Genomic DNA, 72,089 nt, shown 5'->3' with positions numbered 1-72,089 from the left:
CACAGCTCAGGCGGCAGAGCTGGGAATCAAACCCTGTTCCTCCAGATTAGATACACGAGCTCTTAACCTCCTACGCCACTGCTGCAACTAAACTTAACCAACTAAACTTAACCAAATACAGTCCTCCATCAAACGGTCTTTAACTGCCTCTGGAATATCAAAGGTGTTCAAAAACATAAGTTTAAATAAACAAAGTACAGTGTTATCCAACCATAACATAGACTACAGATCCTAGGCAGGGCTAGACTGGGCTCCATTGGAGTTTTCTGTTGATGGCACAAGCTGCAAACCTCAGGGTGAGGAGCACTTCCACTCCTGGCCACGCCCAGGTATTACACACCTGCAACAGGAGGAAAGCAAATGCTCTGCCCAGATCTTGCACAACCAGCAGCTATCTTCCCACAACTCCACTCGCTGAAAGAGCTGTAGCTCTGCCCAGGCAATTCATCTCAATAATTTTTTGCAGTGCAAAACCATGTGAACCCCAAGTAGAACCAATGGACACTCTGCTTTGGGAATCAGTCAGGACAATATAATGAACAAGGCTGGAAAAAGAAAGAGAAACACACACACACATCATCATCATCATAGTGATCTGCACGAATACTACGCTGATACGTTACAACGTCCTAGGCCTCTGGGTGAGGCTCAAATTGTAGTGAAAGGCCAACAGTAACCAGCCAAAGAACTGGCAGCCATGATATTAAACAAAATTAAATAATAATAATACCATTGACTAACGAAGAAAGAACTGCATTTCTGGCTAATTAGCCTTTTTCTCTCATCAGTTTGTGCTATTTGTTTAAAGCTCCGCCTTGTGGCTGAAGGGAAGGATGCATCTTATTTTCCCACATTGATTGCATTCCAGGGTGCGCTCCTGAAGTGCTCGGAGAGTTCTTGTTCAGTACCTTAAAGGAAATATTCAAAACAAATATTTGTTTTGTAGAATCAGAGACTCTTGAGCACAGCAGTGGCCGCTTTGTAGCCTGAAGTAGCGTTTCAAAATAGGAGGGGGGAAATGCCCTACCACCTCAGGCCACCTTTTTCTCTCTCTCGGGTTGAAATTTGCTTTGAACAGACTGAAACAAGCACATAAGGCCGTTGTTGTTTCCAGTGGATCCTAACGCTAGGCTATTATTGACTGCAATGAAATAGCTGCCTTGGTGATTTATAACAAAAGGTGGACTATAAATGGGTTTATAAACGGGTAAAAAAATGTCAAAGGCATCTATGCTCATAAATAAGAATCTGGCCTTCCGTTACTCGGATTGGGCTCCTTTCTGTGCTCTGCCACAGAAGGCCCCTGAGACTCGGCAAAGTCTCTTATTTAGGAATACAACCCACTAAGTACACTGCGACTGGTTCTTCTGTTCTCCATTAATCAAACTGAGCAGCAGCAGCAGCAGCAGCAGCCACACTCTAGAACATAGGTGTCAAACTCGCTGCCCTCCAGATGTTATGGACTACAGTTCCCATCATTCTCTGCCAGCATGCCTCATGCTGGCAGGGGATGATGGGAAGTGGAACTGTAGTCCATAACATCTGGAGGGCCGTGAATTTGACACCTGTGCTCTAGAACATACACAGGTATGTTTCTCAAGGGCCAACTCCACAGCTCAAATCAGGGACCTCATGAGCAGAAGCCAAGGTTTAGCATGGTGTGCTATCTAGGACCCAGCCTATCTGATCTCCAAAACAGAGCAATGTCCGCTAAGACTGGCACGCAGCATGAAACCTCTGGATTGGCATGTGATATAAATGCCAGGTGCTGGGTTTTGATTGACCAGGCCTGGCAACAGTGTCAGGATCTTGGCTTTCTGCTCTTGCTGCGCTTCAGACTCTCTCCTCCCAGGCTAGCTGTTGACCTGGGAGATCCCATCTGGAGAGCCCAAGCTCAGATCTGGATTCAGGTACAGTCATCCATCAAGAATTACGTACCATAAATAAAAATGCGAGGGTCCTGTAAAATGGGCAGGAGGACAGATTGGAGATATTTACGATTTGTGGCTATTCAAGCGATCGGTCTCCAGGAATCCTATACTTTCGTCATAGGAATTTTATGTAAAAGGCAGTTTATAAATCGTAGTTACCAGGGTATCACCATGCTGGGAAAAAAGGAAATGCGGGCCACTCTGTTGCACAGTTGCTGAAAGTCACAAAAGTGAATGTAGCACCATCTTTCTCCTTATCGCAATCTTGTGCCCTGGACCTTGTTGTGTTGTAGTTTTTAGAAGTAGGGGATTTGCTGGATTATTTCCTTATTTATTCTGATGTTTTATCCTGCTTTTTCTGCCAAACTGGAACCAAAGTGTTTTCTCCTCCTATGTTTTATCTTCACACCAACCCTGTGAAGTAGATCAGGCTGAGAAACAGTGACTGGCCTGAGGTCACCTAGCAAACTTCCATAGCAGAGGAGGGATTTGAACCCGGGTCTCCAAGATCCCAGTCTGAAACTTAACTATTACACCATACTGGCTCTAGGGTTCACCAGCATCCTGGTCTATGTTGTGGACAGCACAATTGAAACGAGTCAGGAGTGTTTGGTGTTTGCCTTTTAGTGTCTTTACTTTTTATGTATGTTTGATGCATATTTATCCTACCTTTCTCCAAAAGAGTTCATGGCAGCATACCTGGTTCTTCCCTCCTCTGTTTCTTGCTCACAATAACCTTGTGAGGTAGGCTGCCAGTGGATGACTGGCTTAAGGCATGTGGGGACCTGAATATGGGCCTTAATCCATCCTTCTAATTACTGTGTGATTCTGACCAAGACTGTAATATCAATGGTAGTAATATAAAACAAGTGTGTCCTCTTTCTGAAAGACTGTTTTTTCCCCTGTAAGAAGGAATTGGGAAAGTGGGCAATTGATCTGCTTCCTTCAGACATATTGTACTAATGGAGTTCTGTGCATGGTTTTCAGTATATCCTGGCCCTGAGATATGCTTAGTACAATAAAGTCCCTTTACCTCTGTAAATCTTGTTCGCCTTACTGAAATTTCAGCGGATACCACCCACACACTTAAAAGCACATCTCTGAAGCTCTAATTACCAAACACTTGCTTCTTAAAGGACGAAACACTTGCTTTTTGCTAACAGAATCTTCTGTGTTTTCCCCTTGTGGTCCCCCAGGACTGCAGCACACACAGAGCACAATCACACAGTCAGAGCTAAAATCAACTGACTAATCTCTGACTGTGGGGTAGAACCATCAACCAGCTTCCATCCTGCCTTACACCCCAATGGGAACCAAAAGCAGCTTACTATGTAGAGACACCCTTGTGATGGGGCTGATGGGGGGTAATTCGCTTTCGCTTTTGCAGGTGCTGTTTTATCACTCCCGCCTGTGGCCTTGGAGTTCTGTGGCTGAGACGAGACTCCAGGCCAGACAATGTGAACTGTTTGCTTCTCATGTGGGGGTGGGGTCCTTGCACTCATATTATCAAGAGTTTGGCACGGTTTTTGCCAGAACTCTCTTTCTATGTTCCTGACATGTCTTCAATAAAAGCCTTGAATCAATCAAGTGAATTATTGTCTGAACGAGGAATCTGACACTTACACTCGTTCTTCTCTCCTCTATTTTATCCCCACAACAACCCTGTGAGGTGGGTTAGAAGAAGAAGAAGAGTTTGGATTTATATCCCCCCTTTCTCTCCTGCAGGAGACTCAAAGGGGCTTACAAGCTCCTTGCCCTTCCCCCCTCACAACAAACACCCTGTGAGGTAGGTGGGGCTGAGAGAGCTCCGAGAAGCTGTGACTAGCCCAAGGTCACCCAGCTGGCGTGTGTGGGAGTGTACAGGCTAATCTGAATTCCCCAGATAAGCCTCCACAGCTCAGGTGGCAGAGCTGGGAATCAAACTCGGTTCCTCCAGATTAGATACACAAGCTCTTAACCTCCTACGCCACTGCTGCTGAAAGTGTGTGACTAGCCACAGGTCAACTAGCAAGCATCTGTGGCAGAGTGTGGATTTGAACCTGGCTGTCATATTGCTTTTCTTTCCACGCTGACACAAGCAATGGCTAGACCAGAGAAATGCCCCTGCTTGTATCATGATCAACAGTAGAAATTAAAGGATGCCTGTCTTGCAGAGGCATCCTTCTAGTGTTCTTCGTTCTCTTGGTTAAAAACAAAAAGAGAAATGGACACTATATTCTTCTTGGTAAGATGCTCTCCTTTTCACAGACAGCTTGAGATGTGCCCAAGCAGAAGAGCATGTAAGCAACTTAGACTCGCTGGGCTTTCTTTAACAGGTCCTGAACCACTGAAATATGGCAAGCAGTGATGTTTCCTCTGGCTGTCTGGGCATGACGTTGATTTATCACAAGCTCTCTGGTCGAACTGCTGTAATTTTGTGGCATGATAGCAATATTGATTCTAGGAAGAGTTTCACTTTTCTGAAACTACCGAACTGGAGGAACGAAATGAAGCTTTGAAGTGAACAATGTAGCTTCCCACTCTATCAGTTTCATAGCTTTGCTCCCCAACTTTGCTTAACAAGTTCACAGTCGCCGATCCTGCTTTCCTTTTCTCTGTCTGACTGACTCAGAGCCTTCGCCGTGGCCAACGAACAGAACCTATTGAACATACCTGTGAACCTTGAGAAACCATTCTGCACATGTACATTACTCTACATTAAAGTCAGAATGGGGACTAGCTGTCAAGGATGTCAAGATCATTCAAGGCTTGTTTGTCCTTTGGGGCATTTGGTTGCTCTTAATCCTGATCTTGAGAAATACTGATGCATGGAACTGAGAAGTCTGTCAGCGGACGTGGAAGAAAGAGAATCGACACCAAAGCTGGGATAATCAAAGGGTCAACTTTATTTTCATTGCTCAGGAGGAATCTGCAGTGCACACAGGTCCAAAGCTAGTTGCAGTGTGGGCAATTGGTGGTATTCTGAAGAGACAGGCCTCCTCCGTTTTGTGCATTCTGGGTCTTAGGATGAGGCTACCCTGGCTTGGGGCCCTGAGCCATCACATTGTTCATGCTCCTCCTTGCCAAGCCTTCTTTAGTGCTTGAGGGAGGTGTGTCATATCCAGTCCCCCAAGCCACTAAGTCTGAAGGTCAAGGAAAGTGGCACCCCTCAAGGGTTCCTGTTCCAGGTCCCTGAAGGCTCCAGGTTTCTGGTCTAAGAGTTACCCCATAATCTTCCAACTGATGCCTCAGCTGGTCTTTAGAAATACTGCTGAATTGAACCAAGAAGCTTCTTGAGAGCTATGACCACTGCATTTCCTACTTGTGCATTTATTATGTTTACATCCTGTTCTTTCCTTGGGCAACTTGTAATGGCTTCTTCACATTAACAGCAGCTTTTGATTGAAGCACTGCTTAGAGCCTCATCCATTTAGGGCTACTGGAGGGTTTATTTAGGGCTACCAGGGTTTATCTTAGCTGTTCTAAAGATGCATGTAAATTAGAATTTGGGCTTCTGAAGAACATAAAGAATAGCTATGGGTCCAGTCTCAAGAACTCTGGGAACTGCAATTCTGTGAAGGAAGTTAGGAATTTCCAGTGAAGAAGTCTCAGCTACTGTTCAGAATGAATACTTCTTCATGGCAGAAAGGTGAACAAATCTCCCAAACAACCAACTATCAGGTGCCTGCCATGCCCTTTAGGTGTTCTGGATTGTTACATCCAGGGATCAAAGGGAACAAAATGAAGGACAGTGCTAACCTCCAACAATGAGTTATATCATACCCACCCTAAAACTGTTGTAAAAGGGTGGGGAATAAATCTAAATAAATAAAATAAATCTTACCACTCAGCTAAGTGTAGTGCATTCAATCAGAGGCTATTCCTTTTAGACCAATATGAATGGAATGCTTTTCTCAGGATTCTTCACAGTGCTGTGGGGTTGTGGTGGGTTGTAATGGGGTTCCCCTCACATTTCTCTGTTCACACATGAGGAGGCACCCTACTGCCTGCTGAAATCTCCCTGGTCTCAGTTCTATGGGTTTTTCCTTGTTCTCTTAACTCTGCCCAGCAGCTCACTCTTAAAGGCACACACATCTTGTAACACGCCGTTGTCACAAGGTTGCTGGCTTTGTTAAAGCCTTTTAAATTGCTGTTATATAGATATTGCTGTTTGCTGTTATATTGATATTGTAGTCCCTTTCCAGAAATAATTTTCCCAAAATGAAAGAGGCAAAGCAATTTCCTGGGCCACACTCTGCTGAAAAACAGGACCATGTCCTAGAACTGATATTCTCCTCACACACCCCTCCCCCATTCACACACATACTCCCTGCCCTTCAGTGCGGGGCAGAGCTCCAGTGCATAATTGGCCTTTTTTCAGAGTGCAAAAATAACTTATAAGCAAGTGATAGCTGGTGTGGGGTGGTGGATAGAGTGTGTATTAGGATCTCGAGACACCCACATTTGATTCTATACGTCTATTGGGGAAGCTTGTTGGATGACCTTGAGCCTGTCACAAATATTCAGCCTGGCTTACCCCGTAGCGTTGTTGTCAGAAAACAGAGGTGGAAGAATTATGTGCTAAAAAGCCACTCTGAATCCCAACTTGGGGGGGGGGGGGGGGGGAGAGAGAGAGAGAGAGAGAGAGAGAGGCAGGATATAAATAAATAAATGCAAATATGTATGAATATTTGCTCTGATTTTGAGGGGGGGCAGCGGGTCCATATTGAATGCCTCTCTCTCTCTCTTCCTTCTTTAAAGCCACCTCATAGACACTTTCTAACTTGTTTTACCCTGTTTGCAAAGCATTCCTTTATGTTTAAACCATCTGTATATGCCTTCCAAAGGCCAATAAGCAGTCACTCCTGTTCTTTTTCTCTCTGGGTCAGAACAATTTGAGGTTTTCATAATGTCTACTTCTTTTCTCAAAAAAACAAACAAAAAGAAATCCTCTTGATTGCTTCCTTGTGGATGACAGCGGCCGTGCTCATCAAAGATGGTCTTCCCCACTGACGCACTTCATCAACAAAGCACTTCTGCCTCCAGCAGATGGACTCCCACCATAGAAGATACTAAATACCAACAGAGACAATTTCACAAAATGCGCTAATCACTGACAAATGAGGTTGATGTCATGGTGGGTGCCAGAGAAAGAAGTTCTCCTAAAAAGGCACATGGAGGAACTTGATCAGCAACAGGATTGAGAGGGAGAATTTATATAATTTTCAATTTTAGAAAGGAAATCAGAGTTCATTTCTGACTATCTTTATATGTTTCACATGTTAACCATATTATAATTTCTATTATGTCTTTGGCTTTTAAAGAAAAACTCAGTCAGATATGTTATACTGTCAAATATGTCAGCTGTCATTTCCCATTGAATGCTGTCTTTCTCAAGTATTTTTCTTTTCCACAAGGAAGAAACACAAAATCATATGTACATTAAGAAAAAAAACGATGCAGGGCATGACATTCTCTCCCTCCCTAAGCTCAAACGTCTTAGCTGTGCTTCAGAAAAAGGGGCACAATAAAGATGGGAAGTTTCATGATTTCGTTAAACCACTATTAATCACCACACATATTCCTGTCTCTCAGTGAGTCAAATCGTTGCAGGAACCAGAGACTGGTCTCAGTTGTTGATAGATACTCCTGAGGGTGGAATAAATGTGATATTTAGGGGAAAAAAAACCACATCACCACTGATACATGATAAACCGAAGTGGAAAGTGAAAAGTGCCATCATCACAGCCGACTCATTGCAATCTGATACAGTTTTCAAGGCAAGAGACTAGCTTGCCATTGCCTGCCTCTAGGCAGAGATCATCAGCTTCCTTGATGGTCTCCCATCCAGGTGCAAACCAGGTCCAACCCTGCTTCGTTTTCAAGATCTGAAGAGATCAGACTGGTCTGGTCATCCAGATCAGGGTGAGGACCAGGTGCACCCTAAATATTTAACATTTGCTTACATACTTTTATTTAATTCAACCACAGTTTCTTGTTGTCATATAAATTCCTGAGACTGTTTATTACTATGGAGGGGGCAAATCTGTAAGAACAGAGCAGATACATACTAAATATTGACTATGCGCTTACATTTAGTTTAACTCAGTTGTAATTTTTTGTTGTCACATAAATTCCTGAGACCATTCATTACAATGGAGAGGGCAAATCTGTAAGAACAGTGTGGGCACATATTGCTTTCCACTCTAACAAAGTGAATGGAGAAGCTCCAGATATCCAATGGCCTTTGGCTTGAGCCATCATCTGACTGAGTTACTTTGGAGGAACCTTGATCTTCACTTTTGTATTTATGACTGTGGTATCTGTTGGTTCAGTCCTACAACTCATTTCAGCTAAACATGTAGCCTTCCTCTGACACAGGGAGTCTTCCTCTGGAGGAACAGCCTTGGAAGAGGTCTTTACACCTGTAGAAGGTTCCTCATTTATACGAATGGTAGGCTCCAACCTCATATGACCTCCAGAATAATTTTAGTCATCACTCAATAATTAGCCATGATAGAGAGAGGCTTGCTCAAAGCATTTGCCATTGCGCAGGGCTTAAATCAAAATCAACAAAGTGCCGGGGAAGCACCTTAACATTTTCACTCCTCTTTTATTCTTTCACAGGTGGGTTCCTCTTCTATTCCTCCCCCAGCTGCTCCCGCAGCCTTTTTACACCCTGAGACCCAGCATAGATGTCAAGTGAAGATGGAAGCACGCATTATTCATCACTGACAAACAAGAGGGAGCGATCAGTCAAATTAACAGCCAGAAAGAAAAAGCTGAAGAAGGGGAAGGGGAGGAAATTATTGGTTTTTCATTGATTATTGCCTTTGTTGTTAGACAAGGAATTCTGCAAAGCAGTTATTCCATTCATGGGATTTTTCAAGCACATCTGCGCTATTTAACCTTCATATATCTGCATTTCTCCTGTTTAGTTGATACTTAATGGAAAGAATTTGAAAGTCAACTCCCCCCCTCCCACTCACACACAAATGGCACACAAAACTTGCAGTAATGTTTGGGGTTGGTGGTCAATCATTGTGTTGCTAGGTGATGAGAATCATGCGGGAAGGCTGTCAAAACAGCAGGTTTGGGAAACAGTGACTCAGGGAGTCCAATGTGGTTTGACTTTTGCTCCTGTTATTGGACAATGTCACATTTCTGGAGGGGCATGAAGTTGCAACACTCATTTGTCAACAGCCTGGTTACCCATCCTCTCTGTCACCCACAACAGAGCAGGAAATAAAACCAAGGAGCAGTCCAGATAAAAAAAGGCGGATCTGCAAATAGATCCTCATCGTGGTTTTCATTTCTAAATTGTAGCTATGAGAAGTTCCCAATTTGGACTGAAACTGCAGCACAGGAGAGGCAAGTGGGGGACTTAGCCCCCGTCTTTTTCCTGACACCATTTTTTTTATTCCTGTAGATCAGTCAACCCAAACGAAATCACTTGGCCCAGAAATTGCACATATTAATTCCCCCTAAATCAAATATCCCTTTCCTTCTGTAAGCTCACCCCATTCCATGCAATTATAACCAAAGGTTTTTAGCAGTATGTTTGTGTTGGTTTACATTATAGGCAGGCACTAATGTGTGGGAGAATGTTACAGGGTGGAAGACCTGGGTGTTCCAAGGTGAATTAGCTAATTGGCTGGGAGGGAAGAAAACTGATACAAAGGCATAAGGGGCCTGGAACGGCTCAAAACAAGTTTCAAGACTTTCACGACTTTCATTCCAGTTCCAAATTAAGTTCCCGGTAGATCTATGGTGTCCCCCACCCACCCACCAAGGTGGTTTACACAGTCTAAATTGAGTCAATCAATAGGATAAAACATCGAATGAGCAATGTAATAGGGGTGGGATTACAGCTGAAATATTGTATAGAATATTTGGTTCCAGTAATGTATGTTATTCCCAGCTGCAGCAGCTCCCCCACTCCTTTCCCAGTTTTATACCATGAATAACAACTGTTGTAAGGAAACAAGTTTTTGCAGGCCAAAAACACTAATCCTGTAGCTAAAACAAAGGATGGCTCCTTGTCTCGCATTTATGATATCTCTCAGATCATCATGAATTATTTTTGAACGAACCTGTTTCTGCCTGGCAGTTGTGGTATCTGATAAACTGAGCATTGTCTCATGAAACCTTAGCTCTGGAAAATTCCGTGGGTCTTTGAAGCGCTAATAGACTTGAATTTTTTTTAAAAAAAATCACAATGGCTTGGATTCCATATAAAAGTACCATGAGGAAAGTTGCTCTTCCCCCCTAAGACATCCCTGGAGATCCCCCATCACTTAGTTGGGGGGGGGGGTCCTCTGGGGCTGCAGCAAGTGGGTGAGGTGTGGAAGTCACAGTCCCCCGATGCAAATTCATCCATCAGTGTAAGTTTCAGCCATAATCCAAGTTGACACTGTTATAATAAAGCGTTTTTATCTTTTTGCCATTTCATCTCAACTGTATGTAAGAACAGTATTATGGAAACTGATGAATTTTGCGCCTAAAGAAAGTCATAATGCTCCCCTGTGAAATCAGAGTAAGAGGATAATACTGTAGGGGGCCTGGAACAGCATGATCTGTGCAGCTGTAAAGGGAGTAAGATTAGGATGAGCTTTTCTGCCCAACATGCTGAACGGGGGAGCTGACCTCCTCCCAGCCAGCCAGAAGTGCTGACCACACTTCTCAGCCTCCTCCTGCATTTGCTCTCTGGCAGAAACGCCCATGTACTCTGTCCATAAATATATTATTCTGTGTTCCTGCCAGCGCTAGACTAATAGGCCTAATGCTTCCTGAGGAGCAGCCCAAAGCAGCATTAGCTGCAGATGTTTGATTGATTTAAAACAAAGATCCTGACCGCCAAGCTGCTCTATATGGTTTCTCTTCCTGTCATTTCGCCTGTAGGGTTATCTTTGAAATGCAATTAAGGTGCTTAAAAGTACATTTTCAGGAAGATGCTGGATTGATGATGATATCTGTGCCTACGGGTGCCTTCAAATGGTTAGCGCTGCAATGAAGGAAGTCATGCCCCACCCGGCGCAGGCTCATGCAAGGTCTGCACTGCCTGCTTTAAAAATAATAGGGGGCAAGATGCAAAATGCCTCCTCCCATTACTGAAGCCTCATATTAGATATCCTTTGCCACTTAGATCCCTGCCTGTCAACCTTTTGTTCATGTATTATTAAGCCAAACCTCTCTCTAATTAGCTGCTTACTCAGGAAGTTAATTGCTGTCGTCATTTCACTTACTGGCTGTACTACTAATATTTACCCTCCACATTGATAGTCCTCTTCTTGTGCGAACTCGTCCTCTCCATTCATTCTCTTCCAGCTTTGTTTGATGAACTGGCCTGGAGTATTAGAAGCTTTAGTGCAGGCATAGTGGGGCTAACCCTATGGCATTAAGACCATTAAAGGAAGGAAAGGTGGGTGAAGTGATACCTGGTAATTCTAATCCAGTGCTTTTATTTGTTACAGCCCAGTCCTGGACTGACCTGACAGGAACTTTCCTGATTAGGACCTCAAACAAGGATTCTAGGCCTTCCCAGAATGACTCACTGGGAGTTATCTTGGGATCTCCTGAATCTGAGCTTTACCCTGTCCCCTCTAGCCTATTAACAAAACACACTGTTGGATGTTAAGTTTCCTCCAGGTCTTGTACGGTGCCTTGTTTGGCTTTCCCGTAGATAAAATATGTTGCGACAGAGGAAGAAACTCTTCCACCATTGTAACTGTGTAAACAGAGAAGTGATCAAACAGTTGTTGTGAAGTATAACCAAGGTCACTGACACACGGGCTTTTCGCTGGGGCTCAGGTTGCTAACTGCAGCGGTATTTCTCTGAGCCTTCTCACAGCATTGATTGTCGTCCTACAGTTTCCTGGACAGTTCCACATGCTTTCTCTAACCACCTTCCATTCAATGTTTCCTGCAGGTTCATAGGCAAAATGCCTTCAACTTCCATGAGGCAGATTTTCTGCATTTCAAAAGGTGCCGCCCACTTCAGCACCAGCTCTGCAAAATATGGTGAAACACAGATGGAAATGTCAGTGTTTGGAAGCACTGCTGTCACCATACTTTGGTGACAATCACAGAGAAAGCTGAGAAACTTCAGGGAAGTGTTTCCATGTGTAAGACCCATTATAATAATCAACTATTCCATGAAACATTTATGAAAACAGTGCAGTGTCCTAGTGCAGAGTTACCTGAGGACTTGCTCGTATTGCTGCATTTCACAAAGGTATAGCAACTTCACTGGTTGTGGCATGGTCTTAAAAGAAATGCATATCCCTCCACCATAGAACTCAACATGCCAGATCTTCTTTGTTTTAGAAAGCTCCACCTGGGTACCCTTTGGTATCTAAGTACCATGTTCAATAATGCACAAAATAATGGTTTTGACAAAGGCAGAGCATAAATGTGACTGATAATTCTGAGATACGTTCGGGACTATATTCTAATGCGAAAGCATGTGATTTTCCCAACCTCTGAGCCTCAACTCACTGTACTAAACTCTTTTTTCTGAGGCAGAGTATAGATGTGCTACCAGTGTAGCAATGGAACTATGATGCTCATCTATAATGTGGATAGATTATACCTGGTCACAAAACTCTTTAATCCTAAAAATATCATCTTAATCACTGAGAGCATTTCAGTGATTTACTTAGCCAAAGAGGAACTGGAGACAGAGATAACATTACTCCTTTACACACTACTCCCTACTGCACACTACTGCAGTTACTAGCACATCAGCATGGCTGTTGATTAAGTACTGTGGCAACCAGCCTTCCACATGGCGACATCTCTTAACTTTTCCCTGCCCCAACCCCCTATGGCCATCATCTCCCCATCCTGCACCACTAGGTGCTATACTGATAAGCCGGATGATATACTAACCTTTTAAAAAACCCAGTGGTAGTGCAGGAGGGGGTTGATCACTGTGGGAACTGAGGCAGGAACTGTGGTGTTGATGTTGGCAGAATTGACCTTTTCAGTCCATGTAGTTTTGCTACATTCTTCCCAAAAACAGGTTTCAGGAACTTTGCCGGAAAGCTAGGGGGAAGCTAGAAAGGGCATAAGAGCACCACAATACTGCGTGAAAGCAAGACAAAACCTCACTTTTTATTTGCACCCAAGCTGGACCAAAACAATGCAGAAGACCTCTGAGAGTGGTTAAAGTAATGCCTTTTTTTGCTGTCAAGCCACAGCTGACTTATGGCAACCTCTTGCGGTTTCAGATCAATAGACATTTGGCGATAGTTTGCCATTGCCTGCCTCCACATCATTCCTTGGAGGTCTCCCATTCAAACATAAGCCAGGGTCAGGGCTGACAATATTTCATTGGCCCAAGGTCACCCAGCAGGCTTCCATGGCACAAGCAGAGATTCGAACCTGGTTTTCCCAGGTCCTAGTCGGACATCTTAACCATTTCACCATGCTGGCTCTCAGGTAATGATACCATGACTGAAACAACAAATTCAGCAGCAAATTTTTGCAAGGTTTCTTCTGCAGTGATGTTAGGCTCCTTTCCAAAGAGAAACCTAGGAAGGGAGGGAGGATAATAGGGTTTTGAAATGTCGCCAGAAATCTCCCTCCCTCCCTCCCTCCTTCCCTCCCTATGTCTCTCTCACTCACTCACTAAACTGCTTATCTCTTCTGTGCAATTTGTAAAGCTGGCTGAGAGTGTGCCGCAATATTTTAACGAAAATGTCCTCAAGGTTTTCCATCTCCACCCTGCAGCTTCTCGGGGAGAATTGGCAAGCAGCCTCTTTGTTTCTTCTGGGACAGGTGTTGACTCCACCTCTGCTGTCTCTGTGGACTTCCCTTCCTCTTCCTCAGGTCTCTAATTCTAATTTCCTTTCAGGGAATGGTGGCTAGAAACAAAAGGAGAGAGAAGGAAAATTAGATAATGGGGTTTACTTCAGCTCTCCTCTAGAACTAGAACTGATGGCCTGATATCATTGGAAAACATTTGTTTAATGCCATCCAATAATATCTATCGTTAGCAGGCACATTTTCAAGGAAGTCATTAAGGGCTAGCTCAAGTCAGGACAGATTGAGGCAAGGCAGAAATGAGGAACAAGGAGATGGCTTTCACTAGTGTTCCTATAAATGGAAAATGCAGCAGCTGGTATGATTCACTGCTCACAGTCCTACTGCAAACAAGGTCTTGAGAGTTCCATTTTAGATTTCATCGGGGAGAGGGCAGGCAAGATCCAAAGACCCCTCTTGGATACATTCAGTGTTAATACTTAACATTTCTACATCATCATCAGCGTTCAAAGTGCTTCATATACAAAAGAGGTCTACCTCTCCCCACCAAATGCCCTCCAAAATAAAAGCATTTCACATGTCTGCTTAGATGCAAAAAGTGCAGAAAGCACCTTTTAAAAATATAAATAAAACTATGTCCTAGTTTAGCTGTGATGTCAGCAAATCTGGATTGCCATGCCATATATATTTTGTCCGCATCCTCCTGTCTGCATGTGCTAATCATGATGTGGCAATCCCTGAGTCATGGGAGATCACCCATTTGTAAGGAGCCTTTCAACAGTCACCTGTATGCCAAGAGCTACTCTAGTCCCCACCCCCCAAGTAAATTAACAAAACCCTGCTTATATAGGTCATCATAGAAATGATGTATCCAGAAATTCACAGATGCGCCCCTTCCTCACACCTAGTAAGGAACATGAGCCATTAAGAAATGAAACAAATTACTTAAATGAGAGAGTCAAAAGAAATTCTGGAGTTGATTGTTTGTTATTAATAAATCATTATGCTCCTCTACTCTCTTGCCAGAAGATTGATTTTTTTAGAGAGCTTTGTGAACGTGCCTGGACAGAGTGCTTCAGGAGCTGAAGTGCTTCAGCTACTGGAACAATATTAAAAAGAAACAATGTTAGGACTTCCAGGATGTTCATGAACTGAGCCGTCTTTCAGCCTGATACCCATTTGGCTACCACATGATTATTTCAATGGTGTTATGGGACTCAAGGGGTGTTTTGGAGGGAATCAATTATTCTACTTTGTTCCAGTTTTCCAAGTTTGCAGCCCTCAAAGTCCAAGATACCACCCCCCCCACACACACACCCCCAGCAGGTTATTGGGTCTAGGAGGGATGTGGCAAACAGCATTACCAGGTCTGATGCTTGCTAATGCTTGTTTGTGGAGGTTAGTGAGAAGGTGGAAGCCAAATGAGGCGTCTGTGACTAGAAGGAATTTCAACAGCTGCACTTTGTCACCACCCTGTGAACCTCATTGGGTTGAGCTGGCTGGCCCAGCAGTCTTTGCAAAAGGAAACAGGAAAAGGCTGACTGCCATTACCACCAGGATGTTTTTGTTCCACCTTTACTGAGAGCATCCTAATGACCTTATCCTCTGTATTGCACTACCTATGTGATTTCTCCTGCTGTGCTGCTGTGGTTTGATATGATCTTTTCGACAGGATTCTAGTAGAAGTGCATTTCCGTGGTGGGTCAGCTGGAAGGTGTGCGTTTTTGCAAGTTCTGCCCACATCAGCACTATTTTCCTTGCCACAATGCTCCTCCCACAGCTGTTCTTGATTTCCAGGGTGCTAAAGATCAACACTGGTCTATTTTAAAACCATTTCTCTTGTATTATTTTTTTGTTATCTGAATTAACCAACTTTTCAATGCATGGGTGTGGATTTAAAACATCGGAGATTGATTAGGCTTCTTTATTAGTGATAAAAAGTATTTGATCTGGAGATATGATAGTAAAAGGGAGCGTTATCTCAAATCAGTATAATAATCTTTTGTAAGGATCTGATTTCATTCCTAAAGCTGAAATTGTCAACATGAGCCTTTATTTGGTAGAAACCATTCAGGATTGCTTAGCAGTTAATGGAACAAAATGCTACTTTAGAACTGTTTGTTCCAGAGTGCAGAATATGACCACTCACTGTGTGGTGCAAACAGCACCCGGCACTCGACTTCTCTCTCCCAACACTGCTCAGAATAAAGAAAAAGTGGATAATGGGCCAGTGCCATGACATCACTTCCCTCAGAGACCAGAAATAAAACCACTGTTTTTGGTGATTCCTGGAGAGGTGTGATATTAATTTTGGGTTTCCCCTATAAGTGACATCACACAAAGGCCAATGGCTGGCCCCACCCTGGTTGAAGAAAAGCTGTTAACTGGTACTAAATAGGGTTGCTAACCTCCAGATGGGGCTTGGAGATCTAGAATTTCAGCTGATTTCTAGATGACAGAGATCAGCTTCCCTGGAGAAAATGGCTGTTTCGGAGGGCGGATTCTATGTAAGGTTGCCAGCTTTGAGTTGGGAGATTCCTAGAGATTTGGAGTAGAGCCTGCAGAGGGTTTGGGGAGAAAAGGCATCTCATCTGGATTCAAATACCACAGAGTCCACCCTCCAAAGCAGACATTTTCTCCTGGGGGACTGATCTCTGTCATCTGCCTTGCTGAGGTCCCTCCTCTCTCCAAAATCTACCTCCCCCAAACGCCACCCACAAATCTGCAGGAATTTCCCAGTTGAGAATTAGCAACTCTAGTGCCACAACCCTAGTACCTCATTATCTGATTCCTACCCAGGAATAAAACAGGGTTTGCATGCTCCAAGTGGTGGTGGGGGATCTTCCACCCTCGTTCCTGTTGGCCCCTGCAGCAAAAGGAAATGCTTGAGGAAGTGGGGTATAATCAGCATCCCCAACACGATGAGGCCACTTTGGGCACAATTCAAAAGTGAAGTCATCACACTGGGTGACACTCTAGCATGCACCCAAATCTATATGGTTAAATCAGAATATTTGGTGTGAATGCTAAAATTCCCCCAATGCGATGATGTCATTTCCAGGTGACATCATTGCTGCGGTGCCAAGGCCCCAGTGAGAGTGGGGGAATCAAAAGATTTGAAGTAATTTCTTGGGAACAACCTTGAATTAATATCACTCCTATCTAGGAGTTGTCAGAGTTTCATGATGTCACTTGCAGGTTTTTCCTAAAAGTGATGACATGCTATCACCTGTAGTTCCCCCCACCCACTTTTGCTCCCGTTTCTCACTGTTGCCAGACTATTCCCTGCAACGCTAGTCATTGCAACAGGAATACTGGTTGCACTCCCCCCCCCCCCCCCCCACCCCCCCAACCCCCCCCCCCCGTGAATCCCTGCCTCCTTATCTCTCACCCTAGCTTCAGAGCCAGATATGAGTGAGCTACAGCGCTGCGTTAAGATATGCTGAGGCCCTAAGCTATGCCAAATTTAGGAAGCCTTTTAAAATTAGATGTTCCTCATAATCTGTGCCTCCAAATGAAGAAGAGTTTGGATTTATATCCCCCCTTTCTCTCCTGTAAGGAGACTCAAGGTGGCTTACAAGCTCCTTTCCCTCCTCTCCCCACAACAGACACCTTGTGAGGTAGGTGGGGCTGAAAGAGTTCTGAAGAAATGTGACTAGCCCAAAGTCACCCCACAGGCTTCATGTGTATGAGTTGGGAAACAAATCCAGTTCACCAGTTAAAGGTCCACTGCTCATGGATTACTTAGCTAGTTCCCTTGGAGGAGGACAGATTCAGATGGTGGACTTTTTGGCATCATGTTCTCATACACAGGTAGATCTTTTTGGTTCTGCTTGCAATCTTATTCAAATAGAGGAGAAAAGACCATAATAGTTGTGTTTCAAAAAGAAGTCCCCTTTCTCATTTCCATTCACACACCAATTGCCAGCAGCACTTTGACAAACTACAACAATACATTTCAGGAACTAGCAACACAAAATTTTTCAGGAACTAGCAACACAAATGCGAGAACGGTTGAGGGAATGTCATTGGATTGCTTGATGCATTCAACGATATGTCGAGCAATATTTGCTTAGTACTTCAAAAAGAACATGGCTGAAACAGCTGCTTCCCCCTGCCTGCTTATTGCTGTTTATCTGCATATTCAAGGTTTCCCCATTCCCTTTCAATGCAAAAAGAAAACAAAACGAAAGTAACTCAATGCAAGCAGTCAGTCAAGGGAAGGGCTGGTGCTAGCAAGTGACGCCAAGAGAGAAAAAATAAATTGCATATTGCATAAGTGAAGACTGCTGACATGACTGATTTTTTTTTCCATGAAAGCATTTCACATTCTCCCACTGTTACACAGGGTGAAACTCAACAGCAATAATGGCATCATTTCCAAGTGTCCTCTTCCCATTATGGAGTCATTGAATGCTCGTTATTTCAATAGCAACAAGGGTAGTGAAGTTATTTGTTACTTTTCAATAGCCTGCCTGAAATCCAAACAAAGGGATCACTTCCTGCTTGCTGGGTGTAATTGGGGTGGGGATGGGAGGGGGCTGGGGGGAAGCTAGCTAGGAAAGGGAGGCCAAGTACATAATGACAGGCGCTAAGCACTGGGGATGGTGGAAGCTTAGTGAAAGAGGGGCTCCACCTCCTGGTCATGTTTAGTATTGCTGATTCCAATGGAACAAAGCAACATGAACATGCATTATTTCAAATGAGTAGAGTGCAGAGTTAATTGCAGTAATATGATCCTAAAATGAATCTGGCCTGTGTTGTGTTTGTATGTGACTTCAGATCAATACAAGGCACTTACTCTATTTTAAAAGGTCTTTTAAAAATAATTTTAACCATGGAAGAACAACAAATTACTGGAAAATATATTAACAATAAACTGGAAAGTGTTCCTTTATACACTGCATATAGCAATGGGCTGTTGCTATACATTCCTCCCTCCCTATGCTCATCCACCCTGGCCCTGAAGAGAAAAAACTTGAAAGCACTGCTTGACACAGCAGCCCTCTTAGAAAACCATGTAGCTGCTGTAGGTAGGAGTGCTTTTGCTCAGCTTGGCTTGTGTGCCATTTGCAAACATTCCTGGTTCTGTTAGATTTAGCTACAGTGGACCATTGCAATGCATTCTGCTTGGGGTTTCTCTTTAAAAGCATTTGAAAGTTGCAGCTGCTACACAATACTGTGGCTAGGCTGCTGATCAGAACCAGTTTCCCCAGGTACATGGCCTGACAAGTAGCAATTATACTGGCACCAATCTGCTTCCAAGCCCAATTCAAAGTGCTGTTTTTGTCCTTTTAAGCCCTGCTTGACTTGGGACTGACAGATCTGAAGGACCCTGTACATTCCTGCCCAGGAATTAAGATCACATTGAGACGCTCTCCTGTCCTGCAGGGGTTGAGCAAGGGGGAACTGTGCCCAAGGCACACCTGCACCCCCACCCGCTCACCCCAGAACGCCCCGCCATGCCCCGGAATGCCCCCGCAGGGGCATGCGTCTGGTGCGTTGGACCCCCATCCCCTTGGCGCTATGCTACTGCTGTCTCGCCACTTAAAGAATATCATCTGGTGGTTACACAATAGAGGGGCTTTTCAGTGACAGCCCCATGATTATTAGGGCTACAAGGCCTCCTGATACAAGCATCCCACCTCAGCACCAGCATGTCTACACTACTTTTTGATTAAACCAGAAGTAAAATAGGACATTGTAGCATTCTGAAAAAAAATTCTTCCCAGAATGCTAGAGCATCTCTGGCAATTCACTGACATCACTTCTGGGTGCGCAGTGATGTCAGCATGCTGCACTTGACATCATGTTTCTGGTCATGCACCCAGAAGTGATGTCAGTGCATTGCCAGAAATGCTCTAGCATTCTGCCCAAATGCTGTGGTTTTACCATAGCAGAATATTTTGGTATCTTGTGTCACTTCAGATATAAACCAGAAGTAACACTGGTGATGGAATGACGGCATTTTCAGGAAAACCCAGAAGTGACATCATGCCTCTCCAGGAATTGCCAGAAGCTCTATTGTAAAACCATAGAGTTTCCAGCAACTCCTACAGAGGACTGCCATTACTTGTGGACTTCCCCTGGAAGTGTCATTCTGTTGGCCTGATGGCCATTATTTTTCCTATGAGTGGTGGTGGGAAATGGGAGCAGGGGGGGGGGGCAGGGTATGTCCCACCACTAGTGGGGGCCTAGCAATCCTGTCTGAGGGGTTTTATGAAGAAGAATGTACTTTATTTCAAAACGTTCTTGTTTCTCTAGAACAGTGATGGCGAACCTATGGCACGGGTGCCAGAAGTGGCACTCAGAGCCCTCTCTGTGGGCACGCGCAGAGTTCATCATGTGGGGGTGGGAATCACCCTCCCTCCCACACATCTAGGCTGGCCTGGGCCGCTGGACTTGATTATTAGCATTAAACCTAATACCTAGTTTTGGGGAAGCAGTATAGGTAACCCTGTTAAGCACTGTTAAACCCCACTGATTTTCATGCAAAGAACTAAAGCACGATCCTTTACCTGGGAATAAGCTTGGTTACTGGCAATGGGGCTTGCTTCTGAGTAAACCCTTCTAGGGTTGTGATTCACCCGTTCGAAGAGTTGCATAGTTGCTTCAAAGCAAAGCCAACAACTACCACCATGCTTACTCCTGAGTAACGCACGCCTCTGAGCCAACCATTTTTTCTAAACTAAAACCTCAGTATTCAGGTTAAATTGCCATGTTGGCACTTTGCGATAAATAAGTGGGTTTTGTGTTGCAGTTTGGGCACTCGGTCTCAAAAAGGTTCGCCATCACTGCTCTAGAATAAACTTCCATTGAAACTGTAACAGATATGTTCTCATGCCTAAATAGCTGTTCATAATTTGGAATAATGTATGCCATTCTAGTTGCCATATCTTTAAAAAAAAGAACCCTGATATTTCACAGCTAGAAAAAGTACAAAAGCAGGAAACCCAAACTGTTAGTGAATTGCAGCACTTTCCTGTAATGAAAGGCTGAAGAGTTTGGGACTTCTTCTTCGTTTAGAATGAAGACAACCGAGGAGAGGATTTTAGAGGTTTATAAAATTATGCGCAGGGTGGAGAATGAGGTTAGAAGGAGCTTTTCCCCCCCTTTCCCAGAATGCTAGAACTCAGTGTCACCCCATGAAATTGTTGGGGAATTATGTTTAGGGCAGGGACAACAAAATATTCATAGGCTGGATTAGATGGATCATTGGTCTGACCCAGCAGGCTCTTTAAGAACATAAGAACATAAGAACAAGCCAGCTGGATCAGACCAGAGTCCATCTAGTCCAGCTCTCTGCTACTCGCAGTGGCCCACCAGGTGCCTTTGGGAGTTCACATGTAGGATGTGAAAGCAATGGCCTTCTGCGGCTGTTGCTCCCTAGCACCTGGACTGTTAAGGCATTTGCAATCTCAGATCAAAGAGGATCAAGATTGGTAGCCATAAATCGACTTCTCCTCCATAAATCTGTCCAAGCCCCTTTTAAAGCTATCCAGGTTAGTGGCCATCACCACCTCCTGTGGCAGCATATTCCAAACACCAATCACACGTTGCGTGAAGAAGTGTTTCCTTTTATTAGTCCTAATTCTTCCCCCCAGCATTTTCAATGAATGCCCCTGGTTCTAGTATTGTGAGAAAGAGAGAAAAATTTCTCTCTGTCAACATTTTCTACCCCATGCATAATTTTATAGACTTCAATCATATCCCCCCTCAGACGTCTCCTCTCCAAACTAAAGAGTCCCAAACGCTGCAGCCTTTCCTCATAAGGAAGGTGCTCCAGTCCCTCAATCATCCTCGTTGCCCTTCTCTGCACTTTTTCTATCTCTTCAATATCCTTTTTGAGATGTGGTGACCAGAACTGAACACAGTACTCCAAGTGTGGTCGCACCACGGCTTTATATAAGGGCATGACAATCTTTGCATGTTCTTATAATCGGTACATAGATTTATTGTTCTAAAAATATGTCTTGAGTGCACACCCTAAGATGGAAAACAAGTGGGAATCCATATTCAGAGGAGCATGGAATTCCCGCTTCTCCCCAGTTCATTTCCCGCTATTCTTATGGGAAATATTTTAACATGAGAAAGATTACTATAATCCCTTTAGGGATGACCACAGTTCTCTCTCTCTCTCTCTCTGGCTTCCTGCTGATATTCTCCAAATAAAATACAATCACTTTGATTCTGTGTATCAGTATTGCATGTTAAGTACTAGGTAATGCCAAAAAACAGAACAGGGGCACACTTTGAAATCAGAGGATATTTTCATCTAAACAAGTCCTGGACTAATTATCCTGTACACCTTGTATATTGCAAAAGACATACCGTGTGGATACAGATTCTAGTGAGAGTCAGTTATGTTTTTATTTATTAAAGAACATATCAAAAGAGCTGCCATCCCAGGATTTTATTAGTGCTTCCTCCTTCTATTTTTGTCTTTATTTTGAAATTATAATTGTGTACCCTGTGGAGACTTAAGCAATATGCATCAGCTGCTTTAAATCAGGAACCTTCATTTCCTGCTTGGTTTCAACATATCTTAACAAAACCAAGAGATTTCAAAAGCACTTGTGGAGTAGATTAGAATGTTAAGAGGAGCTTGAGGATGACATGAATAAATATGAGGTAAACAGATGCACTTCAGACAAGTTGGTTCAAATAGGTGACAAACAAAGGTGGCACTTCAGATGCTAATTTTACAGACAGGATATAGGAATAATGTATTACCTGCACACACTAATCTAGATTTCCTTCTTCATCTTCACTAACTTTTAGGATCATTCTGCATATGCAGAATAATGCACTTTCAAACTGTTTTCAATGCTCTTTGAAGCTGTGCGGAATAGCAAAATCCACTTGCAAAAGTTGTGAAAGTGGTTTGAAAATGCATTATTCTGCATGTGTGGAAGGGGCCTTAGTGACTGTGAAAAATCAAATGTCAAGGAAGATCAATTAGAAGTTACCATGATGTGGTACATTTGATAATTAAAGTCCACTGAGTCCTTTTTCTCAAGAGGCGTTGAAGATGCTACCACGACGCAAAAGAATGGAATACAGCCCATGAATTCCAGGCCCTTGTGGTCATTCAGATATTTATTTATAGCTTGGAAATGGAATTATTGTGTTTTCTTTTTGATAAATTACACAATAAATACCTATTTAAAATAAAGGCAGTGAAAATAATTAAGAAAGCTGTTCTCGTCCATGGCACAAGATGGCAGATAAGAAAATTAAAATCTGTCCAGTCAATCTATTTGGACAGCTTGAGAAATTTTTCATTATCTTTCAAAGATATTTCTTCAACTGACTATTGCAGATGCACAAGATGTTTGTCGATATTGCTTATCTGTAATAGATTGCATCTTGCATATATATTTTGTTTTCATAGAGTAGGGGTGGCCAACCTATGGTGCCACAGATGCTCATGGACTACAATTCCCATCAGCCCCTGCCAACGTGGCCTGATGGAAATTGTAGTCCATGAACATCTGGAGCACCATAGGTTGGCCACCCCTGCCACAGGGATGTGATGCACTGGTTAGAGGACTCAACCAGGATCTGATAGATCCAGGTTCAATCCTCCCTCTGCTGAATGACATTAGGCCAGCCTCACCTACCTCACAGGGTTCTTGTGAAGATAAAACAGAGGAGGGGAGATAGATTTCAACTTTCATTAATGTCAGAAATAAATAATAAATCCAAATATTCAAATAGGTTTTATTTCTAAAACCACATATTTTAAATAGCACAAGAATTGGGGTGCTGTGTGGTTTCCGGGCTGTATGGCCGTGTTCTAGTGGTATTTGCTCCTGACGTTTCACCTGCATTTGTGGCTGGCATCTTCAGAGGCAACTTCTAATTCCTCTGAAGATGCCAGCCACAGATGCAGGCGAAACGTCAGGAGAGAATGCTACTAGAACACGGCCTTACAGCCCCAAAACTACACAACACCCCAGTGATTCTGGCCATGAAAGCCTTCGATAATACATAGCTCAAGAATTGACAAGAAAGGGTTCAGAGGCCAAGTATCCTATGTTCCTTATTATGACAATCATCAAGTTCCACACTCTTCACATAACTGTGATTGTTGTACCATACCTTTGGACATGTTTTTTTAACCCTTGCATGATTTTTCAACAGGAAAATAAGAACATCTGTCAGTTGCAGCAAGATGTTTTTCCTTGAGAGGATCAGACAGGCAGATCCTTATTTGGTTTACGGAGGAGGATTCCACTTACATCCACTGTAAGGAAACTGACAAAAGCAAGACCCTCATTGCAACAGCTGCTTTCTTTCTGTTGAATGTAAATCTCAGCATCAAGATAAATGTTCTGCTATGAGTTCAGCTGCATCTCAACTCTGACTTTTTAAATAAAAACCTTTTTTTCTTGCAATATCCTGTTAAGACAAGATTTAGTGGCCAGTTGGCCCATGGCCTCTACAAACTCTGAAAGAAAATAACAGGACTATTTTTAGAATCCAAACACTATTTGCCACACAAAAGGATTGGAATTTGCATCCAGTCGTTCTTTGGTCATATGATTGATCACAAGTTGTTGATGTTTTTAAGAGCTGATTTTTCAGGTGAAAATCACAGACTTCAACTGGTGGGTGTGGGTGTGTGTGTATATACACACACACATATATATACACACACATATATATATATACACACACACATATATATATACATATACATACACACACACACACACATATATATACACATATACACACACACACACACACATATATATATACACATACATATATACACACATATATATACACACATACACACACACACACACATATATACTGGTGTGTGTGTCTATATATATATGTTAATGCTAAGAGAACACTTTGCAATACAGGAATTAAAAAACTGGTTTGAATATGATGTCAGCCATAGCTCACTGAATGGTCTTTCCAACACAACCACCCTTCTTTAACATTATGGGGGTAATACTGCTCTGCCTTGCAGTTTTGTTGTAAGGATTCCCAACTGTTCTGCCCCTATGTCAGAAAAAGAGAAGGATAGTTTAAAAACAAAACAGAACACAAATTGGGCAAGCCATGTATTTTAGAAAATCTATAGCAACTTATAATGCACAGTAGCCATTACACAATGCCTGGGAATTAGTTTCAAGTATGGAACTTCCAGAGTATAACTGGGAATTGGACTAATATGATTGGGCAATTATTTTTTTAATCTAGAAATGTTGACTCTTGGTATTATTTTGGTTACCTCAAAGCTAGGGCTATTGAGTTTGGGAGAACCCCAATGTGATTTCCAAATGCTGGGATTTGTAGATGTAGATGTTTTAAGTTGCTAATATTTTTATAAAACTGAAAATCTTGAACTGTAAAACACTTCATCATATCCTTTAAGACCAAATCAATACTAAGTGATAAATTTAGTTAGAAAAGGTCACACCTATCATTGTGAATTTATTTGCGGGGAAGGGGAAATCTAATCTGCTGGCTAATTTGATACTCTGTCAAGCGAGTAGTCTAAACATGCAACAGATAAATTATGACTCAGCCGACACTTTCAGTTCGACTTATTAGTGACACACATTTTTCATGCTGTCATTTAATGGGGATGTAAAATGCAGCTGAGCTCTGCAGACAGAAATATTGAGCACCAAATATTTGCATATCTGCAAAGCAAAAATGTATTGCCCCCGAGAAAGGTCATTTCTCTGTCTCCAAAGTCAAAAGCTGTATGAATTATTACCAACTGGTGTAGTAGTAACACATAGCAAGTATTCCTATCCTCACCACCAGGCACCAGTAGTATGGAGTGGTGATGGATTAAATGTCAGGTGACTAAGCACCGCAGGTATATTAGATATTATAATCAAGTATATCACACCACTCAGAAATTACCTGGATAGTTACTAATAAATTAACAGTTTGAATTATTTATGGAGGTAAATTATTGAATTATTTACAGGAGGTGAAAAAATTATTGTATTAAAAAAAACATTGTAAGATGACCACTGTATGGTCAGATGGATTCTTCATAGCGTAGTACTAGTCTCCAGTAACCGACCTATACAACTTGTGACCTACTAAATCTGATAGTCCAGCAGCTGCGCAGTTTGGGCAGATAAGAAGCGCTCTTCGGGCAGGAAAAACAGGAATCAAGCATCTGGCATACTGCTTAGCTTGGTAGGTCATAAGCTGTGAAGAGTGTTCTGTTGAAGACGGTGTCTTTTTTGCTTATCATTACAACAAAACATTGTAAGAACAAATGGAGCATTTCAGAAATTTAGAGCTGAGACACAACCACTGCAATTAATTAAGCTTACCTCAGCACTGTCTGAGGTAAACTTTGAGAATTGATTCGCATGAGTTGGGATTATATTGTGAGTGGGCGAGAGAACCAAAAACAAGTCTGTACCAGTTAGTCATGTAGACTGGTGGCTTCCAGGGACTGTGTGAAGTCTCCCATTTCTGCTGTATAGTGATTACTTGACAAACCTGTTTTCCGAATTGGCCAGGAGTCGTACTATGAAGCTGCGTGGGGTGTGTTTGCTTGGGTGGAGCACAATCTGGCAAAGCTTACAATATAGGCAATTTAGGAAAGCAGATTTTCATGTAAATGTGTAAATTAAAAGAATAATATTTTAGAGGTTGAAAGACATAATTGAAGAAATGTCTATTTGACATTTAATCCTGCACTGTGGAATGTGGTGCTCCTAGTACAGGGGTCGGCAACCTTTACCACCCAAAGAGCCATTTGGACCTGTTTTCCATGGCTCCGAAGATCTATCGAGCCGGAGAGGCGGCTCCAGTTCGTCCCCTCCATTCACCTTTCCTTCCAGCGCTGCTCTGGGGGGCTGGAGGGACACGCCCACGCTACCTTCCGAACTCCAGGCCACATGGAGCCACAGTATAAGGCTGAAAGAGCCGCATGCGGCTCCGGAGCCGTGGGTTGCAGACCCTTGTCCTAGTACCAATCTCAAATAAAATTGAATAATCGGTTGTAGTTTGACTTGTTTAAAGCAGATTACCTATTTTTGCAGTAACAGCATTTATATAAGCAACTACAAACATTCAGCCTCAGAACAACATGACCTATAAGTGTGAAATAGAATGATTTACTACAGAGTCATCTTAAATAGGTTGCACCTTTATATCCAATATATAACTGGAAAGGGAAGGCTCTCTTTTTAGTGTGCTGCTTAACTTCCAGGGTGCAATGCTGTTTTGTTTTTTTAAAAAAATGTAAACCAAATGGCATAAACATTCCAATATTCAGCATAAAATCTGACATCACTGACAAAAAAGTGATAGGGACTTGTCACAGCACTAAAGTAGCAAATATCACATGCAAAGGAACCCTTTTTCTTTACTGTGAGATAATCTGAGAATGAGTACATAACAAAATCCCAAGGCCAAACATATATCAAATTCCTTTTAGAGTCTTTTTCTGTACTTATGGAACACCCCCAACCACCATAATTACAGAAGTTTCTGTCATTACAGGAAAATCCCATCCCCTCAAAAAATTTGGTGTGATAGGGGATCTTTCTGGATGTCTGGAGGTGTTTTTAGAATAATTGCCACAGGTTTTCAGAGAAGCCAAGTCCAGCCTCTTCCCCAAATAGCCCTCAAGTCTGAAGAGGACTGAACAAAAAAGTCCAATTTAATGACTCCTGGACAAATTGTCCGGGTGTCCATTGATTTCTAGCGGGAAGAATAGGAGATCTTTCTAGGGAGCTTTTAGACACCAAATTTGCAAGGTACCACAGCCTCCCTCTGTTGTAAAGCTCATCAAGTTTTAAGGGGATTGGATACGTAGGTCCAATTTTATGCACCCCTAACAAGTTATTCCAAGCCAACCTAGTCACCATTGCTCTTACGGGGAAAAATAACAAATTAAAAACTTTTAATCTATCAAAGCAGCCTCCAGTTTGTCCTACAGGAACAGCCCAAAACTCCAACAGCAAACAAACCGGCACCATCAGGAATAGAAAACTCCCCCCAAATATCATGCCCCCCCCAAAGCATACAGCAACCTTTCAAAAGCACCAAACCATTACCCTTTAAAAAATCCAAACCAAAGGAGACAGCAAAAAAACCCCCAACAAACAGAACCAGAAAAAAAAATGAAAATGAGGTAATCACACTGCAACTTAGAAATGAGATCCTCCCCCACAGAAACGAATCAGGAAAACAAAACACTAAACACAGAACCAGAATTTAACCCCCTCCCATACACAAACATTTCCCAGTACTAAAATGTCAACATAGTTTTGTTTTTGTAAAAACCCCATAATACATCCACAAAACCAGGACTTTCAATCTAGTGCTCAAGAGGCTCCCATGTTGTCTCAAGGCAGCTCAGCAACAACAGGTAAGCACAGTTATCTCCACTCAGGAAAACAGCTGGCTCTGGCCTTCTCTGAGGCAATAGAATTGCAAGGCCTCAGTTGGCAGCTTCTGCAAACAGTTGGAGGTGGATCCTGGAGAGCTGATGTTGTACGAATGCACTGATGTCCCTTCTGGTAAAATCTAGAAGCAACATCTTTAGGAACTCTGGCATTTAGAAATGATATAAATGTGCTTGTGAATTGCTGGCACATGCTCCTTCCCCCATTTCCTCCTGTCATGAGCTCAATGCTGGGAGGCCTCCTGCTATATTGGGAGGTGTCACATAGTGCTGTTCTCACCAGGTTTGGGGCGTGGGGCATGGAGGGGGGGCATTGCTCTGTTCTGTGTTTGGTTTATTTTAGGGTAGCTTTCTATAGCTGTTTGATTTGGCATTTTCACAGTGTTCCAGGGAGTCTTGCAAATTTGATGACATTGTTTAAGAAACCACTCATTTCAAATCCCCAGAAGGATCCAGTATTCCATCTATATAGGAAACAAATGAGCCAAAAATCTGGAAACCTAGATATATATAAACCCATGAAAATAAACCTGAACTGGCTTAGGGATATCTGAAAATTCAGGGATATGCTATTATCCTCCCCAATAATTCCAAATCTTTACCAATTTTCTTCAAAATGAACATCACTATCCAAACCTATATATTCAAGAGACAGCAAATCAACTGGATTTTCAGAATGGTTCAAGACTTTAATGAAGAAAGATCAAGGATTCAGTAGTTATTCCAGCATTCAAAAGCTAATAAGTTAATGTATAGACCTTTGTTTACAAACTACTCCACACGTTTTTCAATTGACAAAAGTTAGTTTTTTATTATCAAAGTACTTAAGAACTTATGTCAAATTACAGTTTTGCAAAGAACTAGAGCATAAACAGCTCTTATTAAAAATACTGCATGGAATCAAGTATTATTTTTTTTAGAAGTCCTGAGGTAAAGATGGTCTCAATGTTTCATTTGCCTTGTGCTAAAATTCAGGGTTTTAAAAATAGTATCTATGGGTGTTAATCATAATATACTTTCCTGTTTACTACTTAAACTGGCTCACTATTACACTTGTCTAAGAAAAAAAAAGTTCTCCTTAGTGTATCAGACACAGTTTTTTTTCCTGGGGATTATAGTAACACTATGAGGCGCAAGCCAGCAGGGATCATGCAATATCTACAAATTAACCAGTTGTGCAACTAAAAAGGTGTTTGAGTCTTAAAGTCACTGGATTCTATAACAGTTCTTTAGCAACACAAGTGTCAGAAGTGACAAACACACCACCCCCAAGAAACACACAACAGACAGTACCTACAGTTAGGGAGCGACTGAGGTAGAAATTCACTATGACTTCACTAGCCTCACACAGAGTTCCTACTTTGTTATTTTTCTTGAGGCCTATTCATGATTTTGATAGTCCCACTTCATAACCTTAAAAAAAGGGAATTAAGTTCTTCTACACATATTTCTGGGATTCCAACAGAAATACAGTGAAACATTTTCAAATTCCTAACAAGACCAGTGTGTCAAGACAAAACAAATGAATAGCTAAACAACATTTACTTCATATTTTATTACAGTAGTCTAAGACTATTGGGTCATCAAACTGTAAAAAAAGAAAAGATTTTATTGGATACATAAAATTTCTGTTGCATATGAAACTATACCTTAATTGGAAAATCCTCTTAATTTTCAAAAAGTTCAATTTGAGAAATGTCCAGTTTAAAAATATTAAAGAAACAAATACCCTCCCTGAATATATAAACAGCAATATCGAACAAAACTATACCAAGTTCATTTTGAAAATCTCCTGCAACCCCCCCCCCCCCCCCCCCCCGCCCCGCAGCAAAAGGCACTGCATGACTAAAAATGTGTCAGTAACGTTTTGCAAGGAATGGTGCAAACAAAGCCTGATTTTGTTGTGTGTTTTTAAAAAGTCTCTGCTTCTCAGTATTTTACAAAGTATTGCTTTGGATAACATCTGCAGCTGGTTTTTCTACAGGGCAGAATGCTGGTCAGTCCACAGAATTGCAAATCTCTTTTATTTTCTGGTTGAAATCTTCAGGTTGATCAGCGTATACGTAATGACCCGCACCAAGAATAGCCTATGGAAGAGGAAGCGGGGAAAACAATAATATGGTAACAAAGTCTGTTGAAAGGTTCACTTACAAGAAGACTGAATGAGATAAAATACAATGATATAAAATGATTCCAAATTGTTATTTTAGCAACAGTCTCAACAAAACATGGGTCAAAACTGGATATTGCAGATTCACCCTAACTGGTATAAACATGCACAGAACACAGCACAATTCACACTGACCCAGTCTTAACAATAACATCTTTCACTTGCCATCATTGCATAAATATAGCTGTTTCCAAATAGGCAAAGTGCTTCTAGGCTGCCAAGTAAGCAAATCTTTGGCAACTACATTCCTTTCTCTATTGAATAATATGCTTCCCAACAGATTAGCATGGTGCCATTATGCTGTATTTGATTTGTAAACACTTTGCACAGCAAACCACTGTGCTTGTGTGCGTCCCAAGCCAATTCCAGAGATTAGTGCATCCCTACACACTGAGAGAGGTCTTAGCTAAGTAACCAAAACTTGTGAAAGCAATCACACTGGTTTGTTTCAAATTGCTTGACTAAGGCCGTTTAAGCACAGGCCTCCGGGCGCCCTCACGCCGGCAAGAATTCTGCCGGCGTGGGGGTGGAGGCCGTTCGCACGCAAGCGTGCGAGCGGCCCCAGCAGAGGCCGGCACAGGAGAGGTGGCTCCGCATGGAGCCGCCTCTTCCCTGTCTCTCGCTTACTTGCCTTGTCCCCGTCGTCGGCCTGCTGTCTTCCTAAGCCCCGCCCACGCTGCCCTCCGACCTCCAGGGGTCGGAGGACAGCGTGGGCGGGGCTTAGGAAGACAGCAGGCCGACGACGGGGACAAGGCAAGTAAGCGAGGGAAGGGGGAAACAGGGTGTTCCCGGCGGTGCCATTCGCACCGCGCCGCAGGGAACACGCTGTTTTTGAGGACGGCCTGACGCCGCCCTGAGGGAGGGGAAGGGGGGCCAGGTCGGCGCTGCTGCGTTTCAGCAGCGCCGCCTGTGCGAACGGCGGCCTGGGGGCAGCGTTTTTACCGTCCCCAGGCCGCCGTTTTTGGCCCATGCGGAAACGGCCTAAGTGATCTAAGACACATGAAGAATGAAATACTAAGTGACAAAAACATTTTGAAATGTAAATTTTATTTTATCCTCGATAGATCATGAGCCAGTGTGGTGTAACGGTTAAGAGTGGTGGACTCTAGTCTGGAGAACCAGGTTTGATTCCCCCTCCTCCACATGAAGCCTGCTGGGTGACACTGGGACAGTCACAGTTCTCTCAGAACTCTCTCAGGCCTCACAGAGGTAGACAATGGTCAACCACCTCTGAACGTCACTTGCCTTGAAACACCTACAGGATAACTATAAGTCAGCTGTGACTTGATGGCATACACATACACAAATGCATCATGAACACTTAGTATGGAACAAGTAGCAAGATAATTTGTAGAAGTAATTTGTTTGATTTTTTGTTTCTCTTTTTAAGGGATCTCTAAGTCCCTAGTGGTGAAAATTATCCATGGAAAAAGACACGCATGTTTTATCTCAGGAGTGTCAAACTGATTTGTTACGAGAGCTGGATATGACAAAAATGTGGCTTGGTTGGGTCAGGCTTGGGGGCGATGAGGTCATATCCTCTGCAATGTGAGGTCATATTCTGGCATTCTTGTTGAAATTGAGAGAGTTGTGAAGAACACTACCAAAATCTTTGCATTGAAACAGCAGAGCTCCACACTGCTTGTCTGAAACCCCTGTAAGCATGGCTCCTGACCTCAGTCTTTTCACTAAGTGAATCAGCCACATCTTCAACAGCTTTCTGGATGAAAAATTGAGACCTTCTTCCCAAATATTTGTCCACAGTAGAATGTGTTTTAGTTCAGGCAGAGGATCTGTAGTCCAGCTCTGTCATGGCCAGCCCTCCATCCGCTCCTACTGATGCCTCGCCTGACAGCGAGGGACGTTCCTCGGCTTTGAAAGTGACAGCTACTGCAGCTCGAATGAGGAGGAGGAGTTGGCTGTCATTAAAGTGGCAGTAAAGTGGCATCAGGTCATCTGGATCTGGCTACAGAAGATCGGCCAGCTGCACAGGGCCACCAACCCAACCCAGAAGCATCACCCAGTGCTGACCATCTTCCTGGCACTCCAGCGACCCTGTCCTTTCTTAGAGTGCACCATCAGTGTCCAGTGCAAGCCCTCTCTCCAGCCCATCTTGCCCCTTGTAGCAATGCTGCCAGAGACTGAGCTCAGAGCTGGCCAAGTGCTGAAGGGCAACCAGATCATCAGCTTGTGACTATAAGTGGCTCTCAGGAGCAAGACCAAAGGGCAACACTTGCTGATGCAATCCCCACCCCCTGGCTAATAAAATAACAGTCAGCGTCACCTTGGCCTGCTGCTGTACTGCCCTGGACCTGTGTGTCGTTCCTGTAAACCTGCTATTCCACTAGACTCCTTGGCTTTGACTCCGGGACCGTTCATGGACTTTTGCCGGTTAGCCGGTGAGCCTTTTGACTTGGACTGTGCTCTGACCACAGTTTTGCCTGGTGTTCTGCAACTTCATTTGCTTGCTGGATTAAGACTGTGAATCTCTGATCACCTCCTTGGTTCTCCCTGCTTCCCCAGCAGACAGCCTGTGACACTAGCACTGTTTTCTACCCCAGAGTTTTGGGTGAGTTAATTTTTACAACATTTATACCTTGTCCTTCTGCTCTTATGAGACCAAGCCAGCTAGCAAATTAACTTAGATAATAAAATCACACCTTAAAAACCATTAAACAATTAAAAGCATAGCCAAAATTCACACAAAAACAATTATAACCAGGGCAGGAAGGAGGCTCACTGATGGAACTTTGAACGGCCTCAGTTCAACTGACATTAGGTCAACCTGTTTGGCCCTTTATGAGAGGATATAATAGTTACTAGAGGCGTGCACCATTTTTCCCCAGTATTTGTCCGGTTCGGCTTTAAAAGACCCAGATTTTTTTAAAGTAAAAAAAGACAGAATCCCATTTTTTTCCAGGTCTTTTAAAGTCAAACCAGAAAAATTCCCAGCTGAGCCGACCCCTGCATTCAGCTCTGTTTACTGGCCCACCACCTCTGAAGCTTGCTTGGGCTTCAGAGGCAGTGGGGGACAGCTGGATGCAGTGATCGGGTGACCCAAACCCCACATGCAGTTTTGCCCAAGCGGGCTTCAGAGATGGTGGGAGGAAACAGCCAAAAGCCGATAGAACTGAAATGCTTTTTGGCTTTTTAAAGCTTTATCTATTTGGCTCTGCTTGGATGGCTGTGCTTTTTTTTCAGATGAAAAACAGTTGCTGCAGGCTGCCACTGCTTACGTTCAGTCACACAGTGAAGATCCTTGTGCTGTGGTAGCAGCTGTTGCCAAAGCAACACTTTTAAAAGTCTGCACTGCCAATCAACCTCCAATGGCTAATCAGAAACCTTTCTGGGCAAAGACCCTAACTGGCCTTGCCTATTTTCTGAAAACACTGGTTGGGCACCAAGAATGGTGACAGGTGCCATGGGCACCATGTTGGGGACTCCTATTTTATGGAAACTGGAGTTTGACTTGACAACAGAATCTCAGCTAAAAAATCCCAAAACCCCACTCTTGTCTTTCTCACTCCTGCCAATAATCTTTCTTTAAGTACTCTTAAAACGCTAAAGCTGACAGTACAAAGGTAAGACAATTTATTATAAAAATCAGTCTAATGACTGAACACCCTACTTACTATGGTTTTCACATATGAATTTGGTCGCAGAGACTGGATGGTAGTCCCAGAATTGCCATCTATATATGACCTTGCTCCGTAAATCACAGTGATAGGAATGTCTTGGTGCATATACTCGATCCTCTGCAGCATTGGCCTTTTTGCCCATCCGTAGGGCACAGTCATGTTCTTGAAAGCAGTTTCACCACTTTAACAGGAAAAATGGAAGGAAAGCAGTGAAAAAAGCATCTCCAAAATATCTGACCTGCAGTACTGTTAAATGAGAATTTAACTTATTCAAACACCAACTTAGCCTTTCATAATTACTGAAAAAGTTTAAGAAAAATTTTATATTACAGAACAAAATTGTATCATGTGTCTGCATAATCCTGATAAAAGACTACCTCAACCAAAAGAATCTTACACTCTTCTAGAAAATACTTATGATGAAATTTTGATTGCCCCTCTAGGAGAAATGCATTTATATTTGCAGAGCAGTTGTTAAGAATGCTTTTTCTGTGTTTTTCCCATTCAGCTTTTATCAGTTCACTGATGAAAGAATCACAAAGGCATGCTCAGGTGATCTGAAAGGTTTTGATGAAATGGAACAGAATGTCCCCACAGGATCTGAAACCATTAAGAGTTTTGACAAACCAATATTCTACAACTACAATCATTTATTCCAGAATTTCTACTGAATGCTTTCAAACTGTATGAGTATTTTTTGCCAAATGCATCAATTCTTGTTTGATACATCTTTTTGATTTAAATAACCTGGCTCTTCAGCTGACATGCTAATCAAATTCCGAATTAGTTCATTACATACATTCTACTTGAGTGATTTTTTTCATGTCTGGTTTAACACAATGAAAAGAAGAAGTGATTAGGGATTTCAATGACAAATCAATAAATTCAAATACTGAACACATTTTTTGAAAACTTTAAATTTACCTTGGGGATTGCACATTACAGTGGTAGATATATTCAGTCACAGTGTCATCATCAAACATGGAAGAATACTTCCTCTTGAAATCTGGCCTAACACGCTGTACAAGGCTCAGTCCTGTCATAAAATCAAAAAGAAAAGAGTTTTAAAACTGTTGGCTGTTGGGCTTTCAAAATGCCTATTGTAAGTATTTTGCAACCACGTTCAGTTTTTAATTGTTAAGTGGACATTTCATAATTTTAGACAATGAAAGAGAATGTAAGAAACACTGCTGTGACTGCAAAGAATGCACCCATCACACACATATGTAGCGCAAGACAGCTCCTTCCCTTCAGAGGCACTCTCACAACTGTTCAGCACAAAATTTACAGTTAACTCAGAGCTTGCATGAACGCTCTCTACTGAATTCTAGCTCTATTTATGTGGTGCATCAAGGACAGAGAAAGCAACAGGCAAATGTGTATATACAAAGTTTATTAAACAAACCCAAACTGTTAGTCTATCTAGCACGGTTCTGTTTACTTTTACTGGCAGCAACTCTCCAGGGTCTCAGAGAAAGGGTTCTTCCACAAAAAAACTTCCACTGTTCTTTAACTGGAGATGTCAGGGATCCAAGCTTGAGACCCTTCTGCAGACAAAGCGTGTGCTCTACCATGGAGCCTGAGTCCTTCTGCATTACAATGAGATATAGCTGGATACTCATAAAGAATACTTGCTTATCCGAGCTTCTGACTTAAAAATGTTAAGTTTAACTTTTTTGTAGAACTGGTGAGGAAGAAGATGCCTCTTTCTCATCTTTCTGGTTAGAAGGTACCTACTGTTTAAACTAATTTTGCTTTCTTGCCAAACATACACCTAAAATCTACCATCAGCAATGGGTTCCGAAGCTCAAATAGTGTAATCCAGTTCCCTTAAATACCAACACTATTAAAACAAACTGACAAGCACTCACCAAAAGGTCCTGCTATCCTAAGACCAGCCAATGGATTAAATGGACTCAAAACTGCCCCAAGTGCTTTGATCCAGATTGGAATTGGCCTCTCCTGTTCAACACTACTAGGTCTTTCTGGAAAACCCCATGGCTCCACTAATATAAGATGCTTCACCCTGTAGATATAAATGTCAACAGGACAACTGAAAATGATGCTTACGGTATTCCAGAGTCACTTTTACTTATTCTTGCTCTTTCCCTTTAAAAAGAAATAGTTTTAGGTGGTTCCTACCTGAATCATAAATAAAAGCCCAGCTACTGGATGCTCATTAAATGCTCACAGGCAATATTTTCCTTTAGAAAGAACAAATGTAAACTATTTGTAATAGTTTGTTCACAGCCTATTTGTCACATTGTGAGTAGAGATTCCTATCAGTGATAGTGGATGATGTTCAGCACAATCCTATGAAAAGTTACTCCAAGCTCTAAGTCCCTTGACAACAAATCAGAAGACAGATTTCAGTAACTTTGCATAGGATGGTGCTAACAGTCATGTAAATGAATGGCCACAACCAGAAGCATCCTAACAAAAAGAATGAGGTGTTTAGAATATGAACATTAGAATATCAGAGAAACAGGAATATCAAGGTTCCTGTATCCTGATAAAACTCTCTGCGACAAGAGGCAATAGGATCCCAGGTACAACAACCGTGTTGTCACTTTTTTGCCATCAAGTCACAGTTGACCTATGGCAACCCCGCAGGGTTTTCAAGGCAAGAGACCCTCAAATGTGGTTTTCCATTGTCAGCTTCCACATTGCGCCTCTGGTATTCCCTGGAAGTCTCCCATCCAAATGCTAGCCAGGGTCAGGCCTGGGAGCATGTGACTGGCCCAAGGTCACCCAGCAAGCTTCCATGGCACAAGTGAGGATTTGTGCCTGGGTTTCCGAGGTCTTAGTTCGGCACTTTAACTATAACACCATGCTGGCACTACGTTCTGTCACTAATGGTGTATTAGAATAATATTTGTAATTCTCCAGTCATTTAATACCCTCCTACTCCCCCAAACAACTCCATCCCAAGATAAAATACAGCACATCTACTCCAGTAGAAGGCTTCTATCTTGCTAAGCAAATGTCCAAGACAGCAAAAATCTCACTGGTACAGAAGGATGATAGTAATATGGAACATGAAAAAGCAGTGGCAGGGCAGGAAGTTTTAATGTCTTCCATGAGTGAACTATCACATGACATCAAATCAGGGGCAATCCCAATGATTCTAGGAACCTGGGGAGAAATCCAGGACAAAGCCCCAGAATACTGCCACCACCCCAGCACCCACTCCTGCTGGTGCAAAGCAGTGACAGACGTGCTCTGTGCAAGGTGGGAAGGAGCTGCCATTGCTGTAAGGAACCAAATGGAGTGGGAGCAAGCAGCAAAAAGTGCTCTTCTTTTCCCATCCGGGGGGCGCACGGCTACGAGTGGCCACACACCCCTACCAGCATGGGGACCAGAGCAGCTTCCTGTGTTGCCCATTGGCTGCCCCTGCATCAAAACACACTGGAAGATTCTGGGGCAAGTAATACCATATAAATTGTAGTATGCAACTGCCACCTGAAAAAAGCATGCAATGTAAGGGGAGTGCAGTTTATATTTTAGGTTTGCAGCTAATCAACATATTCTCATTAAACTAAGGATTAAAATAGTATTTCAGTGCTACATTTGAAGCTTAGAGACCTTCCTCCAAATCGTGCTGTGTCCTACTGCACTTATTTACAAAAGATGCTGTGTGATGTTTTGTCATCAAGCTAAACGACATTTATAGCTTTGATACAACAGAGAAAAAACGTCCTTTTATGTAGTATTTTCAGATACCTTGCGGGGTACTTCAAAGAATAAGCAGCTGCCAGGAATCCACCCAGGTTGTGTCCAAGTAAAATCATTCTGTCCAAGCCTATTTTCTGTCGCCATTCTTCCACAGATTCCACAAATTGATTCTCTGCTACTTCTGCATCAGTTTCAAACTGTGGTCTACTACTGCGTCCAAATCCCAAAAAATCAAAGGCATAAACAGTCCTATGTTCACAAAGATCTTCGAAGTTCAGTGCCCAAAGTCCAACACCTCCTCCAAATCCATGGAGCAGAACAAGTGGAGTTTTATGGGAAAGGTTTTGAGAGAACGTTAGTGTCCATATTTTATTTCCATTGGATATGAAGACATATTGTTTATGATAAGGACTTTTGATATCTGAAGAAAGAGAGAACAAGACTTATACCTTATTATTCCAATGCTGACATCTGACAATCAGTTCTAGGTATAACAGATTATGAGGGAAGATCCACGGAACAGTGATCTCCATTCCCATTATGTGCGGTAAGGCACCCATCAGAAGGGCAGGAAGCAGATCCACTAACAACAGTTACAATTATATTGTGAGATATACACAATCTCATTATTCTCTCTCCTGCAGGCTGCATGTGGTCTATGCGCAACTTACAGCACCAGGCAGGAATGGTTCCCTTGTGAATTTGTTAGATATACACAGCCCATTTTAAAATCCCATGCTTCAGAATCTCAGAAGAAAAGCATTAAATTATTTTAATAGCTTTAAATAATGATGTGCCTTTACTGTTTTCTATAGCAGCAGATAATATTTCTGTTCTGCTAGGCACTTTTTATTTATTCAAGCAGAAATGCATAGCAGTGAATTAATTCAGAGAGAGAGGTAAAAAGATATAGACACTGAGGCAATGGCTGGGAAGTGCTACAATGCAGAATTTCATTCTGAACAGGTCACACAAAAGGTGGTTCCTTTGAAGGCCACATTACATAGGTAAGAGTGGAGTTTGGCAATTTGAACTCAAGTCTGGTAAAGTGTCCTTAAAAGCAGATGGGGATGACAGCACACAATCCACACTGGGTCCAGTCCCCATGATTGACAATGTCCCCCACCCAGACTGCATTAAGTATTGGTAGGAAAAAAGCAATACCGTACTTGACTTTTCCTACTGAGCCTGATTTGTATTCCTGATCAGCATGTGTGTGTACTTGTACATGTGTATGTGTGGGGAGTAAGACTGAGTTCTACGGCCATGGTCAAGATGAACCACATGGCTACTTTTGAAGGATCAAACTAAGCATGTGGACATTTTGTTAAGGAGCTTCAGGTATAACTTGGCCCAAAGTCAGGTTATGTTTATCTGAAGACAGGATCTGTCCTTCAACATCCTGATTGGAAGCCCCCATTCTATTAAGATCCAATTGTGTGGTCAAGATGCTACATTCAAATAGGTTAAAGCCCACTCATTCCTTATCATATCTCTACCTGTGAGAGGGGAAGGAATATGTGAAACTCTGGCTGAGATTTTCTAACAAAAAGATTATATAGATGCTTGGGAGTGCAGTAACAGCATGTTGAGCAGCACATGCCATATAATACATCTCCTGGTAGAAATAATCAACGGCAGAATTATTTCATATAGTATAAGTGCACACAAGATACATATTACTGAAGGTGGTTTTTAAATCCAGGTTGAAATAAAAAATGCCAGACTAATTTCTTGATAAAAAGTATCGCCTTAACAAACTTTGCATTTGTTATAGGTTCAATGAAGTGAATAGTAAAACTGCAGAGTGCTAGATATTTCTAATGTATGCTGTCCTATGAAGGATAATAACCAGTTAGGGAGGTCTTCCCTAACGGCTGTTCATCAGATCCTCCATCAAACTATAATTGACCAGTAAATCTTATCCCTTGTTTGAGGGATGCTGCCCATTAAAGCTTCATTTCTGGGCTTTCTCATAGAAATAGAGGTACAGCTTCCTATCATCATAATTCTTAATATCTGTCCAGATGTCACTCCACTATGAATAGATCTACTAGGGAGCAGTGGACCTACTTGAAATAAATTTATGAGCAGATAGTATCTCTTATGTCTTGAAAGGAAACCACTTGAAATAATCTTTGAGAACTCCTGGAGAACAGGAGACACCCCAGTAGACTGGAGGAGGGCTAATGTTATTTCCATCTTCAAAAAAGGAAAAAAAGTAGACCCAAATGATTACCATCTAGTCAGCCTGACATCAGTAACAGGAAAGATTCTGGAGAAGATCATTAGACAGACAGTGTGTAAGCACTTAGAAGGGAATAGTGTGATCACTAAAAGCCAACGTGGGTTTCTCAAAACCAAATCATGCCAGACTAATCTCATCTCCTTTTTTGATAGAGTTTGGCAAAGAGAAGGTTAAGGGGTGACATGATAGCCACGTTTAAATATTTGAAGGGTTGTCATGTTGAAAGAGGGAGCAAGTTTGTTTTCTGCTGCTCCAGAGTCTAGGACAAGGAATAATGGGTTCAAGGTGCAGGAAAAGAGATTCCTTTTAAATGTTAGGAGGAACTTCCTGACAGTTAGGGCTGTTCGATAGTGAAATACACTTCCTTGTAGTGAAGTCTCCTTCTTTGGAGGTTTTTAGAGGTTGGATGGCCATCTGTCAGGGGTGCTCTGATTGTCTGTTCCTGCATGGCAGGGGGTTGGACTTGATGGCCCTGGTGGTCTCTTCCAACTCTGATTCTATGAAAAAAGTATATTTGTAACTCAATGTATTTCTTGTTCTCAATGACTTCTCAGCACATTTGCAAAACACTACAAAGCAGCAAAATCTACAAACCACCTCTCCCGTAAACGGTAATGGTGAAGACATACCTTTACTTCTGCACAAAAAAAGGGATTGATATACTGAAAATAAAATGTGAATATCTGTAATGCTTACATTTCAGTATCTTCTCTTCAGCTTCTTTGAGCTGTACTAATGATGTAGGACACCATGCAGGCAACCAACTGGACAGCCATCCTGATCTATAGCAATAAGAAATGAAAACATAATTTATAGAACTTGAGAGTTGAATAAAGAACCTCTTTCTTGCAAATAGCGAGAGCAGAGGTTGTTCCTAAATCTAAGACCTAGCTTGGAAACAAATTGGCTGATTACGCTGTTAAACCAACAGGTAAAAAAATTCCAATGGTGCTAAGATACCTCAGATCAAATATAATTATAGAAAGTGACATTACTATAGATCAGATATACATTATACATCAACTCACCACTGCCAGTGCAGTGCTTGGGGGGAGGAGGGATTGACCACGGTTGGGGATGACACTGCCACAGTGCTGCTGAACACCTCCTAAGAGTTTTGCTGCACCATAGTCAAGAAGCCAACAGCAATGTGATTCTTCCCCCATGAAAATGGTATAGGAAACTCAATGGGCTGCACCACTGATTTTGCCAGTGTAAGTCTGCACTTGCAAATGGGGGTACTCCCAGGTTGAAAGAGCTCCGGAAGCTGACTAAAGCTGCCTCCACCCCTGGGAACACCCCTTTCAGCACCAGTGCAGGCTCTTGTGTCAGAGCAGTGCTTCTGCCACAGTTGCATTGGTGCCCAGGCATCACACTGCCACATGGCTTCCCAGCACCAGTGTAAGTGCCCCTGCACCAGCATGAATGCTCCTTACACTGATACAAGTGGCATTTATTCTGGCACCAGGATCATGAGCCCCCCCCCCAAGCAATGTTGTGCCCCACTCCAGATTGCACCATAAGCAAATAGTCAGGAGTTACAGTGTTATTGGATGCTGAAAAGATGTTTGATTGTTTAGGAGAGAAATTTATAAAAGACATTGCTGAAAATGAAGCTGGGATACTGATTTATAAGGCTGAGGTATGTATGGTGTCAAACTTGCGGCCCTCTAGATGTTATGGACTACAGTTCCCATCATCCCCTGTCCATAACATCTGGAGGGGCCACGAGTTTGACACCTGTGAAGCACACATAAGACCTGTAGTAAAGGAAGAAGGCAACAATGTCTATGATATTCTTAGCAATATCTGTCAGAAACAATAACAAAGGTAAAGGAATGGACATGAGTGAAAGTGAGCACAAAAATAACATTTCAGATTATAGATGCCCTTACAAAACCTTAGCAGTCCATTAAAAAAATCAAGCTGAACTGAAAGTTTCAGAGTTTACAATTAATTTTTTAAAACTTGAAATTTACATATCTGATGGAAAACCGAAAAATGAGGAACCACAATTCGCAGGAGTGAAAGCAGCATGGAAATATGTAAGGGTTAATTACAAAGGGTTAATTACAATAGACTATCAAGACATATAAAAACAACTGCATACATAAAGACCCAACATGAGATGGACTGACTCTACAAAGGAAGCCCCAGCCCTCAGCTGCAAGACCTGAGCAAGGATGTTAATGATAGAGTGTTTGGGAGAACATTGATTCATGGGGTCACCATGAGTCAGAGCTACTGGACAACACTTAACACACATAAAGTAAAAAAGAAAATGTTTGAGCAGAAAAAACTGGATCTTTTGGTATGGAAAAATTGCTGTGGTCACAAAGATATACAAAAAATGATCAGTAGCTTGCAAATGGCAGATCCTGGTGATCTTGCAGCACAGGTATGGACAATCCTGACAAGAATCTTCTGTGACGTGCCTATAAACCTGGGCAAAGTTGACAAGACTCTGTCACACATGCTATTCTGACAAATACAGATGCTAGTAAGCATCACCCAAGTAAAACTGGAAAAGAAAGGTTTTCAGTTTTTACCTTCCCTTACCTACAAAACAGGAGAGTTTTGAGACAACTGCTAATGTCACTGATATGTTGAATCAGAGGAAAAACTGACACCCATTCATGACTGTGCAACTGATAAGTTGCAAAATTTGTGTGTGCACGCTGTAACTCACTTGAACATTTCCTATTACACAACTGTAAAGCTTCTGCCAATAAAGCTTCAGTCTTAAAGAAAATTTACACAACTGAAGTTACTTCTCAGCCTCATTTGATCCTCCCCCCCATTCCTTGTGAATTTGTATTCTTAAGCTAATAGATCTGTGGGGTAATATTAAGACTAGAATCCAAAGGGCCCAAAAATGTGTATGGAATGATCTTCTGCATGGGGAATACATATGCATCCCATTCTCCCCATCCACCGGCTACATCTTTCTGTGGAACACAGTTCAGTTCTCCACAGCAGCTGAGGGGATACATGGGAGAATGTATAAGGCAGGGTATGGAAAACGCCATGGTAACACACTGAGAAGACATGCCACCCTCTAGATCCCAACCAATAAATCCTACTGTTTCTTTGAAAATATGGCAAAATTAGCAAATTTACAAACACACATTGAGCAGTGAGCAGCTGCAGTATCCATCAATGGGATATCACAATGCAAACTCTCCCAAACAACTCTGCCCAGCCTGTAGGGCAGTTTCACAACAGATGTTCATGCAACAATGTTTTAAAATTTTTAAAAGACTGCTAAACCCAGTTTCTACATTAATAATTATGCTACACAAGAAGCAAATGGGATCCTATTAACAAAACATTGACCAGATGTTTCTGTGCAAGAGACATTTCCCAAAGGAGAGAAAAGGGAAAAGAAATAAAAGTTTAAAATGCAATCCAATGAGGCAGGGTTTTTTACCTGTTCCGACCCAACAGACCACAAAATTCACATTAAAGGAAATAAAGCATCATTCAATCCATCATCTCAAATCATTTCCTTAGCTGGCTCAATCAGCTAATTAGCTCAGCCTCAAGACACACCACCAGCACGGTTTAGCTGAAAAGAATGAGCTTGTACCACTTTTTGTAACATACAGCACGTTGGCCACTGACAAGATGTCTGCAGACTCCAGGACATCTGCTAGTGTTTCTCGTTGGGGTTCCTGCTTCTTGAGCTTTGGGGATAAAATCTGAAGGGTCTTCAATAGAAAAGGATTAAAAACAACCGGCTGATTGACTGGCTAGCAAAGCACTCAGCTAATCATAGCTGAGCACTCTTGGCTAGTCACAGGCAGACACAGACTTAGGTCAATTAAACACCCACGTCTTATTCAGCCTCTACTCAGCAGTAAATTCGCCTCCCTTTCACGTGGGGCAAGTGGTGTGCATTGCGTACTGGTGTCCCCGCCTCTGCAGCTTTTCTCTAGCTTGGTGTAGGAGTAACACATTTCCTTGCAAATCTCCTGCCCTGAGTTTGTGTTGTCACCATGACACGTTGCCTGTGGTGTTTCCACATCTACAAAATTTGCATGGGGAGTTAGCATGGGGAAGTTGTACTGGATCAGCTTGCATGGATCAGTGTCCTGCAGCACATGTGCTCTTTCCCCTTCCCCTAGTGCTCTTTCCCTAAAACCTGCTTGGGGAGAGGGGCAATACAAAGTCGGTTAAATATATTCCAAAGGATACTGATCCACTGATATGAAGGCTTTTCCCCACAAATTATTTAGAATGTCTCCAGAACATTTTCAATCCACCCTTTACTATGAATTTTGTGCACACTCACTTCCTCCAAACATCTCATTTTTTCATTCTTTTGCTAATCCATTGACTAGATAGCTTGTCAATCTTGAATCATCACTTCATGTAACTGTGGGTTTACTCGTGAGTCAATTTACCCTCGCATAAGATAAACCGCAGAAGAAAATCTGTTGAATCATCACAAGTAAATTTACCCACACACAAGAGAAATGCAAGGGGGATATGGGTGAGAAAAACAGGCAAAAAATTATAAAATGATGAAAACCAAAAGGCAATGGGGAAAGGAGTGAGGGGAGGGACATGAAAAAATGTGAGGGCCTAGGCTCAAGGGGGAAGTTGAGTGAGGTTGCAAGTGTTTGAGAAATAGGCTAGCTTTCCGGTGGGGAATTTAAAACATTTCAAACATATCGCATTGCAAGGGAAGCCGGCTTGCAAATGTTTCAGTCAAAAGAATCTCTGTAAGAGGGTTTTTGAATAGGATGGATTAAAAGGAAAATAAAACATTTCTGAGACTAATGGGGGAAATGAAGTGTGGAACACCATGGTGGAAAGGATTTATTAAAGTCCTGGAAACGTTTTAAATTACTTGTGAGAAAAAGACCACTGATATGTTGATGTTATCACAAGGGGGAAAAGACAGATCCTCTCGCACTCACTCAATGTTTCCTCCTTAAAATAAAAGGAACACTGTGGCTGAGATTGCCATAGATTTCTGGTTTCTTCATCCAGTGTACCGGCTTCTCTAAAAAACTGCTCTTTATTGCTGGGGGCCCTGAGGAACGGTGTGGAACATGGAAGGCTACAGTGGCAAGGAGAATCAGCAGAAATCCTTCCCCACCTCTTTGCATAGAGACTTGTTTGGATCGAAGCCAAATGTGACCCTGCTGGTCATTCATCTCAAGAGTGCTGCTTTGAATAAATAGTTGTTCCTTGAATGTTACTTTATATCTGCATGACAAACATACTCTTGGACTTGTGCCAACATGCCTTTGGGATAATATATCCGTCTAGTTTTTGCCAACTTATCAGCTGATCTAGTGCTTACTACAGCAAAATGAAATATATCAAAAATAATATTAGGAGAGGCAACACAAAAAGATAGTAAAAATCTTTGCTTCAATACTGACCATTTCCCTTTTGTACTATTATACCCATATTCTTTATTTGCGCAGTCTGCTTGCAGAGGCTCTATGCAAAATACATGACATGCAAGTTAGGCCATACAATCTTTCTGTTTATCAAACTTTACAGTTCTAAAACACTGAACTTGAGCACAGAACATTTGTCTGTTGTTATTTAACTTAGCAACTATCAATGGAAAAGCAATCAGAGGGATTTAGCTCAGAGTTTAAGAGGTCCAGATAAATAAGGGAGAGTCCAAGAAACATAGAAGAAATAGAATATAATTATCATACTGCTTAACAGGTTTCTCTTTGAGTGACACAGAGGTGCAATTTACAAAATAATTTGTGAGCATGGGACTCCTTTAACATGGTAAAGGCCTGACAGAAGATCACAAAGTATACTTTCATGTAGGCTGGCAAGGAATAGTATTAGCTATTGCTCCATGACTGACTCTGTGGCTTTAGAAGCCCTGACAGACTGGACCAGCCTGATAGCATCAGAGTTTGAAAGTCAAGCAGGGCTAGTACTTGGACCACTAAAAAGACTGGGGTTGCGAAGCAAAGGAAGGCCATAGCAGCCCATCTCTCTTCATCTCTTGCCTTAAAAAATCTATGAGGAAGAACTTCATAGAATCACCGTGAATCAGTTGCAACTCAACACTGCACTTTACATTTTACCATGGCCATCCTGTGCTTAAAACAACTGACCAGTGGTTAAAGAGTGTTAACAGCTCTACTAGGGTGAAAAGACCTTCTCAGGGGTTCTACATGCAAGATAGAAAATGGGTCCCAGACCAGACAGTAACACCAGAAATGTGAGTGAGCAGAACAGATATGAGCAACTTATGAATAAGGTGGACGCAGAAAAATGTCTCCTAATAAGACTGGCTGGCAGGACAGATGAAACATTTCTCCACATATTGTGTAGTTAACATATGCAGTTTGGTGTACATTAATTAAGGACTATGTGATAGGTAAATGAAACATCTAGGTATGGATGAAGCACACAGTAAATACCAATTACTCTAGGTCTTTGGATGGCAAGGTGGCACAAAAATGTCTTAAAAAATTATATTCAACTAACAATATAGCCCATTGTGGAGAAAAATACTATGGTCTTTAGGAAACAACAGCAGTACTCAGTGGGCCCTCCTTGGTGGGCCCCGCCCCTTCCTCTTCCTCTCTGCCTCACCTCTCCTGCAGCACACTCAGGCACTGGTCATGGCTCCTTCTCCTCAGAGCTGGTGCCCCCCTGGTTCTGTCTCTGTGGCAGGGAAGGCAAGCAGGCAGGCAAATGGGGGTGGACTTTGCTACAACTTTCTGCGGAGTTCCTGCTGACCCTACTTGTAAGGCTGTTCCCGGTGGTGCTTTCACTGGTGCTGCTGCTGCTGTCTGCCTCCCTCCCTCCCCTCCCACTGGTGCCGTTTCCTTGTAGCTGACTAGCCTCAGCCAGAAAACTGTTGTTAGCACTGACTCACTTTTTAAAGAGCTGCGCAGGTTGCAAGTGGCCTACCCCCTCTGCTCGTGTGTCTCTGCAGCTCTTTAAAAAGTAAGTCACTGCCAATATGCCTTGCCATTTATATAATAGGATAGGTCAAGAGGAGGAAGAGGAGGAGTTTGAATTTATATCCCCCCTTTCTCTCCTGCAGGAGACTCAAAGGGGCTTACAATCTCCTTGCCCTTCCCCACTCACAACAAACACCCTGTGAGGTAGGTAGGGCTGAGAGAGCTCCGGGAAGTTGTGACTAGCCCAAGGTCACCCAGGTGGCATTTGTGGGAGTCCACAGGCTAATCTGAATTCCCCAGATAAGCCTCCACAGCTCAGGCGGCAGAGCTGGGAATCAAACCCGGTTCCTCCAGATTAGATACACGAGCTCTTAACCTCCTACGCCACTGCTGCTCCATGAGTAAATGGAGAAATGAGTAAAGCCCTTATGCCTTGTTTATTAATTTCTTGGAAGCTTCTGGATGGAAACAAGGAAATGGGCTTAGGAAATCCTTGGTCTGATCCAGCAGAAATCTGATGTTCTCCTGATAGCTGAGGGTGTGGACAGGGGCCAACACCAAGGTACAGTTCCAGCACTATCCTCTAGGGATCAACAATTCTCATCACTGATTTTCCTAGTAGTATATACATGCCAACCACAGCTAAGACAGCTCCCAGCAGAAAAAACATGAGTGCACTGGAAGTGACCTTGATGGAGAGGAAGAGAGATGATCAGATGGGCTGGCGGATGTGCAGTTCCTTTCTGTCTGACTATATGCTTTTTTCATGAAATACAAAACACAAATTAGAAACTATTTATAGCCACAATAATGTATTATGGAAATGTAATTACTGATCTGTAGTGAGATCTACATCTGAAATGGGCCAGATTTCTGCAAGGAGGTAAAACTTTTGTTACCATGGATTGTTCCATTAGATCAGGGGTCCCCAAACTTTTTAAACAGGGGGCCAGTTCACTGTCCCTCACTGTTGGAGGGCCGGACTAAAAAAAACTATGAACAAATTCCTATGCACAAATGATTGTAAAATGTTTGATTTCACCTTTCAGCCTTTCTGTCATGGTCTATTTTTAGAACAGTGACCAAAGTATGTCAAGTACAGGGTGGGCTCCAAATATTGTTGGGGAGGCTGTGGAATACCTTCCCCTGTAAAAAAAAAAAAGCAGAACTTTCCCAATGAAGCATTCCATCTAACCCAGGATTAAATATCTTCCTGGGTTCTTCCTCCCAACAGCCAGTGAGCGATTCACCAGTCTGGCTGATGCCAATGGGAGTGAGGCGGAACAGAAAGCCTGAGAGCAACACATGGAGTAGCCAAGAGGGAAGGGTGGAGCAGGAGTTGCCACGTGTAAGGTTTCCAACTCTGGGTCAGAAAATTCATGGAGATTTTGGGGTGCCATCATGTAATTGCAATCAACAGCCTTTGGGGCTGGTTCCTCCTCTCCCTCGAGCCCCCACTGCACATGAATGGAGCCATTGCCGCCATGCCTGGCGGGCCGGATAAATGCCTTCAGGGGGCCACATTTGGCCCCCGGGCCGTAGTTTGGGGACCCCTGCATTAGATATTCACAGAAGGCACGTTGTGGCTTATACAGACTGCAAAATCAAAGGCCAAGAGCCTGAGAAATCCAAGGGTGCAAAACACTTCTGCTAGTTTTCAAAGTCTGGTCAACTGACCTTACAGGAGAGAGGGAAGGCTTGAGATGGCCACTGGGAGCTGAAAAGCTTTTATTATGCCTGTGAAATGCAGTGTGTGAGACTTTTAATCCTGGGCATTTAATTTTGTTGGGCCATTTCTCTTCCAAACCAGTACAAATTCTAAGAAACAGCAATTCAAAATGAACTTCATGAAATCTAACTCAGAAATTACTTCCAGTCAATGGAAAAATTTCTGCTAGTAAGAGGATTTCTGTCAGAGGAGTGTAGCTTTCTCATTTCCTCCAGCCAGCAGCCCTAAATGCCTTCCAAATGTTTCCATCTAAAATCCCCCCCAAAATACATTTTCAGACATTTTCAATGGGATCCAACACAGAATTTTTTAATTTAAAAAATACACAGCAATCTTTGAGTAGCAACCACTGAATTTAGGTATACATTTATGTAATGAGTTATACCTGTAAAATTGTTACTGCAGAAAGGCTGTCAAGCTGGAAGGGCCCTGAACACCATTGGGGGTGTTGGCTGCCATGAAGCACAATCTTCCAAACTCAATCCATGTATTCAGGCTGTCTACTGATTAATCAATGTTTACTGTAGCTTGTCTTAAACTCAGCAAGAAAGAAAGGATGCACTGCTTCCAACATTATTGGAACACTTTTCTTGCACGTAAATTTCATCCAGTTGTCAAAGAAGATTGCTAAGAATGTTACTAAGAATGAAGAGTCAACTGAGAAACATTTGCAATTTTTTTGGCCCTTGGAGGTTACTATCCCTGCCCCCACAAGTTTAGGTAGCCAGACAGTACATGACGAGAAAACGTCTCTGGTACTGAAATTACTTCCAGCCATTAGGCATATTAACAGTGTGATTATATGAAGAGCTACTTCAGTCTAAGACCCTGAAATCGAATAGGTTTATATGGGAATAGTTCTGTGGTGAACTGCACAGTGAACCAGATTTGACAAGTAATCCTAAATAGAGGTAAGCTGTTCCAATGGATTGTAAGGGTAAAGCTCTTCTTATGATTACACTATTAATATGCAATTCTAACCGATTAAGTAGAAGTGTCCACCAAAGGTGCTAGGATTTCTTTCTACGGATAATGTGTGGCTTTTAGTATTGTTTTAGGTTGGTATAGTTTCTGTCATTACAAATAAAATCAGCCTAAAACAACCCCCCCCCCCAAAAAAAAAAACACGATATTTACATATGTAAATTGCCTATATAGTTCTTCTATAGTGCTAGAGTTAAAAATGTTATGCCTTTAGAATGCAGCATTTTATCTATATTAGCTTTAACTTTGCATTCTTGACTTTGTTCCTGGGCAAACAACATAGACCATTATGGCTATATCTTCAGTTCAGCGCCTCTGAAAACCCCTATTTCTCTCTGCAGTAATGTTTGTCCAGCAAAAGTACATTGCATTCTCTTACTTCCTTTCAATGATGAGCCAGTCACTGGTTCATATATAAACCTCTGAATGTATCTTCCCTTGAAAATCCGAAAGGGTTGCCATAAGTCAGCTGTGACTAGACGGTACACACACATGCCTTTTAAGGCTGCAAATCAAGAGTTGGGGTTCCAGCTGGATTTACTTTTTCTTAAGGAGTATTCTGCACATAAAGCTAGATTCATATAAAGTCCAAGATCCTGGCATGGATTTAAGAGTAAAAATACTTACTGAGGTGCTTTTGAACTACTTTTAAAGTTTGGTATTCATGTGTCATTTGCATTTTTTAATATCAAATACCAATGCTTTGTTTCCTCAGTTCTAAAAATACTAGCTTTAAGACTGGGAACCAAACAGTCACTTTGGCTGACTCTTGCATGGTAGAATACTCACACTCTGACAAGCTAAACCGGCAAGACCACATCATGAACGACTTTTGCAACCCTCATTGTCTTCAAGCAGTTCACTGTTCAGCTTAGCAAGCTGCAGTTCAAGAAAAACAAACCAAAAGTCCCCTTTGGCTCATAGTTCTAGTTTCATAGTTCCTTGGATCCTAGCCATGGTTTCTACAACCACTGTGTCAGAATCCCCATGATTCAAGTTAATGAGCACATAGGCCACAAGGAAGCAAAGTTCCATTTGGGCTTATATTTATCCAGCTGGATTTCTTTTTTCACTTCTAATTTGATCTTGTAGTCTTTTCCTCTGCTTCAGACCCATCTAAATGATTTTTTTTTTTGCTAAGCAAGGGTACTTTTAGATCACACATTAGTAGATTGCAGATTATTTGGAAAGTTAGCCCAGAAAAATTTGCATGAGAAGCAGATTGCATTAAGACAGTGGGAGCACTGTTTTACTTCTGGGGCATTGTTATATTTTTCAAATCTGAGAACAGATGCAATACCTCTTAGATTTTGGAGGCCATCTCTAGTTTAATTCTAGAGAGCACCTTCCTTATGAAGAGAGGCTGCAGCGTTTTGGACTCTTTAGGTTGGAGAGAAGACGTCTGAGGGGGATATGATTGAAGTCTACAAAATTATGCATGGGGTAGAAAATGTTGACAGAGAGAAATTTTTCTCTCTCTCTCACAATACTAAAACCAGGGAGCATACATTGAAAATGCTGGGGGGAAGAATTAGAACTAATAAAAGGAAACATTTCTTCATGCAACGTGTGATTGGTGTTTGGAATATGCTGCCACAGGAGGTGGTGATGGCCGCTAACCTGGATAGCTTTAAAAGGGGCTTGGACAGATTTATAGAGAAGTCGATCTATGGTTACCAATCTTGATCCTCCTTGATCTGAGATTGCAAATGCCTTAGCAGACCAGGTGCTCGGGAGCAGCAGCAGCAGGCTTTCACATTCTGCATTTAAGCTCCCAAAGGCATCTGGTGGGCCACTGCGAGTAGCAGAGTGCTGGAGTAGATGGACTCTGGTCTGTTCCAGCAGGCTCTTTCTTACGTTCTTAATTCTACATCACTGTTCTATATCTAAAGTTAAGAAAACAGGCAGAATTCTTAATTCTACAACAATGTTCTATATTTAAAGTTAAGAAAACAGGCAGAAAACAGGCAGAATTAATTTAACACATTACAGTCATAATAGTATTGTTTTAGATTGGTGTATGTTAGACATTTTGTACTATGATAAAACGTACTCTAAATAAGCACAGCAAAAAGCTGCGTGGATTGTTTTGAAAGAGACACTCCATCCTTTTTGCTTGAATGTTTCATATGAAAGACAGTCATCTGCCATCCAGGACACAAAAGGAATACTGGACACATAAAACCCAAGTTCCCATATTTTAAAAAAGAAACCTGTCAGCTCCCATCTCCATTAAGATTCAATTGCATGAATCAGCATATCAGCAAGAGGGGTTTGAATGAACATGACACCACTATGTCATCATGGCACATGGTGCTTTGCCGGGAACAGCAGTCATCAAGGAGAGTCACTGTGATACCGAGGAATGTTTTTATGCAAAACGCCCTGAGGCAGAGCTAGCCTGGAAACAACTCACCTACACACATCCTAAAAATAATTCAGATGGCATGCAGTTTTTCATAGTTGTGAGAAAGATTTGCAGCTATGTTTACACCCACGGGGGAAGGAATATTTAGAGAACAAGAGAACATTAGTCGAGGGAATTCAAGAATAAACGCAGTATGCAAAATTGCTAAAAGTATTTTGGGAATGACTGGTTTCTGCTGGAAACAGATGACCTGGGGAAAAGAGGCATAAGACGTGGGGGATTAGATTTCAGTTTGCTCAGAGATCACTGTCATATGTCAAGGAACAAACATATAATGCCTTCAAAGATTAAACTTTGATGCCTCTTCAAGAGTACAGATTTATTTTATTTGTTGGTTGGGCAACATAAGGCAGCAAACTAACACACACAGTCCCCCCTCTTATTTGACGTTGTGCAAATACAAGTAGCTCAGGGTACGGACAGCTCCCAGTTCTGGACCAAAAGCATAAATGTTAACTTTGAAATCTGTATGAATTATTCATACAATTCTGATTCAATCTTAATGTAAACATACACAACAATTGTTTGCAAGCTGCCAACAGATAGTTAAGAGTGAGAATCTATCGTATTGGTCTTCATTGTTCAATGTGGGTACATATAATCGTCTTGTTCATTTATTACCAACATCAAGGCAAAAGGTTACAGTTCCCTTTAAGAGTTGGGGAGAGGGGAGGGAGCTACTGCATAATATTTCTAGGAACTTTACTATAAAGAAGCTGCTGGAGAGGTCCTTGGCAGATTACTGCAGCATATTGCTATACTAGGGCAGAGGTAAAAACAACTCTTCCCTTGTATAGTTATTGCCTCTTGAACTTTGTATTGAGAGAAGATAGCACTTTAACAATCAAAGTAAAAATAATACAGAAGAAGATGTTGCCATCCAGGATCTCTGAAGAGAATTATATTGGCCTGTCACTTGCCAAATACTAACGTGAGATTGTAAAAGAAAGAGTCCTCGGCCACGAAATATTAGAAACAATTGTGACAAACTGCACACTTAAACATAAAGTACTCCACTGCATTGATGTTGAGAATTCAGTGGTGATCCTCCCTCGAAATAAAGAAGAAGGATGCCACCCCACTGGGAAGAAAGATGGCAAAGTACAGCCCATTCTTAGAAGCTAAGCAGGGTTGTTACTTGAAAGGGAGATCTCCAAGGAAGACTCTGCAGAGGAAGGAAATGGCAAATCACCTCTGGCTTCTCACTTGCCTTGAAAGTCCCTTGCTGGGGTCGACATAAGTCGGCTGCGACTTGATAGCACTTTGCGCACGTGTGCACACACACGCCTACCCATATCTTGTATCTCTTTTTTATGTGTGTATCTATCCCTTCTCTCCCTATTTTAAGGTTATTTTGAAACGGCATTCAAGCCAACTGGCTACTTGTAGCTGTTGGGAAAGGAAACTCTTACAATATTACAATTACCGTAAATGTGAGGGCAAGTCCTGCTGACAGACTAACTGTTCAGGATACTCAAGAAGCAAGCATATATGACTACCAGGTAAGTTATCTGAAACCAAGCCCCAACATATTGAACCTGCTTATGGATGTTACTTCAGGTTCACATAGAAACAAACCCTGCAGACTGAAAGGCGCCTTCATGCAAACAAAAGATATTCCTTTCATGGAAAGGTTATTTTAGACTTCACACTAGAACATGGAGCAATGCACATGAAAAGTGAAGCTAAATCCCAAGATATTATTTTGCTTCCACTAGTACAGTACTGCAAGCATTGGCAAAAGCTATACTAGTGACAATATTTCCAATTTCCCTACTCCTTGGTTCTTTAGACCTAACCCAAATTACATTCACAATATTATGGAAATATATACAAAATAAGAACATGCAGCTTTATTTTGGCTGGCTCTTTTCTCTCATGTCCAGATACTCTGTTTTCTACTGTTAAAGGTCAAACAAATATAAAATTCAGATCTGATAGTCTGTATTGACTTCATCCACGCCAAGTGCTCTTCTGCAGCAGGAAAGGCAGTCTAAGGATCAACCCTCCTGTTGAATATATTTCACAATTCTGTACCACCTCAGATTTCACATGCTTGTTTTGAAATGTTCATTTGCAAATATCACATACTTCCATCCAGTGGTAAGAGGGAGAAATTTTTCCAATGCTGTATTTCTCTGCGGACATATTTTTACCCTACATATGTAAATATGGCCTATCTATAATTGTGAGGGCTGTTGTGCTGTGCATCAATTGTAGTAGATTGGCTAAATGTGTGGTGAGCATGCACAAACTCCAGTGCTTGCACATGGTCAAGGCCTGTACGTCGTGTATTTGCCTCCTTTTGCTAAAAGTATTTACAGTTCATGAGCATTTTTAAAGTTATTTAAACATGAATAGAAGCATCTTCAAGAAGGGCTATTTAGCTATTTAATTTGACTGATAATGTTCTGAAAAACAAACTTGTTTGTTAAGAAAGAAAGCTTTTCCAAGAGGAAAAATAAACTATATGGGTAGAAAAAGTTGAGACTCCAGAGTAATTCAAATGCCCATTACACCCAAGTAATGCCCATTACACCCAAGCTTATTAGTCAGACTAACTTAATGTCCCACTGGGCTGAGAGAGGCTTGCAATGGATGCCTCCTGCTACCCACTACGCTGACAGGCCCAGATCAATTAATAACTTGCGGCACTGGTTACATGACTTGCTCATCCTATGGAAACTGCAGCTACCGCAAACTCAAGTGGTCATGTGACAGTGACTAAGCAGCAAGTTGATACAACATGACAATACACAAGGGTCAAATGATGCCCATATTGTACACAACTACCTGCACTGCTCAGGTATCTTGCTGATTAATTTCCCAGAACAAGTTTAAAAGAAAACAAGCTGTATATGCTAGCATTCAAAGCAATTGTTCTGACCTGGAACAGCATAGTGGCTAAAGAGTTCAAGCTGTATGTCGGGTCTACTCCAAAAGTCATTGCACCAACTGGTCTAAGGCAAGCTGTAATCTTCAAGAAAAGGTGTTACAAAGGAAACTAAGAATGCTCGAAAATGAAGAAGAGAAAAATAGTTTGGATTTATACCCCACCTTTCAGTCCTGTAAGGAGACTCAATGTGGCTTACAAGCTCCTTTCCCTTCCTTTCCCCACAACAGACACCTTGTGACATGGACGTAGGTAAGGGGGGCGGGGTTTCTCGGGTTTGAACCCCCCCATTCATGTCTGAAGCTCCGCCCACCCGTTTGTGGGTTTTTAAAACATTTTAGTGCTTTTTCGGTTTTTGGCCTGCAGGGGGCGCATTGTTTGGGCTAGAACAGGGGTAGGGAACCTGCGGCTCTCCAGATGTTCAGGAACTACAATTCCCATCAGCCTCTGTCAGCATGGCCAATTGGCCATGCTGGTAGGGGCTGATGGGAATTGTAGTTCCTGAACATCTGGAGAGCCGCAGGTTCCCTACCCCTGGTAGCAGCACCAACCTTTCAGGGATTGTTTGGGGGACTTTCCTGCTGATACTACCCGGTTTTGGTGAGGTTTGGTTCAGGAGGTCCAAAGTTATGGACTCCCAAAGGGGGTGCCCCATCCTCCATTGTTTCCAATGGGAGCTAATAGAAGATGGGGGCTACACCTTTGAGGGTCCATAACTTTGGACCCCCTGAACCAAACTTCACCAAACCTGGGATGTACTATCAGGAGAGTCTCTTATTGATACCACCCACGTTTTGTGAAGTTTGATCCAGGGGGTCCAAAGCTATGGTCTCCCAAAGGGGGTGCCCCATCCCCCATTGTTTCCAGTGGGAGCGAATAGGAGATGGGGCTACACCTTTGAGGGTCCATAACTTTGGACATCCTGAACCAAACTTCACCAAACCTGGAATGTACTATCAGGAGAGTCAGTCACAAGCCTTTATTGGCATAAAATAAACATACAAAATCAGCATACAAAATTTGCCCATTATTGCTCACAATTATAGACACTGGTACTAAAATACTAAATACTAAAATATATACATGGTCCTTCTGTGACTATAGGACATTCCTTCAGCTAAGTTAACTCACTTAAACGTCATCGGATACTGACAGAAGCTAGCAAAATTACTGCTGGCTATATGTGGTCATAATACATAGACATTGGTTGGTATTCATCTAGACTTACGTCTATTATTGTTAGCAGAAATTTTGCTACATTCTCACACACTGTGGGATCCATGTTGTTCAAAAGCATAGGTATCTTAAGAGCATCAGTTAGATTGTTATACAGAAATGGGATAAGTGCAGATTGTGACATTCTGATTTTTGCAACCCTTACACAATGAAAGACGGTATGATCGAGTGCCTCCACCTCCCCCATATTGCGTGGACACAGCCTCCCTCTGTTTATCAATTTGTTGATATCTGCCATAGAGCAGCATAGAAGGCATTAGATTGAATCTGGCCAGTGTTAAAGCTCTTCTTAATTTAGGGTTGGTGATCCACTGTAAATAATTGGCCATGTGTCCTTGTTCAATTGGAATAAGCAGGGTCAGGGGAACACGTTTTCCTCGCAGCTGTTATCATATCCCGATACTCTTGTTCTAATAGCTTAGTTTTCAAGCAGCTATATGCTTCTGATAGGGAAAGAGGGACTAACGACTCTAATGAAAAGCCAAGAGTGTTGATTTTTCCCTCAACTAGTTTCAGCCACCCAGAATTTGTATAGTCGGAAAGCATGAGGTGTAACAAACTGGAGTGATCCTGCAGATAGTGGATACGTAGCCAGTATCTGACAGTTCTCAGCCAGACCATCGTGGCATATGATATTTGCCCGAGTTCTAAACATAGGGCTAATCAGGAGAGTTCCTGAACATCTGGAGAGCCGCAGGTTCCCTACCCCTGGTAGCAGCACCAACCTTTCAGGGATTGTTTGGGGGACTTTCCTGCTGATACTACCCGGTTTTGGTGAGGTTTGGTTCAGGAGGTCCAAAGTTATGGACTCCCAAAGGGGGTGCCCCATCCTCCATTGTTTCCAATGGGAGCTAATAGAAGATGGGGGCTACACCTTTGAGGGTCCATAACTTTGGACCCCCTGAACCAAACTTCACCAAACCTGGGATGTACTATCAGGAGAGTCTCTTATTGATACCACCCAGGTTTTGTGAAGTTTGATCCAGGGGGTCCAAAGCTATGGTCTCCCAAAGGGGGTGCCCCATCCCCCATTGTTTCCAGTGGGAGCTAATAGGAGATGGGGCTACACCTTTGAGGGTCCATAACTTTGGACCTCCTGAACCAAACTTCACCAAACCTGGGTGGTATCATTAGGGAGAGACTCCTAAAGATACCCTGAAAGTTGGGTGCTTCTAGCTTAACCATTGCACCCCTGACAGCAGGCGCCCCCCCAAATCCCCTCAGATTCTCCCTTTAAATCCACCCCCTTCGGCATGGATTTAAAGGGAGAATCTGAGGTCCTCAGTTTAGAAGAAGAAAAAGAGTTTGGATTTATATCCCCTCTTTCTCTCCTGTGGGAGACTCAAAGGGGCTTACAATCTCCTTGCCCTTGCTCCCTCACAACAAACACCCTGTGAGGTGGGTGGGGCTGAGAGAGCTCTGAAAAGCTGTGACTAGCCCAAGGTGACCCAGCTGGCATGTGTGGGAGCGCACAGGCTAATCTGAATACCCCAGATAAGCCTCCACAGCTGAAGTGGCAGAGCAGGGAATCAAACCCGGTTCCTCTAGATTAGAATGCTCCTGCTCTTAACCACTACGTCACATTGAAAGTGATGCTGTTTCAGGGTGGGGGATAATCCACCCCAAAACAGCATCACTTTCAATGTTGTTTAACTAGGGACCCCAGATTCTCCCTTTAAGGTGGATTTAAAAGGAGAATTTGGGCTCTCTAGTTTAAACACCATTGAAAGTGATGCTGTTTGGGGGTAGATTCCAGCATCACAGAGGCTGCCGGAGGGCCCGCCCCTGCAAAACTCAGATTTTGCACCAGATTCCATTTTGCCTATATGCCTCTGCCCAGAGGGGAGGGGCAGGGGAGGGCAGGGGAGTCTGCCATCCCCGACCTCGGAGAGCTGCTTTTATAAGCGCTAGGCCAGGGGTTTGGGGAGGCGTGGCTATGCCCTAGGGGCAGGTGGGGGTGTGGCCCCACCTCCGAACCCCCCCCTAAAAAATCTATACCTACGTCCCTTCCTTGTGAGCTGGTGGGGCTGAGAGAGATCCGAAGAATTGTGACTAGCCCAAGGTCACCCAGCAGGAATGAAGGAGTGCGGAAACACATCTGGTTCACCAGATAAACCTCTACCACTCAGGTGGAGGAGTTGGGAATCAAACCCAGTTCTCCAGATTAGACAGAGAGATGGGTGCAATGTGAGGATATAGCGAGAAGCTTGGATGAATACATTTGTTCTAGGACCAGATAGGAGGGATCAGCGGCACAATGATAAGAAATGTTTCTTGAAGTAGACTGTTTAGTGATGAGACCAGAAAATGCAAGAAGTAAGTTCATATAATGTTTACCAAAGCCACAGTAGGTCAGAAAGTAGTGGGAATACAAGAGCTGCTAAACTGCACAAAAGCGCTGGCTTGCATATGTAAAGAAGTAAAGGAAGATTTTTTGATTAATAAATAAACCAGATAAGAATGCCACAGTGAAACTACATAAAACTTTGAGGCATGCAGCGGCAATACATTTAGAGGAAAGCATGCTACAGCAAGAAATAGTATTAGGTGGGGAAAAGAAGAAATAGTGTACTTGTTTATCTGTTTAAATGACCTATACTCCACCTTTCCTATAGCTCAAGATGTACAAAGTCAAATCCTTACAATATGTATTATGTGGGGCAATGGGGAATGACTGGAAGGGTATCAAGTGGACAACATATACAGGATGAAGACAAATGCTACAGACAAAAGAGGGAGAAGGGGCGCTATCAAGAGAGTTGAGGTATATACTGGAGCACTTAGAGACAAGAGAGTGCTTGTCAAAATTGACAAAACCTTGTTTGTGAGTGAAGGCTTTAAAAATACTGCAAGTAAAATAAGTGTTATGAGATTATCTATTATTCAAAAAAAGGAAAAGTACTGAAGACCTGTAATAACCTGGGATGAAAAACAAACACATTGGAACATTTTTTTACAAGATTGTTAAGGGGAAAACAGCAGAATTTGTTTTTGAGTCAACACAGTATATTGTATGGGACCATTAATCTTTATATACCAGAGACCATATGAATTATGATTGAAAGAATCCGTGCCCAAGCACATATAGGAAGAATAGCAAATGAAGATGTCATAATGTAATTGAAGTCATAGTTCACCAGGGTTTAGCCTCCAAACATCATTCGAAGGTAGTGTCATCACAAAGAAATAAACACCTCTGAGCACAAGTGGAGTATGTTTCCCTGACAATGGGGAACCCACATCAGGAATTAGGATTTTCAAGTCAAAGCACATGGCTAATGGGTCTTCCTTAAATACATGATACAACAGAAGTGCACAAACTGCACAACCACTGGCTGTACCCGCACACTGATGGATATTGCATTATCACATAGAAATCTCTGCACCTCTTCCCCATACAAGCTCTGCTGTTCTGTACATAATGGTCATATCTGCACATCATTACACAGTGAGATAACAGCAGTAATTCACAAATTTTCTATAGGCAATACCAGATGTTGTGTGGCTGCACTTATGGAGTACAGAACAGCCCAAGTTCATATAGAAACAAAGTTTACAGAACACAGACCACAAGCAGTGTTTATGAAATTAGCTAATTAATATGGCAATTACTGTGAGGTGAGAGAAATGTATGCAATCCTGAAAAATCCTTTCCTTACTTTGTACTTAGAATGGAGTCAGGAACTGACATCTAGAGTTAAGGCCAGACTTTTGCACATGACAACGAACAGATTTATCTGTTAGAAATAATTCCTAACAAATCCCTGTAAAGCTGGAATGGGAGACCTTGAAATAGTAGAAGAAGAGTTTTGATTTATACCCCACCTTTCTCTCTTGAAAGGAGACTCAAGGTGGCTTACAAGCTCCTTTCCCTTCCTCTCCCCACAACAGATACCTTGTCAGGTAGGTGGTACTGAGTGACTAGCCCAGGGGTCGGCAACCTTTACCACCCAAAGAGCCATTTGGACCCGTTTTCCATGGCCCTGAAGATCTACCGAGCTGGAGAGGTGGCTCTGTTTCGGTTCGGCCCCTCCACTCACCTTTCCTTCCAGCCCTGGGAAGTGGAGGCGCCGGGCAGGGAAACCCCCTCTGCTGGATGGAAAATGCAGCCGCCTGCTCCATGGGGCACAGGGGGATGGTGGCCGCAGCCTGCCCAGTGCTGCCGCCTCTCGCGTTGCAGGAGGAAGTGGTGCTGGGCAGGGAAACTCCCTCTGCCCAATGGAGCAGGCATTTGCCTGCTCTGTGGGGCAGAGGGGGGATGGTGACTGCGGCCTATCCGGTGCCGCCACATCTCGCACTGCAGGAGGCAGTGGCGCCAGGCAGGGAAACCTGCTCTGTGGGATAGAGGGCAGCTGCCTGCTCCATGGGGCAGAGGGGGGATGGCAGCAGCGGCCTGCCTGGTGCTGCTGCCTCTTGCGCTGCAGGAGGCAGCGGTACTGGGCAGGGAAACCCCCTCTGCCTGATGGAGCAGGCAGGTGCCTGCTCCACGGGGCAGAGGGGGGACGGCAGCTGTGGGGATGGCAGAGGTGGATGGTGGCTGCTCTGGAGGGACATTCCCACGCTACCCTCTGACCTCCAGAGGTCAGAGGGCAGTGTGGGCATGTCCCTCCAGCCCTCCAGAGCAACACTGGAAGGAGAGGTGAGTGGAGGGGACGCGAAAAGCAGTGCCCTCATGCACAGAGCCACCTCTGGTTCAGCCTCCTTCACTCCTGCCTTGCAGCACTGCTCTGGAGGGCTGGAGGGACACGCCCACACTACCCTCCGACCTCTAGGTCAGTGGTGGCGAACCTTTGGCACTCCAGATGTTATGGACTACACCTCCCATCAGCCCCTTCCAGCATGGCCAATTGGCCATGCTGGCAGGGGCTGATGGGAAGTGTAGTCCATAACATCTGGAGTGCCAAAGGTTCGCCACCACGGCTCTAGGTCATGTGGAGCCACAGTATAAGGCTGAAAGAGCCGCATGCAGCTCTGGAGCCGCAGGTTGCAGACCCCTGGACTAGCCCAAGGCCACCCAGCAGGAATGCAGGAGTGTGGAAATGCATTGCCTAGAATAGAGATAGGCAATAAAGAACCTTGCTGCCATCTGGCCATGATTCCCCATCCTCAAACCACCTCTGCCTATCTCTTTTTTCTTCCAGTGAGGCTCCAAGACCACAAATAACCTCCACCAAAAGTAAAACTGATGGGAGAAGAAATCTGAGAAGCTGGGAAATTGATATATGTGGCAACACACACACACACACACACACACACACACACACACACACACACACACACTACAGCAATTTAACCACATCTAGTCTGGAAACCTGGAGAGCATCTGGGGACAATACACATAGGCCAAGATATGCAAGTACAAAAAAGTGATATACACTGGTAGTTGCAGAATAGCAGAAATAGAATATATGACAAGAGGCTACAATTGGAGATATATCCAGAAAGTATGCATAGGACGATGGCAGTCACTGGGTCCAAACAAACTTAAATGTATGTGTCAGTATGATTCTAGACACAAAAGAATACTTACACTAAGCCATTTCAAAAAATCAATTTGTCAATGAAATTTTGAAAAAAAAACCCTTTAAAATAAACATTAGGCACTTACTTGCCTAGTATTGCCCAAAGGACTGGGAAGTAGTGAAGCACCTTAATACCTCGGGTCAAAGGTAGACATGAAAATGTTACAGGGATCAAGATGTTCCGAAAGTGATGCCTCTCACACATTATGCTACACACGCCCTGCTTCACAGTGACACGGGTGTTCGCCCCAGACCCACGACAATAATAAAATTAAAGAAATAATTTTATTCAGACCAACACAGATCTGGTCAGCACCAAGAGAGCCGCGCTGACTGATCAAAACCAGGGTTTTTTTTAAAGGGTTTTCCACAGGATACATCAAAGAGCAAACTTAGGCATTTCAAAAGAGTAATGGTTACAACCTAACACGTCAAGATCCCCCAATGTTCCCAAGTGGAAATGTCAAAGGAAGCAGCTTCCTTGGTGGGTGGGCAATCTGGGTCGGCTTCTATCTAAAGAGGAGCCAGGTCAGGCAGGGACATGGACGCGCCGCACAGAGGCGGACGGGGAGCGCGGAGACCGTGGGAGTTCCTTGGCCGCGCGAAATAGCCTCCGGTGAGCCCTTGAGCAGAGGACAGCTCCCTCCCGGAAGGAAGCCGAGGGAGGCAGAAAGGGGGCCCCAAAGCCTTCCTTGGACTCACCCTTCCCCGGAAGGCGCCAGGCTCTCTTCCTCGGCCATGGCGGCCGCGCTGCGCTCCAAAGGCGACGGCGACGGGACGGCAGCAAACGAAAGGGCAAGCGCGGCAACGGCCCCACCGCCGGCCATCACGGGACGCGCCCCAGAAATAGTCGCGTCAGTGCGTCGCCCCGCCTCACCATAGAGAGGGCGTGGCGGTTAGAGAGGCCGCTGGGGCGCGCTCGGGAGCTTGGCGGTAGGGATTCGGGGCAGCGCGCGCCGGCCCGCGGTGGTTGGGCCAGGGCGCTTCCCCTCGCCCGCCTCCCTGGTGACGCAGTCATTCCTAGAAAGAGAGCGGGTGGGGGAGAAAGAACGAGGAATGTACAGATTGATTGAAGCTTGTGTCATAATAAACCCGAATGGGTGCCAAACCCCAGCCCTTACGCAGCCCCCTTCGCTGAAGTTGAACTCATCTTTGTATTTCACACTTGAACTGGCCTTCTACTGACTGGTCATAGAAGCCTAGAGTTGAAAGAGACCACCAGGGCCATCCAGTCCAACCCTTGCCATGCAGGAACAGATAATCAAAGCACTCCCGACAGATGGCCATCCAGCCTCTGTTTGAAAACCTCCAAAGGAGGAAACTCCACCACCCTTTGAGGCAGTGTCTTCCACTGTGGAACAGCCCTCACTGTCAGGGAGTTCTTAATGTTTAGGTGGAATCTCTTTTCCTGTACTTCCATTACTCCTTGTCCTGGTTTCTGGAGCAACAGAAAACAAGTTTGTTCCCTTGTCAACATGACATCCCTTCAAATATTTAAACATGGCTATCATGTCACCCCTTAATCTTCTCCAGACTAAACATATCCAGCTCCCTAAGTCTCTCATAAGGCATGGATTCTGGACATTCTACCATTCTGGTGGCCTTTCTCTGAACCCATTCCAGCTTGTCAATAGCCTTCTTAAATTGTGGTGCCCAGAACTGGACACCATACTCCAGGTGAGGTCTGACCAATGCAGTACTATTATGTTCCTTGATCTAGACACTATACTTCTGTTGATGCAGCCCAGAATTGCATTATTCTGCACTTAACTGCACTGCATTGTTCTGCACTTAGCTGCCACATCACACTGCTGACTCATGTTAAGCTTGTGGTCTACTAAGACTCCCAGATCCCTTTCACATATACTGTTATCAAACCATGTGTCACCCATAATTGTATCTGTACATTTCATGTTTTCTGCCTAAGTGTAGTAACTTACATTTATCTCTGTTGAAATTCATTTTGTTAGATTTGGCCCAGCTCTCTAGATCATTTTGAATTCTGACCCTGTCCTGTGGGATATTAGCTACTCCTCCTAATTGGGTGTCATCTGCAAATTTGATTAGCATGCTCTCTATTCCATCATCCAAGTCAGTGATAAAAATATTGAGTACACTGGTCCCAGGACAGAATCCTGTGGCAACCCACTGGTTACTTCTCTCCAGAATGAAGATGAATTTGGAGATTTGAATTCAGTAGCCAGGCATTCCTGTACTACCTTTTTATGTATTTTGTGTTGAATTTTCCCTCCTGTATCTTCTGTTCCATTTCCCCTGGTTGAGCACTGTTTTCCTTTTAGGAAAAGACTGAGGCAAAGTATAGTTGAATGGTTCTGCCTTTTCTCTTTCCCCTGTTAACATTTTGCTATCTTCTCCACCCAGTGACCATATCATATCCTCTTTCTTCCTTTTGCTACAGAAATAACAAAAAAACCATTTAAAATTATTTTTAACTTCTCTGGAAAGCCTGAGATTAGTCTGAACTTTAGCTTTTCTGACTTTCTCCCTACACATCCTGGTTATTTGTTTGAATTCCTCTTTGGTGATTCCCCCCTTTTTCCATTTCTTGTACATCTCCCTTTTAGCTCAGTTGAAAGTTCTTTAAACATCCATCCTGGTTTTCTTAGACACCTCCCATTTTTCTTCCTCATTTAAACTGTTTGAAATTGCACCCTCAAGATCTCACTTTTAACAAACTCCGATCCATCCTGCACTCCCTTCTTAACTATGGGATCACACCCAGTAGTTTCCTAGGTTTACTGAAATCAGCTTTCTTAAAGTCTAGAATGCTTTGTCTGACTAGCTTGGCATCTCCTTTCCACTCTATAACAAACTCCAGGAGAACATGGTCACTCCCACCTTAGAATCCAACCACTTCCACCTCATTAACTAGGTTATCATTGTTGGTTAGGAGCAGATCTAAAATAGTCTATCATCTTGTTGCCTCTTCCATCTTCTGGACCATGAAATTGTCTGCAAGGCAAGTGAGGAATTTGTTGAACCTTATTGTCTTGGCAGAGTTTGATTCCCAGCAGATATGACAATATTTGAAATCTCCCATTCCTACTACTTTTCTCCTTTATGAACGTTTGGTCATCTGTTCCAGAAAGGCATCATCCAACTCTTCAGTCTGACTTGGGGATCTGTATTAGACCCTCACACTGAGATCACTGTTGTTTCTCTCCCCCTTAATTTTTGCCCAGATGCTCTCAACCTGGCTTCCAGGATTTAAGTCATGGACCTGCTCACATGTATAATTATCCCTGATATATAATTCTACTCCTCCTTCTTTCCTAGTTGATCTATTTATTTGAAATAGGCCATACCCATCAATTATTAGATTCTAATCATGAGACTCATCCCACCAGGTTTCAGTGATGCCCATTGTATCATATTTGCTTTGTCATGTTCAAGTTCATCTTGTTTATTTCCCATGACCTGAGCATTAGTGTAGAAACATCTAAGCCCATAGTTCATTCTCCCTGGCTGCTTATTTAAAGGTTTTTCCCTCCCACTGTTGGGTTCTTCAACTATTCATTCAGTTCACTCTATAACCTTCGGACTTGCTGAATTCCTACCCACTTGAATTTTAAATAGTTTGATTTGATTAACTTCTGCCCGCTTGAATACTGTCTCCCTTCCCTATATAACTCAGTTTAAAGCACTCCTGACCAGGTTTGTGAGGCTCCTAGCAAAAATGTTCCTACCTACAGCCATGAAGTGCAACCCAGCATATCTACTTCATGTTTTTTTCTTGCTGGCTTTATATAGTTAAGTAAGTTCTTTATTTCCCTGAAACTAGTGGAGAAAATAACATTTCGAATGAAATAAAACTTGATGCTTAACATGGCCAAATGCTTAAAAATACCTTCCTGTTGTCATTCGGTTTAGGTAGGTATTCGGTGAAAATATTATTTGTCTTGTACCAAAGTCATGTATGTGCAAAATTGATGTTTTGAGAAAATGATATTTAAAGTTCCAATATTTAATGATTTTTGGTAGGAAAATTTTAGATCAAAATTTAAACTATTTAAAATTCAAAAAATAATATGTGCTTTTGATATATATGCAATAAATGACAAGCAACTTGAAAAATACAGTTAAACAGCCAAGAATGTACATATGTGCCTTTGGCATAAGGGTTATGATAGTGCTCCATGATCAATTTCTCTCCTGAAAAGTGCATGATTCAAAAAGGTTGGGAATACCTGCTGTAAGATTTTCAAGGCAATAGAGGTTTGCAGGTGGTTTGCCATTGCCTGACTCCATGTCATTACCCTGATATTCCTTGGAGGTTGCCCATCCAAATATTAACCAGGGCTGGCTCTGTTTAGTTTCTGAGATCTGACAAGATCAGGCTAGCTTGGGCTGTCCAGGTTAGGGTTTCTTACTGTTACCTCAGCTAAAATTCTGGTTACATTCCAGACTTTGAGGGTTGTAGCATTTTTCTCTCTAGCCTCTTCTTATCACATCTTGAAATCCTTTCACCACTATCTCTACTGTCAGATCCCCTTCCTCACTCATTCAGCAGAAAATCCTTGCTACTCTCTTGACCTCACCCTACCTTGCTCTCCTTATGTCTTGACATATTGCTCGCTGATGACCTTTGCTCCTCCAGCTGTTCCATCTTCAGCTGCCCAAAGGTCTCCTGCTCTTTTCCAAATCTGCCCATGTGCCCTCCCAGCCTGGAACTCCCTCCCTAAAAATAAATAATGGTATTTCTGTGTCCCTTTCAGCTTGCTGCATAACCTTCTGTGTGTGCGCATGTGAAAACTTGGTTTAATGTCTTAATTCTAATCAGGAATGGAAATATAACTAAACTAAGAGAACTACAATGGGCTCACCTGCTATACCCACTCCATTATTTGTCACCTTTGGGTGCTTCCATAGAGGAAAGAGTCTTATACTTAAAGTGATTTTTGCTACTGGTGTTTCTGGTCGTTGACCGTAAATAAATTGGTTGGGATTTGGATTTGTACTTAAAGTGAATGTCCTGTTTAAAAATGATCCATATGAATTTTAGTGCTTTGGTAATGTGCAGCCGACGTTGCAAACTGTGACAACAATATATGTTTGTAAGCTGAGGGTCTTGCTTTGGATGCATATTGGAGATATAACATGTGCCTGGCATTCTAGCAAGATCTTAATCTGCATTAAAGAATTTGTGGGTAAAAGACCTTTGAATTTTGGTAAGCCTTGGTAAGCCTTTGAATTTTGTGTGTTTCCGTAGCATTTTTCACTTGGTTGTTCTAAGTTAAACGTTAACTTTGATGCTTTCATGAGGGGTAAGTTTGAGCCACTTGAAAAACCTCAACCTTCTTTGAAAGAGTTCTCTGACAAAGGGTCTCGATGAACTCTTAATGAAATGAATCAGCTGTTGAAAAAGATTACCATTGAAACTGTGTTTCTGAACTGGTCAGCAATTTGTCTTTCTAGCTTACTAGCATTCTATGTTAGTGTAAACAAAACAAAACAAAACTTTTCTGTTTGACACTTTCAAGTCACTTTATGCTATTATCAGTACTCTTATGTTAAAATACGCCTTTAATGTGTGTCATCAACACTCCACGTTAGTGTAAATAAAACAAAAAACTTTACTGTTTGGCACTTATAAGCCACTTGTTCTGTGGTTGTTATTAACCCATTATGTTAGTGTAAATTTATAAGCTCAATTGATAAGGGGCTGCCATTTGACTGTCTATTTACATTAATTCATTGTGGCATTTTGCTTCCATGCTGCCTGTGTATTTTCTGACAGCAAATCCAGAGGCAAAAGGAGCATCCCCAAGAGTTGGGGGCGGTATTCTGCATTTCCCCCTCCCTGTCCACTAATACCCATCATTCTCTTCCCCACCAGAGGGGGCTTTTCCACCTTTTAAAAAAATGCTTAGTATGGTGGCTGCTACCCTTTCCAAACCACTGAGCAAAATTTATTTTGTTTATTAAACTATTTATATCCCACCATTCCTTTTGGCTCAAGCCCAAAGCCTTCCTCCAACTTAAATTCCTCTTCCATTGGAAGAAGAGCCACTTCAGTTGGATAAGGTTGCCAACTCCCTGTTGGAAATTCATGGAGGTTTTGTGGGTTGAGCCTAGGGAGGGCAGGAACCTTAGTGGGGTATAATGCCATAGAGTCCACCCTCCAAAACAGCTGTTTTCTCCAGGGGGGTGATCTCTGTAGTCTGAAGATAAGTTGTCACTGTGGGAAATCTCTGGGCCTTACCCAGAGGTTGAAAACTCAATTTGGAGGATGTCTCCTTAAGGTGGAGAAAAATATTTGGAAGAGGTTCCACATCAGTAAATATAGCTACTGGTGTGTTTTTTTTAAGCTAGCAAAATGTTTGCCAGATTAATCTGTACCTTCCAATTCACATGATGGGAAACTTGCTTTAAGTACAATGTTTTGAGAAAAGGCCATAGCAAGGCCAACTGGGGGAAAAAAATCAGACCAAAGCAGGGAAAAACCTCAAAGGTCAGATGATTGCATAGCAAAGTTTGGCAGAAGCTCCCTGCCCCAGTTGGTGCTGTGTGAGAGGCAGAACTAAGTATCTATGATGTGGAACCTGCCTTTACCTCCTTTCTCTGCCAACTGTGAGCTGGGGGGTGGGGGGGGATCACTTGTTTTGAATAATGGATTTACAAGGTATCCTTTTCAACACAAGTGTATTAATTCTATCCTAATCAAGATGGCCCTGGCTATCCTGATCTTATCAGATCTTGGCTGCTAAGCCGGATTCAACATTCCCTTCTCACTAGACACAGTGTGTAACGACTTCCCTCTGTGATACACCTCTGAAGATGCCACAGATGCAGGCGAAATGTTGGGAACAAGATCCACCAGACCACGGTCACACAGTCCGGAAAAACCACCACAATCTGCAAGATATTTTATTTGTGCTGCGCAGAAAAGGCCATTGTGGGACCATAAGAAAGTGCTGTCTTATTGGGTCAGAACGTAACCGCTATTTTACAATAATGAACAATTCTTGTAACTTATTAAGGTTGCTTCTCACTTTGGGTATTTCAGAAATAAATGTGGACTTTAAAAAAAAATGACGACAAGGTGCTAAGCCAGTGGTGGCGAACCTATGGCACGGGTGCCAGAGGTGGCACTCAGAGCCCTTTCTGTGGGCACATGTGCACAGAGTTCGTCATGGGGGGCCGGAAAATCACACACACACACACACACACACACACACACATCTAGGCTGGCCTGGGCACGATCCTTTACCTGGGAGTAAGCTCGGTTGCTGGCAATGGGGCTTGCTTCTGAGTCAACCCTCCTAGGGTCGTGATTCACCCATTCGAAGCATTGCACAGTTGCTCCACCAAGCTTACTCCCGAGTAATGCACGCCTCGGAGCCAACCATTTTTTTTCTAAACTAAAACCTCAGTATTCAAGTTAAATTGCCGTGTTGGCACTTTGCAATAAATAAGTGGGTTTTGGGTCGCAGTTTGGGCACTCGGTCTCAAAAAGGTTCGCCATCACTGTGCTAAGCATATATATCAGAGTTCTTTCCTCTGTCTTTTACGTGGACTTCTCTGGTTATGCCTATTTGATGCCTCTCTTACCTTACTGCTGAGCAGGCAATTTTTATTCCTGAGGAGGCCTGTCTGAGAGTCAAGGAAAATCTATATATGGGAAAAGCTCATTGCCTGTAAACTCCAAGGCAAAACACTTCCTTTCTCCATGGCTGTCATTGGCCTTTTTCTTTCTCCACTCTGTAATGAACCTCACTCCTGCATCTGGAGGTTTTGGCAAGGGTGGAGGAGGCTAACCTCATAAACATGCTCAAACTATTCTTTTTCCTGTAAAGTTACAGTCAATTTATGGCGCCCCAGTGGAATTTTCAAGGCAAGAGACATTCAAAGGTTGTTTGCCATTGCCTGCCTCTACATAGCAACTCTGGCTTCCTTGGTGGTCTCCTATCCAAAAATTGACCAGAGTAAACTCTGCTTAGTTCCAGTATCTGACAATAACAGGTTATCCGGGACTGTCCAAGTCAGGGAGTGCAAACCATCGCAAAAATTAAAACCGCACAGAAGACTGACTGACCCAATTTTTACAGGGACAAAAGGAAACCTTCCTTTCTATAAATTAATGGGTGACAATTTTCTCAAGTAGAGGATAGGAATGATTATTATGGTATAAGATACAGCAAACACAGCAATCTGTGAGCAGACTTGGAAACCATTTCAAAGACACAGATTGTAAAGAAACTGCTGTATGAAAGACTGGCTAAGAAAGTTATCTTTATTGATAATCTCCTTTTAACTGGGATGAATATAAATACAATCTTTAGCAATACATTCTTGCTGTTTTATGGAACTATTGCCTAGTTTCTTCCATATGAAATCCAGAATTGTGCAACATTCTTCAACATCTGCAAGAGAGGGAGGGGAGGGGAGGAGTGTGCTTTACAAGCAACTAGCCAATATTCAGCTACATTAAGGTTTGGAAATCTGAAGATTCAAACAGAGATAGTCAATTTTCCCAGTGTCCAACACTGAACTCTTATGCAAATCTTAACCATTGATTTAATCTTATCCATTGGTTTTAATGGTCTTGGATGAGTGTATTCTATGTTACATGTCTGCTGTATGAACCCCAGGAATCAGTCTAATATTTTCAAGATTAAAGACGACAACTAAGTATCATGAACTGGGTCCTAGGCTCCCGGAACATGGCCATTCAACTAGTTTAAGGTTGCAGAAGCTCCTTGCTGCATTTTATTGAAAGGGCTTTTCACTGGCATCAGAGCAGAAGTTCCGGAGACCTCATTTGACAGATGAACTAGATAGGGTTCATTCAGGATCAGTCCAGGATCAGTAAGCGTGAGCTGCCTTTAACTTCATAATCAGCCTCTCAATTTTCCCCTCCCTCCTTCCCTCCCAGTTCTACTTTCCTTACTGTTCAAGGTTTTTTAACTTGCTATTTCTTCTCCTGCATCTTATTTGCTTTTTTGTTGTAGTTGTTGTAATGCTTTGTGAAAAAATAATAATAAAAAAATAGGATCCAATCAGTTTGATAGCACCAAGCTATATTTTTGGATATTTGCCCCTGGAATACATGTGACTCAGGTAAATAAGCAGGAAACAAACATGACCTATTTCTTAAGAGAGTTTTCCTAACTAAAAACACAGTGCTGGTGCTGCAGCAAGTGACTAGAAGTGGACTAGAGCAGTGAAGCAGCAGACAAGGAAATCCATTGTAATGACATGATATTAGAGTGCCAGCCTAGCATAAGGGACAAGTGGATGGGATGGAGGAGGAATCAGGGATACAGTTCATGTGACCCCTTAGCCCAGTAGTCTTAGCACTGGCAGTACACCCACTTCTCTACCAGCACGACAACAGGAACTCGATTGGACAGGACAGTGGTGGGGCCACTTTAGGACTGAATCTGGGATATGCACATCTTCAGTCAGGGAATATTTCTGCACCATGGATGTAGAAGAAGAAATTGACCAGAAAATAGTAGGGTACAAGGGGGTGTTGTTGTTGCCCTGGTTCTTGATGAGCAGGATATGGCTGAGAACATCTTCCAGGATCTCAACTATATGGTAGAGGGACAGCTACGCAGAGGAGCAATAGCAGCAGATATCATGAGGCTGTGGATCATTGCAACTGGTGAGGAGGGCAGCAGCATGACAAAGGCAGTGAGGAATGGGAAGGTTACAGACATCAGCTGCATTCCCTGCATACTTCAACAGGGCTTTTGGGATGCCACAACCTGGGGGAAAGGGTGGTAACAGGGCCCTGCATGATCTGCTTGTGATGAAGATCAAGAGACACTTTGACCACACAGCATGAAGGAGAGTCAGCTGCTGCAATGGAAGCAGGAAGAGCAGGGAATGTGCTACAGGAATGGCTGGTATAAGCACATAATGGAATTCCATCTGTGTCATGCTAGCGAGATTGTTGTGGTAGAAGATCCTCACTACTAGGCAGGATGGATGAAACTGATGTGTGGCATGCAAATAGTGGGTTACCATGCCTAAGTTGTTCATGTACCGAAGCCCTTCAGAGGTGCCATTCAAGGCATCAGAATAATCTTTATGAAGTTTTTGGGTAATATATGTTGGGTTTCTCATCCCTAACTCTATGCCACTTTTTCAGATACATGAATTGTAAACTAGCAGAAATATATCCATGGTCACAATCAGAAGAGCAGAACGCTGACCTAGTGGAGTAGATGATCCAAGAGAACAGAAGTAGATAGAACAGATAAGATAGATGAAGATAGATCACTCCTATGATGATCATTGACTCATTCCGCACATGCAGAATAATGCACTTTCAAACTGCTTTCAGTGCTCTTTGAAGCTGTGCGGAATAGCAAAAATCCACTTTCAAACAGTTGTGAAAGTGGTTTAAAAACGCATTATTTTGCATGTGCGGAAGGGGCCTTTGACTTTTGTTGTTGTTTTTGTCTATTCTCTGCCAAGCAAAATAACATCCCCAGGCTTTTTGCTCTCCCTTGTAACTCACCTTTTTAAAATATATTCCGGTATATATTTCTGTCAATGTAGAGTAACACTTCATGCATTTGGTTCCTGAAAGATTATACCACAATACAT

At 42.7% G+C, this 72,089-nt stretch overlaps 1 protein-coding gene across 1 annotated transcript; it reads right to left on the bottom strand.

The window, feature by feature from the left end:
* Window positions 1-28,869: 28,869 nt before the first annotated feature.
* On the bottom strand, window positions 28,870-62,450 carry ABHD5 (abhydrolase domain containing 5, lysophosphatidic acid acyltransferase). Its single transcript, XM_048511695.1, has 7 exons — window positions 62,211-62,450; window positions 40,514-40,599; window positions 37,618-37,990; window positions 35,766-35,920; window positions 34,819-34,930; window positions 33,889-34,075; window positions 28,870-30,173 (listed from the first exon to the last, which is right to left on the bottom strand). Exons 1-7 carry the CDS (start codon window positions 62,333-62,335, stop codon window positions 30,084-30,086), a joined length of 1,128 nt encoding a protein of 375 aa, XP_048367652.1. The 5' UTR covers window positions 62,336-62,450; the 3' UTR covers window positions 28,870-30,083.
* Between the last annotated feature and the right edge of the window lie 9,639 nt (window positions 62,451-72,089).

Source organism: Sphaerodactylus townsendi, linkage group LG11 (assembly GCF_021028975.2).
Source record: "Sphaerodactylus townsendi isolate TG3544 linkage group LG11, MPM_Stown_v2.3, whole genome shotgun sequence".
In the NCBI taxonomy this organism is placed as follows: Eukaryota; Metazoa; Chordata; class Lepidosauria; order Squamata; family Sphaerodactylidae; genus Sphaerodactylus; species Sphaerodactylus townsendi.
This window is presented reverse-complemented; position numbering and strand designations above follow the sequence as displayed.

What these genes read in the sequence shown, in the direction of transcription:
- ABHD5 (XM_048511695.1), bottom strand. Translation starts at nt 62,335, where the DNA reads ATGGCCGGCGGTGGGGCCGTTGCCGCGCTTGCCCTTTCGTTTGCTGCC. An exon ending in TGAAGAGAAGATACTGAAAT is followed by an intron (nt 37,991 to 40,513) that starts GTAAGCATTACA and finishes CTCTTTCTTCAG; the next exon opens with ATATCAAAAGTCCTTATCAT. An exon ending in ATTCATATGTGAAAACCATA is followed by an intron (nt 30,174 to 33,888) that starts GTAAGTAGGGTG and finishes CCTCTTCCATAG; the next exon opens with GCTATTCTTGGTGCGGGTCA.